A 71,893-nucleotide genomic window follows, 5' to 3' on the forward strand; every position below is an offset into this window, starting at 1 on the left:
CAGGTGCCATCTCCGCCTAGCGAGCCCTTCGCCCTACGCGCGGACGAACAAAAACAATCACTTACATGTTTATCAGAAAGGTTTGTATTACACTAGTAGTGCAAAGTAATATGTAGGTAGTATCATATATGACTTCATTTATTAGTTTGTAGATTTATTTTTGTTGAAAAGTGTTACATCATGGTAACATAACCATCATCTTTTTCTTCGTCTTATCTATAATACATAAATAGTTGATCCCTACTACTTCTAATTCTTTCAACATGCAAACCATCCATCTCACCAAGTGTGCCACGTCAGCATCCACTAACAATATTTTTTAGCCCCTACAAACCTTATGTCACATCCCTAGCTTCTGGCATTGCTCTAGCCTAGCTTCATGTGTGCATCATGTCTATATTTTTGAAACTTGAATTGAGGAATATTGGAAGCCTCAAAACCCTAAATAAAAGAGGGGCAAAAACCCTAGAAATCTCATTCATTGCTCCAAAAGGCTCTTCTTAAATGTTTGATAATTTTTGGTAAGGGTTCTGGTCCCAACCAAAATATTGAACATTTTTAAGGATTTATTTTTGGGACTTTGAATTTAAATCATTAGCTATTTGAATTTGAATTATATTCATATAATTAGAATATAATTTCAAATACCCCTGAAATATTTTATGAGCTTTTGGAAAAGTCCATCTAGCCAAATAAAATTATTCAGAGGAGTTTTTGGCATTGTTTGAATTTGTTTAAAATTCAAAACAGTGGCAAAACGAAATTAAATAAAACAAAACAGAAGAAAAAAATAAAAGAGAGAGAGAAGGACTTACCTGGCCTCACCCGTGCAGCCCACCAGAACCGGCCCAGCCGGCCCAGCCCGCCACCGCTACTCCCCCCCCTGTCGTCTTCCTCTTGCCAGTGGGAGCAGCTGCGTGCTCGCACGCGCGCGGCCGAGGAGGCCACCTCCTCCCTGCCTGGCTGCCTCCTCCTTCCCTGGTCCCTCCCGCGATGCCACGCAGCCCCGACCCCCTCTCACTTCTCCCTCGCTCTCTGGACCTCCCTCCCCCTCGCTCCTCTGTTTCCCCTCCCGCGACCGAACGGAGCCGCCGCCACCGACGAGAGCCACCGTGGCTACCGGCCACCCCACGGCTCACCGACGCCCCAGGAAGCTCCGCCGGTCCTCCCTCTACCTCCTCAACGAGCCACGAGGCCCCGGACGTGCCACAACACCGCCCTCGATGCCTTCTTCAACCTCGGGACCGCCGGCCATCTTCGTCAAATTCGCCGGCTCCGGACCGTCCCCGACCTCGCCGAGCGTCCCCTCGTCATCGCCGTGAGTCACTGACCCTCTCCCCTAACTCAGCATGCTCCCCTCCGTGCCGTAGCGCCGTTCCCCACGAGCACCGAAGCCACCTCCGCCATTGCTGCTGCACGCATAGCCTCCGTGCTCCCCTGGCCTCACTGAGCTGCTCTTAGTGCTCCCCATGTCTAGCAGGTGCTGCCCAGCCTCTCCATTTGCTCACTGATGCACCGTAGCGACGCGCCCGAGCACCACCAAACACCATCGCCGCCAAAGCTCGTCGCCGGCATGAGTTCCGGCGACCCCACGACCTCCCACTCGGTCCTCTGGATGCGCGGGAGCAAGGGCCATCCCCTGGTGCCCTCAGCGCGCCAAACTGACGCCTCTAGCGCAAGTCCGGCGTGCCCCGCCGTGTTCTGTGGTCGCCGTCGGCTGGTCTCCGGCGTGCTGACGTGGCGTCGTCGTTAGGGGCTAATGACCCTGCTAACTAACCCTGTGACACTGACAGCGGGCCCCGTAGCGGGTCAAAGCCCGAGTCAACGCGGGATTAGCCCCTATGTCACTGACGTGTGGACCCCACACGTCAGGTTTGACCCGAGCCGGCCCCTGTTGACTTGCTGACGTCATGCCAACGTCATGCTGACGCAGTAATGTTTTCTGGATTTAATTTAATTCTGAAATTCCAGAAAATGAATATAAACTTCTAAAATTCATAGAAAATTAACCGTAACTCCAAATTAAATAATTTATATATGAAAAATTATCAGAAAAATTCAAGGAATCCATCGGTACCATTTTCATGCATGTTAGAACAACTTATAGCTGCTGTTTAGCACAAATCAAATAAAGGGCATTTAAATAATCACATATGGAGTTTGAATTTGAATCTTGTATTCAAACCAACTTCATTTAATCTGTTGCTAGTTGCATTGACTCAAAACACATTCATTTTGCCATGTCATGATCATGCATCATATTGTGCATTGCATTGATTGTGTTCCCTTCTGTGTTGCCGGTATTTGTCCCCTCTCGATAGACGTGATACCGATGATGTGATCGTTGACACTGATGAAGACTCAATGTTATCTTCAAAAGTGCCAGGCAAGCAAAAACCCCTTGTTCATCCCGATACAATCCTACTCTCTCGCTCCTGCTCTCTTTTACTGCATTAGGACAACACCGATTCATCTGTTACTTGCTGCGGTAGCTGAACCCCTTTGTCCTTTGCATGACCTGTCATTGCCACAGTAAATAGATGAAACCCACTAGCATGAGTAGGAGTTGTTTGAGCCCTGATGTGCCTACTCATTCATGTTTGTTTGTCATGCCTGCTATTGCTTAGAGTTGAGTCAGGTCTGATTCATCGGGGATGAATCAGAGGCGTGTGAACCTGTCCTACTGTGTGTGAGCTAAGTGTGTGAACACGATTTGGTAAAGGTAGCGGTGAGAGGCCATGTAGGAGTACATGGTGGGTTGTCTCATTGCAGCCGTCCTCAGGAACTGAGTTCTGTGTTTGTGATCCATGATTCAGCTACTACCACGCATTGGGCCCGAAACCAATGGACCCTCTCGGCTTCTTGATCACCCTTGTCCTCTGTCCAGGAGTTGCAAGTAGTTTCTGGTGTTTGTAGTATGCTGGAGGCCGTGGGCAGCGCTGACCGTAGGGGTGGGCTGTGATGCGGTAGGCACGTGGCACGGTGTACCGGGCGCCCGTTTGGTGTCTCGGGAACCCTATTCACATCGTTTGGGGCTGTGAGCGAAACTCCGGCCGGATCTCCTCATGGATGGAACCCGAATAGGCGATAAACCTGGACTAGAGACTTAGGTGATTAGGTAGGTCGTGGCCGACACCCACGTTGGGCTTCCGCTTGAAGGTTGCCGAGTACATGTCGTGTAAACGGCGGTAAGTGGTGAGAGCGTGTGTGAAGAAGTACACCCCTGCAGGGTTAACCTAATCTATTCGAATAGCCATGTCCGCGGAAAAGGACTTCTGGGTTGCTTATATCAGTTCATAGACAAGTGAAAGTGGATACTCTAAAATACGCAAGATAAGCGTGAGTGATATGGATGGCGTTCTCGTAGGGAGACGGGAGCGGATCCATAGTGGTGTATTGATATGGTGAATATGTGGACTCGTGTGCGCCACCTCAAAAAAATTACTCGCAGTCGTAGTTCAGGATAGCCACCGAGTCAAAGCTGGCTTGCTGCAGTTAAACCCCACCATCCCTTTGTTGATAATGATGCATATGTAGATAGTTCTGATGTAAGTCTTGCTGGGTACATTTGTACTCACGTTTGCCTATTTTATGTTTTTGCAGAGAGACTTCAGTCTCACTAGTATTTCCGCGTGGTCTTCGATGTTTAGCTTGTTACCTCAGCTACGATCTTGTGCCTCGGCAGGATTTGGTAGATAGTCAGGCTTCTCAGCCTTTTTCATTTATAGATGTCTGTACTCAGACATGATAGCTTCCGCTTGTGCTTGATTTGTATGCTCTGAATGTTGGGTCATGAGACCCATGTTTGTAATATCTCGCTCCTCGGAGCCTATTGAATAGATTACTTGAGTCATAGAGTCATGTTGTGATGCCATGTTGTATTTGCACATATCGAGCATATTGTGTGTATGTTATTGAAATGCTTGGTATGTGTGGGATCTGACCATCTAGTTGTTTATCTTTAGTAGCCTCTCTTACGGAGAAATGTCTCCTAGTGTTTCCACCGAGCCATGGTAGCTTGCTACTGCTCCGGAACACTTAGGCTGGCCGGCATGTGTCCTTCTTCGTTCCTGTGTCTGTCCCTTCGGGGAAATGTCACGCTTTGAGTACCGGAGTCCTGTTAGCCCGCTACAGCCCGGTTTACCGGAGTCCTGCTAGCCCAGTGCTACAGCCCGGACCCACTTGCTGATGACCGACACGTTCGAAGCTGGGTCATGGATGCCTGTCCCTGTAAGTCTGTGCCACTTTGGGTTTACGACTAGTCATGTCAGCCCGGGCTCTTTATCATATGGATGCTAGCGACACTATCATATACGTGAGCCAAAAGGCGCAAACGGTCCCGGGCAAAGGTAAGGCGACACCCGTGGGAACACCGTGCGTGAGGCCGCAAAGTGATATGAAGTGTTACCGGCTAGATCGATGTGACATCGAGTCGGGGTCCTGACAGCGTTTGCGCCAGTCGTCCTCCACCTCCCGCCAGGAGGCCAGAGGCGTGTGGCCGGCGCGTGCGCACCGCCGTGCCGCCACGGCACCTGCCTGCCTGTCCTCCCCCTCGACGCCTGGACGTCCGGAACGTCGCCACGCAGCTGCCCCGCACCGCTCTCACTCTCCCTCGCCCTCCTCCTCTCCCCCTGCTCTCTCTCCCTCTCACCCGAAGCACTGCCGCCGCCGCAGCTCGTCACCGACGCGCTCCCCGCCGTCCCCTCGCCCCTCCGTAGAGCCCCCGAGCTCCGCCGCGACCCCCTCTACCTCCTCGTCGAGCCAAGCAAGACGGGGCATCCCGTGGAGCCATCGCCGTCGCCATCCTCACCTCCGGCCGCCGTGGGTACTCGCCGTCGATTCGGGAGCTTCCGGGTATCCCCGACCTCGTCCTCGCGCTCGCTGGATCCACGGTGAGCTCCTCCACCGTTCCCCTCTCTTCTCCCTCCCGTTCCCGTGCCGTAGCGCCGCTTCCCACCACGGCCGAAGCCTCCCGCCGCCGTCCTTGTCGCCGTCGCCGTCTCGGCCCGCCTTCGCCCAAACCAAGCCTCCCTTCGCGCTCCTGGTGCCACGAGGGTGCCGCCGAGCCCCTCAGGTGGCCTCCCCGTGCCCCGCAGCCCGATCCCGCTCGCGCCCGAACTCCGGCCGCCGCCCCGAGCTTCGCTCCGGCGAGCTCCGGCCTCCCCCGCTGCTTCCACCTACCCTACCAGATGCGCGAGAGCCCGGGCTACGCCCCGGTGCTCTCAGACGCCGTCCCCGTGGCCTGTGGCGCGGACTCCGCCGCGTCCAGAGGTCGCCGTCGACGAGCCCCCGTCGCCTGAGCCCTGCCAGGTGGGGCCGGCCCGTCAGGTGATTAGCTTAGTGCTAATCACCGTTAACTAACCCCCCCTGACGCTGACCAGTGGGCCCGACCCCCCCCCTAACCTTTTAATTAACCCTGTTAACCCCAGTGTCACTGACGTGTGGGTCCCACACGTCAGGTTTGACCTGGACAGCCGCGTTGACCGCTGATGCAATGATGACGTCATGCTGACGCAATTATACATTTTCTGGAATTAAAATAATTCAGAAAATCCAGAAAATGATTTAATCTTCAAAAATTCATAGAAATTCAACCGTAGCTCAGATTGAAATAATTTATATATGAAAAATTATCAGAAAAATGCAATCTTTCCATCTGTACTAGTTTCATGCATGACAAACCAACCTATACATGCTGAATATGAGAAAACACATTATGGCATATATAAGAGACCTAATTTAGAAATGCATTTGAACCTTTGGTTCAAATGGACTTCAAACCAATTGAACACTAGTTGCATTAGCTCAACAGCATCACATCTACATGCCATGTTCATGCATCATATTGTTGCATATGATTGTGTATTGATTGCCGGCACCGTTCCTTCTCGATAGGTCCTGCTCCGGAGACGTTCCAGAGTACCTGTCTGTGAAGCAGTGCCTCCCTTGTTGAATTACCAGGCAAGCAACCCCCCTTGTTCATTTCGATAAAACCCTACTCTCTCGCTCCTGCTCTCAGTGATTGCATTAGGACAACAACGATTCATCTGCTACTTTGTGCTGCGGTAGTTGAACCCATTCCTCTGCATGACCTGTCATTGCCACAGTAAATAGTTGAAACCCACTAGCATGTGTAGGAGTTGATTGAAGCCACTGATGTGTTCCTACCATGCTATGCCTGCTATTGCTTAGAGTTGTGTCAGGTCTGATTCATTGGGAATGAATTGGAGTGTCACGATATGTTCTGATGCTGAGAGTGAAGTGTGTGAACACGATTTGGTAAAGGTAGCGGTGAGAGGCCATGTAGGAGTACATGGTGGGTTGTCTCGCTGGAACCGTCCTTAAGCACTGAGTTCTATGTATGTTGTCCAATGACTCGATACTACCACACATTGGGATCCTTAATTGACTCTCTCGGCTTATTAACCAACTTGATCTCTGTCCAGGAGTCGCAACTAGTTTCTGGTGTTTGTAGGTAGTGCTATTTTTCTACCAAGTGGCGCCCGGCAGGGTGGGCTTGGGACAGACTAGGCACACGTGGCACGGTGTACCGAGTGGCACCCGGTTGGTGGGCTCGGGAACCCTGCTCACATCGTTTGGGGCCGTGAGCGACACCCCGGCCGGATCTCCTTGCGGATGGAACCCGAATAGGCGATAAACCTGGACTAGAGTCTTGTGTGGTTAGTCAGGTCGTGGCCGACACCCTCGCCAGGCTTCCGCTTGAAGGTTGCCGAGATACATGACGTGTACATGGCGGTAAGTGGCGAGAGCGTGTGTGAAGAAGTACACCCCTGCAGGGTTAACATGATCTATTCGAATAGCCGGGTCCGCGGTTATGGACTTCTTGGATGCTTACATGGTACATAGACAACTTGAAGTGGATACTATAAAATGCTCAAGACAAGTGTGAGTGCTATGGATGGCCTTCTCGTAGGGAGACGGGAATGAATCCATAGTGGTGTATTGTGTGGTGATTAGTGGACTCGTGTACGTTGCCTCACCTCCAGAGTTTCTGGTAGTCGTAGAACAGGATAGCCACAGAGTCAAAGCTGGCTTGCTGCAACTAAACCCCACATTACCTCTTGATACAAATGCATGTATGATAGGATCTGATGTAAGTCTTGCTGAGTACCTTTGTACTCATGTTGCTTTATTTATGTTATTGCAGCGGAGACTTCGGTCTTACTAGTGTTCTCGTGGACTTCGACTAGTAGCTAGTACCTCAGCTGCGATCTTGATCGGATGTTGTAGATAGTCAGGCTTCCAGCCTTTTTCATTTATAGATGTCTGTACCCAGACATGTAATGCTTCCGCTTGTTGCTTGTATGCTCTGTATGACGGGTCTTGTGACCCCTGTTTGCAATAAATGCTATGATGGCTCTTCTGAGCCTTTATCTATATAATTGTTGAGTTATGCTGTGATGCCATGTTGTACAGCACATACTTGCATGTTATGTGTACGTGTAATGTGTAGTGCTATGTGTGGGATCTGACTATCTAGTTGTTTAGCTTTAGTAGCCTCTCTTACCGGGAAATGTCTCCTAGTGTTACCGCTGAGCCATGGTAGCTTGCTACTGCTCTGGAACACTTAGGCTGGCCGGCATGTGTCCTTCTTCGTTCCTGTGTCTGTCCCTTCGGGGAAATGTCACGCTTTGAGTACCGGAGTCCTGCTAGCCCAGTGCTACAGCCCGGACCCACTTGCTGATGACCGACACGTTCGAAGCTGGGTCATGGATGCCTGTCCCTGTAAGTCTGTGCCACTTTGGGTTTACGACTAGTCATGTCAGCCCGGGCTCCTTTTCATATGGATGCTAGCGACACTATCATATACGTGAGCCAAAAGGCGCAAACGGTCCCAGGAAAAGGTAAGACGACACCCGTGGGGATGCCGTGCGTGAGGCCGCAAAGTGATATGATGTGTTACCGGCTAGATCGATGTGACATCGAGTCGGGGTCCTGACAGCGTTGGTATCAGAGCAACAACATCATATGCCCTAGAAATAGCTCTGACAATTTTGGCAAGAGTTATATATCAAACCAAAATTTTGGGACATTTCTAAGGAATTATTGGGCTCTGATTTTAAATCAATATTTTATTTGAATTTGGAGTTATATTCATAATATATAATGAATATATTTTCAAATGACCTGAGATATTTTTATTATGTGTGGAGAAGTCCATTAGGTGACTTAAAAAATATCCAGGGAAGTTTAGGCACTGTTTTCAAATTCTGTTTGAATTAAAATTCAGTGCCAATTAAATAAAACAGAACAAAAATAGAAAACAGTAAAAAAGAGAGAGAGAGAGAGAAGCCCAGCTTACCTGGCCTCACCCGTGCAGTCCACCAGAACTGGCCCAGCTGGCCAGCCCATCTGGCCGGCCCAGCCCACCTCCTCCCCCTTGTCTTCTTCCTCCTTGCCAGGAGGACGAACAGAGGCGTGGCGCGCGCCCGAGAGGCCTCGGCCACCTCCTGCTTCCCCCTGGCCACCTCCTGCCTGGTTGCCTCCCTCCTCGACGCCCGGAGACGCCACGCCACCCCCTCGGACCCCTCTCACTCTTCCTCGAGGCCCCGCTCCTCTGCTCTTTCTCTCTCGCCCGAACCCGAACGCAGCCGTCGCCGCCGACGAGAACCACCGCGGCCACCGCCTTTCCCTCGCCTCTCCGACGCGCCCCCGAGCTCCGCCGTGACGTTCCCGTCCCTACCACAGAGCCACAAGACGCCGGACGCCCTGGAGCGCCGTCACCGACGCCATCTTCTTCCTCTGCACCGACGGCCGTCGTCGCTTGATTCGCCGGCCACAGAGCGTCCCCGGCCTCGCCCTCGCGCTCGTTGGACTCGCGGTGAGCCACTGAACCGTTCCCCTCTTCTTCCCATGCCGTTGGGCCGCTCTAGCCATTGCTTCCGCCGGACCCGAGAGCTCGCCGCCGCCGTGCCTCGTCACCACCGTGGCTGGAGCCGTTGCAGCTCGAAGCCGAGCACACCACCGCACTCAACACGTCTCCAGGAGCCCGTAGCCGCCACTAGCTTCCCCTCCCGTGCCCCCGAACGCCAACCACGACCTCGCCCGAGCTCCGGCCACCGCCTCGCTCGTCGCCGTTGCTGATTCCGGCCACCCCCGCACCTTCCGTTGGTCCCCCTAGATGCGCACGGGCGCGGGCTACCTCCTGGTGCCCTTGGCGCATCGATCCGATGCCCCTAGCGCAAGTCCGGCGTGCCCCGCCATGTCCTGTGGTCGCCGCCGGCTGGTCTCCGGTGACGCCGACGTGGCGCACTTACTTAGTCGCTAATGACCATGCTAAACACCCCCACAGACACTGACAGCGGGCCCCGTAGCGGGTCAAAGCCCGAGTCAACGCGGGATTAGCCCCTGTGCCACTGACGTGTGGATCCCACACGTCAGGTTTGACCCTGGACAGCCGCGTTGACCCGCTGACGTCGTGCTGACGTCATGCTGACGCAATAAGTATTTTCTGGATTTAATATTATTCAGGAAATTTCAGAAAATAGCTAAAACTTCAATAAATCATAGAAAATTAACCGTAACTCCAAATGAAATAAATTATATATGAAAAATTATCAGAAAAATTCAAGGAATCCATCTGTACCATTTTCATGCATGTTAGAACAACTTATAGCTGCTGTTTAGCACAAATCAATTAAAGGGCATTTAAATAATCACATATGGAGTTTGAATTTGAATCTTGTATTCAAACCAACTTCATTTAACTTGTTGCTAGATGCATTAGCCCAAAACACATTCATTTTGCTATGTCATGATCATGCATCATATTGTGCATTGCATTGATTGTGTTTCCTTCTGTGTTGCCGGTATTTGTCCCCTCTCGATAGACGTGATACCAAGGATGTGATCGTTGACACTGATGAAGACTCAATGTTATCTTCAGAAGTGCCAGGCAAGCAAAACCCCCTTGTTCATTCCGATACAATCCTACTCTCTCGCTCCTGCTCTCTTTTACTGCATTAGGACAACACCGATTCATCTGTTACTTGCTGCGGTAGCTGAACCCCTTTATCCTCTGCATGACCTGTCATTGCCACAGTAAATAGATGAAACCCACTAGCATGAGTAGGAGTTGTTTGAGCCCTGTTGTGCCTACTCATTCATGTTTGTTTGTCATGCCTGCTACTGCTTAGAGTTGAGTCAGGTCTGATTCATCGGGGATGAATCAGAGGCGTGTGAACATGTCCTACTGTGTGTGAGCTAAGTGTGTGAACACGATTTGGTAAAGGTAGCGGTGAGAGGCCATGTAGGAGTACATGGTGGGTTGTCTCATTGCAGCCGTCCTCAGGAACTGAGTTCTGTGTTTGTGATCCATGATTCAGCTACTACCACGCATTGGGCCCGAAACCAATGGACCCTCTCGGCTTCTTGATCACCCTTGTCCTCTGTCCAGGAGTTGCAAGTAGTTTCTGGTGTTTGTAGTATGCTGGAGGCCGTGCGCACAGCTGACCGTAGGGGTGGGCTGTGATGCGGTAGGCACGTGGCCGGGTAAACCGGGCGCCCGTTTGGTGTCACGGAACCCTGTTCACATCGTTTGGGGCTGTGAGCGAAACTCCGGCCGGATCTCCTCATGGATGGAACCCGAATAGGCGATAAACCTGGACTAGAGACTTGAGTGTTTAGGTAGGCCGTGGCCGACACCCACGTTGGGCTTCCGCTTGAAGGTTGCCGAGTACATGTCGTGTAAACGGCGGTAAGTGGTGAGAGCGTGTGTGAAGAAGTACACCCCTGCAGGGTTAACATCATCTATTCGAATAGCCGTGTCCGCGGAAAAGGACTTCTGGGTTGCTTATATCAGTTCATAGACAAGTGAAAGTGGATACTCTAAAATACGCAAGATAAGCGTGAGTGCTATGGATGGCGTTCTCGTAGGGAGACGGGAGCGGATCCATAGTGGTGTATTGGTTGGTGAATATGTGGACTCGTGTGCGCCACTTCAAAGAGTTACTTGCAGTCGTAGTTTAGGATAGCCACCGAGTCAAAGCTGGCTTGCTGCAGTTAAACCCCACCATCCCCTTGTTGATAATGATGCATATGTAGATAGTTCTGATGTAAGTCTTGCTGGGTACATTTGTACTCACGTTTGCCTATTTTATGTTTTTGCAGAGAGACTTCGGTCTCGCTAGTAGTTCCACGTGGACTTCGACGTTTAGCTTGTTACCTCAGCTACGATCTTGTGCCCCGGCAGGATTTGGTAGATAGTCAGGCTTCTCAGCCTTTTTCATTTATAGATGTCTGTACTCAGACATGATAGCTTCCGTTTGTGCTTGATTTGTATGCTCTGAATGTTGGGTCATGAGACCCATGTTTGTAATATCTCGCTCCTCGGAGCCTATTGAATAGATTACTTGAGTCATAGAGTCATGTTGTGATGCCATGTTGTATTTGCACATATCGAGCATATTGTGTGTATGTTATTGAAATGCTTGGTATGTGTGGGATCTGACCATCTAGTTGTTTATCTTTAGTAGCCTCTCTTACGGAGAAATGTCTCCTAGTGTTTCCACCGAGCCATGGTAGCTTGCTACTGCTCCGGAACACTTAGGCTGGCCGGCATGTGTCCTTCTTCGTTCCTGTGTCTGTCCCTTCGGGGAAATGTCACGCGGTGAATACCGGAGTCCTGTTAGCCCGCTACAGCCCGGTTCACCGGAGTCCTGCTAGCCCAGTGCTACAGCCTGGATTCACTCGCTGATGACCGACACGTTCGATGCTGGGTCATGGATGCCTGTCCCTGTAAGTCTGTGCCGCTTTGGGTTTACGACTAGCCATGTCAGCCCGGGCTCCTTATCAAATGGATGCTAGCGACACTGTCATATACGTGTGCCAAAAGGCGCAAACGGTCCCGGGCAAAGGTAAGGCGACACCCGTGGGAATACCGTGCGTGAGGCCGCAAAGTGATATGAGGTGTTACATGCTAGATCGATGTGGCATTGAGTCGGGGTCCTGACAGCGTTGGTATCGAGCGTGTGTGAAGAAGTACACCCCTGCAGGGTTAACCTAATCTATTCGAATAGCCGTGTCCGCGGAAAAGGACTTCTGGGTTGCTTATATCAGTTCATAGACAAGTGAAAGTGGATACTCTAAAATACGCAAGATAAGCGTGAGTGCTATGGATGGCGTTCTCGTAGGGAGACGGGAGCGGATCCATAGTGGTGTATTGATATGGTGAATATGTGGACTCGTGTGCGCCACCTCAAAAAAGTTACTCGCAGTCGTAGTTCAGGATAGCCACCGAGTCAAAGCTGGCTTGCTGCAGTTAAACCCCACCATCCCTTTGTTGATAATAATGCATATGTAGATAGTTCTGATGTAAGTCTTGCTGGGTACATTTGTACTCACGTTTGCCTATTTTATGTTTTTGCAGAGAGACTTCAGTCTCACTAGTATTTCCGCGTGGTCTTCGACGTTTAGCTTGTTACCTCAGCTACGATCTTGTGCCTCGGCAGGATTTGGTAGATAGTCAGGCTTCTCAGCCTTTTTCATTTATAGATGTTTGTACTCAGACATGATAGCTTCCGCTTGTGCTTGATTTGTATGCTCTGAATGTTGGGTCATGAGACCCATGTTTGTAATATCTCGCTCCTCGGAGCCTATTGAATAGATTACTTGAGTCATAGAGTCATGTTGTGATGCCATGTTGTATTTGCACATATCGAGCATATTGTGTGTATGTTATTGAAATGCTTGGTATGTGTGGGATCTGACCATCTAGTTGTTTATCTTTAGTAGCCTCTCTTACGGAGAAATGTCTCCTAGTGTTTCCACCGAGCCATGGTAGCTTGCTACTGCTCCGGAACACTTAGGCTGGCCGGCATGTGTCCTTCTTCGTTCCTGTGTCTGTCCCTTCGGGGAAATGTCACGCGGTGAATACCGGAGTCCTGTTAGCCCGCTACAGCCCGGTTCACCGGAGTCCTGCTAGCCCAGTGCTACAGCCTGGATTCACTCGCTGATGACCAACACGTTCGATGCTGGGTCATGGATGCCTGTCCCTGTAAGTCTGTGCCGCTTTGGGTTTACGACTAGCCATGTCAGCCCGGGCTCCTTATCATATGGATGCTAGCGACACTGTCATATACGTGTGCCAAAAGGCGCAAACGGTCCCGGGCAAAGGTAAGGCGACACCCGTGGGAATACCGTGCGTGAGGCCGCAAAGTGATATGAGGTGTTACATGCTAGATCGATGTGGCATTGAGTCGGGGTCCTGACAGCGTTGGTATCAGAGCTTGACTGCCTGTAGGATTACCAAGCCAAACTGGTCGAAGTTGAGTTTAGAAATTCTTTAGTTATATAAGGGAATTGATTGTGGGATGGAACGTAAGGCTCTTTTTACTCCTTATACCTCATGCCCTTCTGATCTGAGTCATCTTATCTTTCCTGCGGGGATTAAGAACTAGGCTATCTCTTCTTTCTATTAGGATCACGTGTTACTAATCAGTAGACTTATAAGATTATTGGATTTAAGTCTCAGTTCAGTTCCTACTACTTCCGTATGTTAATTGTTGATCTCGGAACCTTGATATTATGCTTTTGAGTGGTTATGCCACCATTTTTGTGATTGTCTCAAATTTTTTTGAGCAATTATAGCCGTTATGCTGTCCGAGTCATCCCAGGTTTCTAAATAGTCCGATGCATTTGCAAATCCCTTCCTTCTGTTTCCGATGTTCCCATGGGCCAGATTAACCACACTAATCGGTGTGTTGAGGTAATTATTGCCTCGACATATATGTTGGAATTATTATTATGACCCTAAGTGCTTAGGGGATCATCTAGTGGTCTAGCCATGATTTGTGTCCTAGTGTGAAGATTCTGGCCTTTATTCTCGGAAGCATCCCGTGATGCTACTTAGTAGTAGGTATTCTACTCCTGGGTTCTGAACCCGAGATTCACTCTACCTACTTCATGTTGATAGTAATTGCTAGTGCCTTTAGGATATTAGTAACCTTTGCGATAGTCCTTGAAGTCCGTGGTATCTTTTTCTTCCAAATACCATGAACTACTTATGGCAGATGTTTATTGGATCAAAAAAAAATCACAATTAGAGTACTCTTGAGGAGTTCTCCATTCATAAATCGTGACTCTGCCAGTTCTACCTTTCTGCATGGGTTATCCGGAAGAAATATGTTGAACTTGGTTCGACATACTAATCTATGCATCCACAACTCAGAAAGTTATATGTTCCTTTGAGTTGTTCTCTTTAGTTGCATTCTGACCCTCGTCTATCAATTGATAGTCAAGAGTATGCGTGCGTTCGTTCATCGATGCCTATGACTCTTGTGGTCTGTCAAGCCATTCTATTCCGGAATGACTAGGAGAAACAAACTCCAGTACCTCTTCCATATCTAGGATTGGGTCAAAGTAGTTGTATTCAGCAGATCAAATGCCAATCCAGCTTTTGGTTCTGCTCTACCTTGGAGTATTACATATTTTATATCGAGATTGTTATAGGAATTGCACACCATCCCATGAACTCTTGGTACAGTGATACTTCTTGCCATCACTGTTCATTCATCGGCCCTCGTGTTGATGCAACCGGAATACCGACAAATGAATTGTGATGTGTGAAATCAATACTGCTAGCAACTCTGTTGCTTGGTAGTTAAAGGATAATAATTTCATTCTTAGTATGTTGGTTTTCGAATCATCCTTCTAAGACTGATCGTGCTACCTAGTCCTTATTTCGGTGCACCCTTCGATTGATGAGTTAGGATCTTGTCAAGTCCTCACTCATTTGATCATATCGTCTTGCCCTCAAAAGCAAGATTGTTCTCGAGCTTAGTAACATACCGGTGGTTCGTGACTTTCCAAATATCTTCTTGGAGGTGTTACCGGGTTGTCACCTGACCGCTATGTTGAGTTCGTGATCAAGTTGGTTTCTTGTGAACCACCTTCTCTCCAAGAATCGGTGTTAGATATCCCTGAGCTAGTTGGTTAAGCTAGACAACAACTTGGAGAGTTGGAAGATAAAAGCTTGTCTGACTTAGTTCGTTCCAAAGGGATATTCTTGTGTAGTGTGTGGTGAAGAAAGATGATATCTTCATCGATTGGTCCTTGTGATCAGTTGCTGGACCTATTGTCTTATCAATCCTTTGATTTGAGTGTGGGCTATCGTCAAATCAAATCAGTACCAACGATGCTCGTAATGTTGTCTTATTCGTGGTTGATCCCTCGAGCATACACCATTATATCTTTTAGGTCTGACCAATGCTATCACTTGTTCACTTAACTATGGAATTCCTTTTAAAAGGAAACCCAGATGAATTGTTGTTGTGCCCATTGACAACATCCTTGTCTTCTCCATAATTTTGCTGAACATTAAGCTAGTGTTGGAAACTTTTGAAAGCATTTGTTCATGCTAGCTCATGAAGCATATGTTTGGATGAAGGTAGTGACTTCCTTTAATTCATGTGCATCTGATGCAAGTTGCCGCCGTGGATTCGAGAAAGTCAATGTTGCTTTCTTTGGAATCATTCCAAATCAGTCATGCACACGTGCGAAGAATGCTATGGTTTGAAGACTTGCAACCTTCAATCTATATGTATCCCTAGCACACCAAGCCACTGATTGATTTGTTCAAGGAGAAGGAGTTCCTTCATAAGAGCTAATCCGGACTTATGAAAGAACTTCGATACCCTCGTTGATGGTTCCCCCTCCTGAACTCGGTAGTGTTTTATTATAAGACTACCACGTGGTCATGCTTGTCTGGGACAACGTGTTCACATGTTTGTAGCAGAACCAGCTCATGTTTTGGAGCTTGCTATCGTAGTTCATCTCCCGAGAATCCCGCAACGTCATCTCGTCGATTTGTGTTGCAAACTTTCATTTTTCTTCCTAGACTCGATGAGTCTGGAATATCCTGACACCAACCAGATCTGAATCTCAGGCAGATATGATGGTTTGGAACATTTCCCAAGAACTATAATATTGGTCCCTCGATAACCGGTAAAGTGGATGTCGTGGCCAACACACCCAGCCGGAAGACCTGTTATTATAACATCTTGATTGAGGAAGTTGGCCACCTCCCCATAAGGATTTCGTAGGGTTTACTTCCTAGTTGTCCCTATGGATTTTTGTGTTTCCGAAGTCCGACCTCTTACTTGATGTTCTAGTTATCAAACCATATCTATGAATGGGATACACTAGCACGTCAAGGAGAACATTAGAAGCGGAGTGCTAAATGTCTCTCGGTCGATCATCCAGATTTTGTTTCCTTGGCCTCGCTAAGGTGAAATCTGAGAAGGTGTTATCTTCCTTTGCATCTACATCATCCATCATTAGCCATCATGGTAGTATGTTGTGTTGTCAGCACCCTTGACACGGATGTTGATAAAACCTTAATGATTATGGAAATGCTCAAGTTCTTGAGAGCACGCACAAGCGCTAGGTGTTATCATCGACACTAATTGGGATGCTCTCAGTTCCCTCGGCAATGCTATGACCTATTCAAATAGTGAATTCACTCTCTATTGTTGGGTTCTTCCCCAGTTACCAGAATCATTTCCAGCATTTGCATTTTGTTCCCAGCTTGCACCACCAATGTGCCATTCTACCATGGGTCTCATCCATTTCCGATGATAAGCAAATTCATCCATTACGTTGTCTTCAACAAGGTAATCCACATCATCCAAGTCCGAGTATGCCATTCTACCGACCCCCTCCAAACGATCGCTCGAGAATTGTCTTAGGCTGGTATAAAGAGTTTTCAAAGATCTTTGAATCAAAAGTAATTCTTTTTGCCACTTAAGGGGATGTATCTTCGAGTCACCTTTCCTAAGGTGCATCATTGTGGTGTCATGACAACTCAACTCCTCGCTACGTTGACAATCGTTTGCCACCCTCTTAAGCGTGAAATTGTTGTCTACCTAGTGTACCCTCGTCATCTGTTCCACTCCATCCCTCTAGAGGTGTGCTTCGTCTCTCAGCTCGAGAGATATTGTTATGTCTCATTCCGTGAGTTGTTCGATCTTCAAGAAGATCGACCCTTCTAGAGTCTCCTTCTTCCCTCCATGTCATGTTGGCAGGATTTCTCAAAACAAGACATCAAGACAATGATGGTGAATGAATCAACGTTCAACTGAAGTGCACCCTGGATCGTGAAGATTGTACTAGTTTGCGTTTCCCCTTCATCCTACCCTACGCTTGAATCTCGAGACGAGATTCTTGTTTAGTGGGGGTGAGTTGTCACATCCCTAGCTTCTGGCATTGCTCTAGCCTAGCTTCATGTGTGCATCATGTCTATATTTTTGAAACTTGAATTGAGGAATATTGGAAGCCTCAAAACCCTAAATAAAAGAGGGGCAAAAACCCTAGAAATCTCATTCATTGCTCCAAAAGGCTCTTCTTAAATGTTTGATAATTTTTGGTAAGGGTTCTGGTCCCAACCAAAATATTGAACATTTTTAAGGATTTATTTTTGGGACTTTGAATTTAAATCATTAGCTATTTGAATTTGAATTATATTCATATAATTAGAATATAATTTCAAATACCCCTGAAATATTTTATGAGCTTTTGGAAAAGTCCATCTAGCCAAATAAAATTATTCAGAGGAGTTTTTGGCATTGTTTGAATTTGTTTAAAATTCAAAACAGTGGCAAAACGAAATTAAATAAAACAAAACAGAAGAAAAAAATAAAAGAGAGAGAGAGAAGGACTTACCTGGCCTCACCCGTGCAGCCCACCAGAACCGGCCCAGCCGGCCCAGCCCGCCACCGCTACTCCCCCCCCCTGTCGTCTTCCTCTTGCCAGTGGGAGCAGCTGCGTGCTCGCACGCGCGCGGCCGAGGAGGCCACCTCCTCCCTGCCTGGCTGCCTCCTCCTTCCCTGGTCCCTCCCGCGACGCCACGCAGCCCCGACCCCCTCTCACTTCTCCCTCGCTCTCTGGACCTCCCTCCCCCTCGCTCCTCTGTTTCCCCTCCCGCGACCGAACGGAGCCGCCGCCACCGACGAGAGCCACCGTGGCTACCGGCCACCCCACGGCTCACCGACGCCCCAGGAAGCTCCGCCGGTCCTCCCTCTACCTCCTCAACGAGCCACGAGGCCCCGGACGTGCCACAACACCGCCCTCGATGCCTTCTTCAACCTCGGGACCGCCGGCCATCTTCGTCAAATTCGCCGGCTCCGGACCGTCCCCGACCTCGCCGAGCGTCCCCTCGTCATTGCCGTGAGTCACTGACCCTCTCCCCTAACTCAGCATGCTCCCCTCCGTGCCGTAGCGCCGTTCCCCACGAGCACCGAAGCCACCTCCGCCATTGCTGCTGCACGCATAGCCTTCGTGCTCCCCTGGCCTCACTGAGCTGCTCTTAGTGCTCCCCATGTCTAGCAGGTGCTGCCCAGCCTCTCCATTTGCTCACTGATGCACCGTAGCGACGCGCCCGAGCACCACCGAACACCATCGCCGCCAAAGCTCGTCGCCGGCATGAGTTCCGGCGACCCCACGACCTCCCACTCGGTCCTCTGGATGCGCGGGAGCAAGGGCCATCCCCTGGTGCCCTCAGCGCGCCAAACTGACGCCTCTAGCGCAAGTCCGGCGTGCCCCGCCGTGTTCTGTGGTCGCCGTCGGCTGGTCTCCGGCGTGCTGACGTGGCGTCGTCGTTAGGGGCTAATGACCCTGCTAACTAACCCTGTGACACTGACAGCGGGCCCCGTAGCGGGTCAAAGCCCGAGTCAACGCGGGATTAGCCCCTGTGTCACTGACGTGTGGACCCCACACGTCAGGTTTGACCCGAGCCGGCCCCTGTTGACTTGCTGACGTCATGCCAACGTCATGCTGACGCAGTAATGTTTTCTGGATTTAATTTAATTCTGAAATTCCAGAAAATGAATATAAACTTCTAAAATTCATAGAAAATTAACCGTAACTCCAAATTAAATAATTTATATATGAAAAATTATCAGAAAAATTCAAGGAATCCATCGGTACCATTTTCATGCATGTTAGAACAACTTATAGCTGCTGTTTAGCACAAATCAAATAAAGGGCATTTAAATAATCACATATGGAGTTTGAATTTGAATCTTGTATTCAAACCAACTTCATTTAATCTGTTGCTAGTTGCATTGACTCAAAACACATTCATTTTGCCATGTCATGATCATGCATCATATTGTGCATTGCATTGATTGTGTTCCCTTCTGTGTTGCCGGTATTTGTCCCCTCTCGATAGACGTGATACCGATGATGTGATCGTTGACACTGATGAAGACTCAATGTTATCTTCAAAAGTGCCAGGCAAGCAAAACCCCCTTGTTCATTCCGATACAATCCTACTCTCTCGCTCCTGCTCTCTTTTACTGCATTAGGACAACACCGATTCATCTGTTACTTGCTGCGGTAGCTGAACCCCTTTGTCCTTTGCATGACCTGTCATTGCCACAGTAAATAGATGAAACCCACTAGCATGAGTAGGAGTTGTTTGAGCCCTGATGTGCCTACTCATTCATGTTTGTTTGTCATGCCTGCTATTGCTTAGAGTTGAGTCAGGTCTGATTCATCGGGGATGAATCAGAGGCGTGTGAACCTGTCCTACTGTGTGTGAGCTAAGTGTGTGAACACGATTTGGTAAAGGTAGCGGTGAGAGGCCATGTAGGAGTACATGGTGGGTTGTCTCATTGCAGCCGTCCTCAGGAACTGAGTTCTGTGTTTGTGATCCATGATTCAGCTACTACCACGCATTGGGCCCGAAACCAATGGACCCTCTCGGCTTCTTGATCACCCTTGTCCTCTGTCCAGGAGTTGCAAGTAGTTTCTGGTGTTTGTAGTATGCTGGAGGCCGTGGGCAGCGCTGACCGTAGGGGTGGGCTGTGATGCGGTAGGCACGTGGCACGGTGTACCGGGCGCCCGTTTGGTGTCTCGGGAACCCTGTTCACATCGTTTGGGGCTGTGAGCGAAACTCCGGCCGGATCTCCTCATGGATGGAACCCGAATAGGCGATAAACCTGGACTAGAGACTTAGGTGATTAGGTAGGTCGTGGCCGACACCCACGTTGGGCTTCCGCTTGAAGGTTGCCGAGTACATGTCGTGTAAACGGCGGTAAGTGGTGAGAGCGTGTGTGAAGAAGTACACCCCTGCAGGGTTAACCTAATCTATTCGAATAGCCGTGTCCGCGGAAAAGGACTTCTGGGTTGCTTATATCAGTTCATAGACAAGTGAAAGTGGATACTCTAAAATACGCAAGATAAGCGTGAGTGCTATGGATGGCGTTCTCGTAGGGAGACGGGAGCGGATCCATAGTGGTGTATTGATATGGTGAATATGTGGACTCGTGTGCGCCACCTCAAAAAAGTTACTCGCAGTCGTAGTTCAGGATAGCCACCGAGTCAAAGCTGGCTTGCTGCAGTTAAACCCCACCATCCCTTTGTTGATAATGATGCATATGTAGATAGTTCTGATGTAAGTCTTGCTGGGTACATTTGTACTCACGTTTGCCTATTTTATGTTTTTGCAGAGAGACTTCAGTCTCACTAGTATTTCCGCGTAGTCTTCGACGTTTAGCTTGTTACCTCAGCTACGATCTTGTGCCTCGGCAGGATTTGGTAGATAGTCAGGCTTCTCAGCCTTTTTCATTTATAGATGTCTGTACTCAGACATGATAGCTTCCGCTTGTGCTTGATTTGTATGCTCTGAATGTTGGGTCATGAGACCCATATTTGTAATATCTCGCTCCTGGGAGCCTATTGAATAGATTACTTGAGTCATAGAGTCATGTTGTGATGCCATGTTGTATTTGCACATATCGAGCATATTGTGTGTATGTTATTGAAATGCTTGGTATGTGTGGGATCTGACCATCTAGTTGTTTATCTTTAGTAGCCTCTCTTACGGAGAAATGTCTCCTAGTGTTTCCACCGAGCCATGGTAGCTTGCTACTGCTCCGGAACACTTAGGCTGGCCGGCATGTGTCCTTCTTCGTTCCTGTGTCTGTCCCTTCGGGGAAATGTCACGCGGTGAATACCGGAGTCCTGTTAGCCCGCTACAGCCCGGTTCACCGGAGTCCTGCTAGCCCAGTGCTACAGCCTGGATTCACTCGCTGATGACCGACACGTTCGATGCTGGGTCATGGATGCCTGTCCCTGTAAGTCTGTGCCGCTTTGGGTTTACGACTAGCCATGTCAGCCCGGGCTCCTTATCATATGGATGCTAGCGACACTGTCATATACATGTGCCAAAAGACGCAAACGGTCCCGGGCAAAGGTAAGGCGACACCCGTGGGAATACCGTGCGTGAGGCCGCAAAGTGATATGAGGTGTTACATGCTAGATCGATGTGGCATTGAGTCGGGGTCCTGACAGCTTATTTCATTATCACTAATTCTCTCAATATGCAAGCATCCCACTTCACCATACACTAACATTTTTTCCAGCCCACGCAAACCATTATAATATGTTTATTTTTGTCACTGGACATATGTGGTAGATTAGATAATTATTTAATTTATTTACTTCCTAAAGGTTGTGAAATGCCATGATTTACACAGAATGCAAGTACGGAATATTTATATGTTAAATTTAGAGCTTTTGAAATATATGTCATATGTAACTAATCTTTATATATTCCCGTGGCAACGCGCGGGGAAATTAACTAGTTTTTCTAAATAGCTACAACCTATTACCCGTTTCCTTTTTAGCCACGCAACCATGTCACATAAACAACTTATGCATGCAAGCCATAAATTACATTTGCATTAGACTATGCATGCAATGCTGCCACATCATCAATTCATGCATGTTAGTCATAAGTTTATTTTTCTATTAGAGTTCATCCTTCACATTTTGTTAGCCAACATTTTTTAGCTGTATTTTTATCTCTCTCTTTATACGCTTCATATTGTTTTAAGATTATGTGATTTCCACTAGTCTTATATGTTTCTATAGCAGCTATTTTTGCATTATTTTAGCAAGGTTCCCACAGCAACGCGCAGGGCAGTATCTAGTTCAATACTATGTCATATCACTAATATGCCTTGGTTGGATCCGGTGATGGACGCACTTGAGTGTCGCTCCCTTTCTGAAGGCATTGTTGTTGAAGAACCTCATCGTCTGTGTGATATCATATACCTGGCACGGGTCCTATACCCAGCACTGCTACTATCACCTGGCCCGGGGGGTAGCGTGGGGCACACTTATTAGTAACGCCGGGTTTCACAGGCCGCGCTACTACTATTCTCTACTTGTAGCTCAGTGTCTGACCCCGCACTAGTACTAAGTACTAACTAATAGCAACACAGGTCCCTTAGCCCGCGCCACTATTAAGCGCATGCCTATAGGGTTTTCTTTAGTAGTGTCATGAGATGGTTGGTGTGGATATGGTTATTATTGTAGTTTTTGCCAATTGTGGATCTAATTGCTTTTTTTTTCTTCACATACGCATAACTTTGGTCTTATGTGACTTTGTTATTTGCCAACACTTCTATGCTCCCATGATACCAATTCAAAAAATTCAAATTTAAACGTGTCAAAAATTCCGAAAAAATCATAGATGTTCTCAACATATGTGTCTACAAGCCCTAAAAAATTCAGATCCAAATTCGATATACACATTGAGAAACAAAAAAGACAAATCTGTTGGGAATAATGTATTTTTACACTATTCATGTTTTGTCTTTATTGACACTATTCATGCTGAATTTGTCTTTTTTGTTTCTCATTGCACAATTTGAATTTGGATCTGAATTTTTTAGGGCTTGTAGACACATATGTTGGGAACATCTATGATTTTTTTTGGAATTTTTTGACACGCTTAAATTTGATTATTTTTTAAATTGGTATCATGGGAGCATATAAGTGTTGGTATCATGTGATATTCTCCCGTGTTTTATGTGTGTGTGTGTTAGTATTGGTTGTGTACATCCTATTATGAAGAGACAGAGTGTGTGTTCGTGTCTGTATTCTCGCCCCCTGGCTTGTATTCTTATTGACACCATGCAATAAAACTTGAGGGTTGTTCCAAAAAAGAAAATAACAGATGTGGATTGCGGCAGGCCGACCCTTGTCGGCAATGCTATTCATCTTGGTCATGGAAGTTTCGCATCGCATGTTGGCTCACACTTCCATGTGGGGTTGTTGGCCTGTTGGATAAGTTGAGCTTGTGCCAAAGACTATCGATCTTTGTGGATGATGTCATGGTCTTTCTCGATCTGTAGGAGCTAGACCTAGACGTGAAGGTATTTTTGGCAATCCTGGTGGATTTAGACATAGTTTCCGGGATGAGGATCAACCATGATAAGTGCACGGTGATGCCGGTCAAAACCTCAGATGATATTATGGCGCTCGTCTCGGCAAGCCTTGGCTGCACAGTGGAATAGTTCGTATCCGCAGGCTGGGTGTTTTGTTCTCTTTTTTTTTTGCGAGGTTATTCTTTGTTTTTTAACATGTGATATGCAAGCTTGTACTCCCTCCGTCCCATAATATAAAAACGTTTTTGATACTAATATAGTTAAAAATGTTTTTATATTATGGGACGGAGGGAGTATGTATTTTCAGAAGAAGAAGAAATGTCGAAAATTCCTTGGGTAAGATAACGACATGCACCTGCTGAGTCGTCGTCTCGTGCCCAAAGACAAAAATAAAAGGAGCCGTCCTCTATCTCTTCCTTTTAGGAAAAACACATTCCCTCTTTAATTCTGTGAACGAGAGCTATAGGCAAGTCGTGTGGGGGTTTGCAAGTCGCAACGAAGATACCTAAATGCATTGGAGGTCGTTTTTGAAGTGCAGTTTCTCAAGGGAGCCAAATCAATATTGTTAGATTCATTATAGCATGTCCAATGCAAAGCGCCGCTTAAAATATAGAAGTAAATAATATTTTAATCTGGTGGCTTTGTTAGCGCCTCACGTTCCAACGCAAAGAACGATCTGATGGGCGTTTGTGCAGATTTTTTCTTCTATTGGTATGTTGAATCTTCCGCTGGCGCCCGGCTACTCAGTAGGCATCGATGCCAGATAAAATTCCAGGATGGACCAGGATATGACCGTAACGGCTGGGGAATCAATCCTGGCGTCCGGGGCTAGCGCCCGCGTTGGAGATGCCCTTATGAATGTGGTTTCATAGTATCTATATTTGGTATTATAGATGTTAATATTTTTCAATATAAATTTGATCAAATTTTATCTTGTCATAAATCTAATACGCTCAGTAAAAAGAACCGGAGGGAGTACATGTTTCTCAGAAAGGCTCATGTCTCATGTAATATATAACACTAGTTTATGTTACTATCTTTATAATGCAAAGTAACATATAGGTAGTGTCATATACTCCCTCCTTCTATCTATATAGGGCCTAATGTGCTTTTTAAGACCGTCTTTGACTATTGATAAGATTAATAGTACATGACATGCATAATATGAAAATTATATCATTGAAAGCTCCTTTCACATACGAATTTGACTGTATGCTTTGTGTAAGTTGCATGTCATATATTATTGCTATAACATTTGGTCAAAGTTAGTTTTGAAAAACGCATTAGGCCCTATATAGATGGAAGGAGGGAGTATGATTTTATTTATTAGCTCGTAGACTCATTTTTTGTTAGGAAGCATTATATGATGATAACATAGTCATCAGCTCTTTCTCCGTCTTCTTTTTCTAAATAGCTACAACCCACTATCTATTTTTTCTAGCCATGCAACCATGTCACATAAGCAACTTATGCATGTGAGCCATAAATTACGTTTGCATTAAATTCTATGCATGCAATGCTGTCACATCATCAATTCATGCATGTTAGTCATAAATTTAATTTTTTTATTAGAGTTCATCCTTCCCATTTTGTTAGAAATGACTTTTCTTTGCTACAATATACGCTTCATATTGTTTTAAGCTCATATGATTTTCGTTAGTTTTAGATGTTTATGTAGCAACTATTTTCATTATTTTAGCAAGGTTCCCACACCAACACGCGGTGTATCATCCAGTTTAATACTATGTCATGTCACTAATATGCTTTGGTTGGATCCGGTGAGAAACACACTTTCGCTCCCTTTCTAAAGGCATTGCTATTGACGAATCTCGTCGTATGTGTGATGTCGTGAGATGATTGGTGTGGATATACTCATTGTTATAGTTTGCCGATTGCAGATCTAATTGCTTTGATTTTTTTTCTCATCTCCGCATAACTTTGATCCCATGTGACTTTGTTATTTGCCAACGTGTTTTCGTGTGCGTGCGTTAGTGTGGATGTGTGCATCCTTATGTAGAGGCCGGGTGTGAGTTCATTGTCCAGGCGCCATTTGTGTCTTACCAACACCCTCCCCTCCCCCGGGGTTGTTCTAAAAAAATAGGCGTGGATTGGGGCAGAGAGACCCTTGTTAGCGATGGTATTCATCTTGGCCATGGAAATTTCGCATCGCATGTTCGCTCATGCTTTCATGTGGGGTTGTTGGCCTATTTGTTAAGCCGACCTTGTTCCGAAGACTATTTTTTCTAAAAAAGGAGGAAGACCCCCGGCCTCTGCATCTGGGCGATACATGCAACTATTTTATTAACTATTCACAAAGATCTTACAAAGTAATACATCAGTACGTCTAAAGTTACCATCTTGGCAATCTGTCGCTACGGCTATCCATGTGATGAAGGGATGCCGATAGTCCGAGCTGAATACTAAACAGACCTCACACCATAGCTTAACATCTAAAGCCGGAGGCCCCAACCAAGCCACATTGTCAGGTTTGGGGTACACACCGGTCCGGCACACTCTCAGAGGCCACCGTGCCGCCGTGTTCCAAAGACTATTGATCCTCACGGATGATGTTATGGTTTTCCTCGATCTATGGGAGCTAGACGTGGAGGTATTTTTGGCAATCCTGGTGGATTTAGGCGTAGCTTCTGGGATGAGGATCAACCAACAACCATGGTAAGTGCACGGCGACGCATGTCAAAAGCTCGGATGATGATATGGCGCTCGTCTCGGTGAGCCTTAACTGCATAGTGGATTAGTTGTATCCGCACGCTCGATCATGACAGTGCTATTGGGTGTTTTATTCTCTCCTTCTCTAATATGTGATACGCACGCTTGTGTGTATTTTCAGAAGAAGAAGAAGAAGAAATGCCGAAATTTCCTTCGGCAAGATAAGGACGTGCATCTGTTAAGTCGTCGTCTCTTCCCGGAAGACAAAAAGAAAAGGAGCCGTCCTCTATCTCTTCCTTTTAGGAAAAACACATTCCCTCTTTAATTCTGTGAACGAGAGCTATTGCCAAGTCATTCGCAAAAAAAAAAAGATTTATTGCCAAGTCGGGTGGGGTACAGGACAAACACCGTGTTGGGTAATGACTTTGATTGTTGTGATGCGTCCACATCATGTGAACCGCGTGGGATAACCCCCGGAGAGCCGAAAGGTAATGACTACAAGAAGAGATTGACTGGCCACAAGGACGTGGTCAAAGTCTGAACTATTCGTCGCCTCTGCTCCACTATGCGCACGCAGGGGAAGCCAATGCCAACAAATGATCAATCATGGAAACTGAACTCTTTTGGCCTCATCGTGTGTTATTGCCTACCTGGGCCCGCAGCAAAACCCAACAAGAGATAAATTGCATGCTTCATTATAGACACTGAAGCAAAAGTTGCTTATACGGACTTCGTAGCGATCTAAACAATGGAAATTTCCACCACTTGCTTGGTAACAGAAATAAGACAAATGTATTGTTGTATACATGATCATGATGCGCAACTAGGGAATTACATGAAACTGAAAACCTACATGCCAACCAAAACTGGCAAGGCGAATACAGATTTGGCCAAAAGTACCATATACAGCAGCCCCACATCATCGCGGATAAAGATTACATAACATGTAACGGTGCCCTGCGCACGGACAGCACTCCCGTGCCAGACAGTAGCAACTGAGGCAATGGCCCTGCTCATACTCTTGGCGCCAGAGATACCAAGCCGAGCCAAGACCCTCCTATTAAGATCACTTATGCAATGGCAGCCAACTGACGGGTTCCTTCACCACATCTCTGCTCAACCACAGCGAGGTAGGCGCTGCAGTTCGGCACCCACACACGAAGCAGCATCAGCAAGACAGCTATCCTGTGAGCCCTTGAAAGACGACACAAGCGCTTCTACTCGCATCAGAGCTGGCACTGATATTGAGAGTATCATTCCTTGGGTTAGGTATTGCCTACAAGAGAATGCTAGGCTGTATAGCAGGCGAGTCAGCGGCAAGGGGGCGCCATGCTTCAACGAGTCCAGAAGAGCGCTCAGCTTAGGAAGATTTGTCAGCAGGCCCATTGTGGCCTCTCGAGGTGCTGCCTTGAGCAGCAACACCACGCAATCTGACGCCAAATCGCTTATCTGTGGATCTGAATTTCCAACCACCTCCAGAAATATAGCCATACTGCCACCAAGGTCGCATATGTCCATGATGCAAGATTGTTGATCGACAGCAATGCTCATGCTGAAGGCGCTATCAACAAGGAGTGCAGGTTCTTTGCTGAGGACGATACTTCTGTTGCTGCCGGTGCCACGGATAATGAAAGCTCTGCACAGTTCCAAGGTTGGTTCCAGAAAATCATCCATATCTTTGGCAGTCACAAACTCAAGTAGATTCCCTATTCTTCTGACAACCTGAAGCTGCGAAAGGATATTGGAGTCCATGTCGGGAGCAGATGCCAGAGCAAAACAAAGCTTGACATTGCTTACGTTTGCATTTGAAAGATCTCCAAGCAAGAATTCAAAGCACTGGGATACTGTCGCTTCATTCAGGATATCAGATACCTTAACACAATCATGTTCCATCAGCATTACTAGAAGTTTCTGTGCATACATAGGTATTGGATCTTCATCCTCTGCAAATGAAGGGTACATTGGGAGAAAATATTTGTGAGAGATTGTTTTCAGGTCAGCTAAACATTGTTCATCTGCAGTCAATGAAGAATCGCTGAAGATCACAATCATCACATCAGACAGTATCTTCAAACACAGGAATCTGGCATCACAATCTTTATTGCCCTTGTATAAGATGGATAAGCTTGGAAGGAATCGACTTGTGAATATTTTGTGTTCCCTAAGTATAACAGAAGGCTCCTCCGTAGCTGCCTCAAGAACCCTCAGCAATGTCATTTGGAAATCATCCCGAGCCTGGAAGTACAATAAAGTGTACACAAATTATCACAAAAGACAGGAGTTTAGTGAACACATTGCGTAATGCAAAGACTGATCAGCATTGCGCGCGATACCTGAAATGGTGTCTCCAATATCTTCATAAGATTAGCCAACTGGAGCAATACTTGACTTGTCACAACTCTGTGATTGAAGGATACACTCCCAAGAAGATGAAGGATGACAGGGAACAAATGAATTGTGCTCTTTGGATGAGCACGTCCAGTTAAAGCAGTAATAGGTCCATGACGTTTGCCACCCATGACCTGCTGTATATCACTGGATACAGTGTCAAGAATGCCTGGGACCAACGAAGCAACTAACTGAACAAATGCTTCTGTACATTGATGAATGAAACCATCCTTCTCCTTTCCCAATCTATCGACTGCTGATAGTAGCTTTGCATTGCAAAAGAATTGCGGAAGCCACCTTCGACTGTTCTTGCAAAGAAGAGCAACAAATAGAAGGGCTTTCCCACGCAGAATGTCAGTTCCCTGTTCTATCAGAGAAATAAGTCCAGGGACCAACTGTTTCTCCTCAGTTAATGACAGAATATAGCGGCTCATATTTGGTATGATATGACTGTTCCCTAATGCCGAGTTCAGAAGATTCAGACTTATCTGTTGCTCACGTGGATTGCCCTTAAGGAGTGTGCATGCAATATCCTTAAATGTTAGCTTCTCCAGTATTAAATGAGTACATGACGAACTGAATCGAGCTAGGCGGCTCAAACAAGAAATTGCAATAAGCCTTGTATTCTCTTGCTTCCCAGTTGCTTTATAGATGTAGCAAAGATGACCAATTACATCTTGGGAAGCAAACCGCGATGTCCAATCTGTTCCTTGGCTACATATATTATCAATTGTCCGTAAGGCATAAAGCTGGGCTAGATCGTCTTCCCCTTTACGCAAGATAGATGACACTAGTGCGATTACAGAACTAGGAACCTGCAAAGTTTGCCAAGTTAAATCACGAGAAGACAGTACTTTGAATCTGTAGCTGCAAATAAGGAAGGAGCCATTCATATGTATATCTACGCTACATGACCACATACAACTAAGATATTTACATATGTTATATATCTTCATGTTCCAATACATACTCTTTTATGTACTTATAATAACTGCAAAAGCTCAACGCACACATTCATAATAGACTTGTGCCTAGACAGATGAATAAAGAAAAGAATATGTATTGGAACGTGAAGTCGATATCTACTATCTAGGCATATCCCTTCCCTCTTTAATCTAAAACATACTCCTAATGCAGCATCCACGTTAAGCCACATCACCCCTGAAATTGCAGTCGTTGGATTATATTGAGGATCAATCAAGTCTTAGATCTTAACAGTTGGGCCTGTTAGGAAATATGCAACTTGTATTCCCATGAGGCCATAGGCCGATATATATACATGTACAGGTGTGGAACATATGCAGGAAACCCCTTATACAACGGGATAAATACAAAGGGGTACATGACTTATATTATAACTCTAACACCCCCCCTCAAACTCATGGTGGATGAACAACACTGAGTTTGGAGAGATAAAAGCCATGTTGTGCTCTAGTCTGGGCCTTCGTCAGGAAATCCGCCAACTGTAACTCAGAAGGCACATACTGAAGAGCAATAACCTGATCCTGCACACCAGCGCGCACATAGAAAGCATCAACACCAATATGCTTGGTGAGCTCATGCTTCACAGGATCGCGCGCAATGCTGATAGCACCTGTACTGTCAGATAAGAGCAGAGTCGGTGTAGTGACAGAAACACCAAAATCCTGAAGTAACCACCGGAACCAAGTCACCTCTGCCATCAAAAGAGCCATTGCTCGCAACTCAGCCTCGGCACTCGAACGGGAAACTGCAAGCTGTTTCTTCTGTCTTCCAGGCAATGAGAGAACCACCAAGAAAAACACAGTAAGCAGAAAGTGAACGGCGATCTGAAGGATCACTAGCCCACGTAGCATCCGAATAGGCCTGAAGCTGTAAAGAACTGGAGCGAGGAAAGAATAGACGGTGAGAGATCGTGCCTCGAAGATATCGGAGAACACGAAGGAGATGACTATAGTGAACCGAGGTGGGAGCAGAGACAAACTGACTCAGAATATGAACCGGATAAGAGATGTCCGGACGAGTGACAGCTAGATAGACAAGACTGCCAACAAGATGACGATAACGCGTCGGGTCAGGGAGAGGAGCACCATCAGTAGCACGGAGGTGAACATTGAGCTCCATAGGAGTCTCAACAACGCGCTCGTCAGTAAGAGCAGCACGAGCAAGAAGATCCTGGATATACTTTTCTTGGGATATAAAAAAGCCATCAGAGGTAGAAGAGACTTCAATCCCAAGAAAGTAGCGAAGAGGTCCAAGATCAGACATAAGAAACTGCGCACTAAGACAGGCCTTTACAAAGGCAATATACTCGGGGTCATCCCCCATGATGATCATGTCATCAACATAGAGAAGAAGAAGAGTCCGACCACGAGGAGAAAGGTGAATAAACAATGCTGGATCATGAGCACTTGCTGAAAAACCAGCAGCAGTGATCACAGAGGCAAAGCGCTCAAACCAGGCGCGGGGGGCTTGCTTAAGGCCATAGAGAGAGCGACGAAGACGACATACCATGCCATCAGGAACAGAATACCCAGGTGGTGGCTGCATGTACACCTCCTCACGCAGCTCACCATTAAGAAAGGCATTCTTAACATCAAGCTGAGATATAGACCAGTGGCGTGCAGAGGCAACGGCAAGAAGTGTACGAACAGTGGTCATATGGGCCACAGGAGCAAAAGTCTCATCATAATCACGACCGTGCTCCTGCTGAAAACCACGAGCCACAAGACGAGCTTTGTGACGCTCAAGAGAACCATCGAAGCGAGTCTTAACCTTGTAGACCCACTTACAAGTGATCGGACGGACTCCGGGATGAAGAGAAACAAGATCCCAGGTACCAGTGCGTTCAAGAGCAGCAATCTCCTCTGCCATCGCAAACTGCCATTCAGGATGAACAACAGCCTGACGGTAAGAAGTCGGCTCAAGAACAGCAGCACCAGCGATGGGAAATCCAAAGCGATTAACAGGCGGACGAGGACGAGAACGCAAGCCATAAGTAGGCTGAGAGGAAGATGACGACTCATCCACAGAGGCATCGACTGGTCATGGACGACGAGTGTAATGCTGAGGAAAAGATGGAATAATAGAAGGAGGAATCGTCAAGGTAGAATCGGGGGGTGGCGACGAAGAAGTCACCGGAGATGAAGGTGTAGAATCCGGTGACATGCTGGGAGAGGAGACCGGGGAGGAAGTCACCGGAGATGAAGGTGGAGAACCCGGTGACATGCTAGGCGAGGAGACCGGGGAGGATGGTGGCTGCAAATCAACTAGAGGTGGAGAAGGAGAGGAAGTGGAACGAAGAGGTACAGGCTCGACGGGGGTGATAGGTGAGTCAGGAAAAGTGAGGAAAGAGATATCATGCACTGAAAAAGTCGAGGAAGATGGGCGTGGGTAGAAGGGACGAGACTCATCAAAAGTCACGTCTCGAGAGATACGCATCCGACGATTGATAGGATCCCAACAACGATAGCCCTTATGCTCATCACTGTAGCCTAAGAAGACACACTCAACAGACTGAGCGGTCAGTTTGGTGCGTTCGCGAGGGGCAAGAAGAACATAGCAAACACAACCAAACGAGCGAAGCATCGAATAATCGGGAGAACGATCAAAAAGTCGCTCGAAAGGAACACCACCCTGTAGAGCAGCGGAAGGCTGTATATTGATAGGATAGGTGGATGTGGAGACGGCCTCAGCCCAAAAATGAGGCGGGAGAGAGGTAGCAATCATCAATGCACGAGCCGTCTCAAGAAGATGTCAATGCTTTCGCTCAGCCACACCATTCTGAGCATGAGCACCAGGACAAGAGAATTGAGAGAGAGTCCCTTGCTCAGCAAGAACACCACGCAACATCTTAGAGATATACTCACCAGCGGAGTCAACACGAAAAACACGAATGGGTGAAGAGAACTGAGTATGAACCATGGCAGCAAAATGCTTATAAATAGACAACACCTCAGAACGAGAAGTCATGAAATAAAGCCATGTGTAACGAGAGAAATCATCTATGAAATAATATAGTATTTATGACCACCTTTCAAAGCGAAAGGGGCCGGACCCCATACATCAGAGTGGACTAAATCGAAAGGACGCTTGGACACTGACTCACTATGTGAATATGGTAACTGAATCTGCTTGCCAAGACGACAACCCTGACACTCTAAAGAGACATCTCCTGAGACAGACCCCAGAAGACCTCGACGAACTAAAGAAGACAACCGAGAACCACACAGATGACCAAGTCGATGATGCCACTGCTGGAAGGAACCAGTAACGGAGGCGACAGAAGCGGAAGAACTGGCGATGGTGGTGGCAGCGGAAGGAACATGAAGCCAGTCCAACTCCCAAAGACCCTGAGAATCACGGCGGCGAGGGCCAGCCCCAACCAGAGTGTGCGTGCGACGGTCCTGGACAGAACAAGAGTCAACGTCAAGGATGACGCGACAACCAGAATCAGTAAGTTGACCAGCAGAAAACAGATTCATGGTAAGTCGAGGAACATGAGCAACATCAGGAACAGAATAAGGAGTGGTAAGATTGCCTCTACTAGCAACAGAAAGTGGAGTACCATCAGCAGTGAAGACATGAACAGGAGAATCCAGTGATCGAAGAGAGGACAAAGTGGAAGAATGAGAAGACATATGAAAAGAAGCTCCAGAGTCCAGAACCCATGGGGATGTACCTGACTGTGTAGAGGGTGATTGCTCAATGCGGGAAGTATCAGTCACAGAACCAGCAGTACCCGTCGAGGAAGAACCTGAAGCCGCGAGCAGACGCTTAAGTTTCAGAATATCCTGGTCAGTCAAAGCAATGGCTGAAGCTGTCGAGGTAGATGACGAAGTCCCTGAAGATGATGATCGCGCCTTGCGCAGGTGTTTCTTCTTCGTGTAGCACTGAGACTCAAGATGAGCATCATTGTTGCAATAGTCGCAATGTGGACGGGGGCGACCTGAGCCTCCAGAAGGAGTGGGCAAGAGCGGCGGAGCACTCGAGCGAGAAGGGGTCGGTGCAGCAGGTGGCGTAGGAGCACGAGTAGCGAGCACAGAGGGAACCTCCGGCAAACCAGCACCACGTAAGCGAGTCTCCTCAGCACGAATCTCAGAAAGCGCCTCCATGAGAGAAATACGGCCACGAGCAAACAACTGAGCACGCCGGGGCTCAAACTCCTTACGGAGCCGAGACAGGAACTCATAGACGCGATGAAACTCCAAATTGGCCTGGACAGCCTGGCAACAGGGGCAGGTACGACAACCAGCACTGCGGAGAGAATCAAGCTGGCGCCAGATAGCAGAACTCTGTGCATAGAAGTCATCAACAGTAGAGTCACCCTGCTGAAGAGCATGCTCCTGACGGACCACAGAAAGGTATAAGGCATCACCAGAGGGCTGATAGCGCTGACGAAGACGGGTCCACATCTCAAAGACAGTAGGAAGACCCAGAAACTCAGAAGCAAACTGAGGCAAAACACTAGCAGTGAGAACAGCTGCAGCATGAGCATCATCATCAAGCCACTGGGTGTAAACAGACAGAGCACCATGATACGTCTGAAGAGCCTCCTCATAAGCCAAAACCCTCTCATCATAAGCACGATCAGCAGCCTCATCAGCAAGCTTAGCCGCATCCTTGGCGGCCTGATTAGCATCCGGAGGAAGAACCGGTGGAGTCGGCGGAATAGGAGCCACCGGAGGAACCGGACGTGGCGGACAGCAGACCTCGCCAGAAAGAACACCCCAGAGACGGATGCCACACATGTGAATGCGCATGAAGCCAGTGAACTCAGTGTAGTTAGTACCATCGAAGATCACCGGACAGCGAGGGACAGCAACATAACCCGAGGACTGAGACATCATGCCTTTTTTTTTCTTTTTTTTCTTTTTTTTTCCGAGGCAGACTATAGGAGTCTCGATCTGCAGCAGCTTGCGTGCAACAAGAAGACTGGAGCGGCGGCTGCTTGATCTGGACTGGCGGAAGGTGGCAACTTCGATCTGACTCACAGGAGCGGATGAAACGGAACGGCGGCTGGCGGCAGAATCTGACGAGGGCGCGAGGGCGCGAGGACAACAAAGATCGGCGACGGGCGGCACTCCTGGCGGCGGAGAGCAGCAGCAGTCGGTCGGCTCGATCGGGGCCAGAGGAGCGCGTGGGATTGACCTGCGCGCTGGCTGGGATGGATCACAAGCGGGCTGGACGAGGGGACACGCGCCGGCTGGGATTGACCTGCGGGGGGATCAGCAGGCGCAGAGAGGCAGCGGTGATAGAGAAAAAGGAGCGGCGGCCACAGATAGGGTAGTCACGGCGGCCACAGCAAGGTGGATCAACAGCACGAGTTGCAGCGTGCAAAAAATTGACCTAGCTCTAATACCATGTTAGGAAATATGCAACTTGTATTCCCATGAGGCCATAGGCCGATATATATACATGTACAGGTGTGGAACATATGCAGGAAACCCCTTATACAACGGGATAAATACAAAGGGGTGCATGACTTATATTATAACTCTAACAGGGCCTACGAACAGTCATGTCCTTTTAGTTGAAAGGCACATCCCTTGGTGAATGAATGTCTTCTTATGGAAAACATGTCCCTTGGTGAAAAAATGTCTCTTCGTGGAAAGAAACACCCCTTAAAATAATGTCTTCTTATTAACTTCCCAAAAGATGTGACCATTGTAATTGCCTTAACTATGCTAGAACACTAATGTACCAAAATTTACCATTTCAATTTGTTTATGCACTTCAACAACATATGAACTTTGCAACTCTATGTCTAAAACGCAAACTTTATCTAAAAATATTTCAAAATAAACTCACTAATATACTTTCAACTTCTAATAAATTTCTACTTAACTAAATTCTCAAAAAAAACTCACTAAAATATCTAGTGTGGGCTATACACTGGTTTATGTTTATGTGTGGATTTAGTTCTTGCAGTTAATACAGTTTCAACTTCTAATAAATTTCTACTTCAGTACATTACGGTGGGCAAAGGGAATATGCTCCTATAGAAGAATCAGTATCAACTACTGTACTAAAGATGTTGGAATCTAATTTCCAGTATCTTACCGCCACAACTTTTCTTTTCACAACGTGATGCAGTATAGGGTAATACTAGAAGGTAAGTCCAGGTAAATCAACCACTGACATGCAAATAAACATGTAGAGCATATTTTTCATTTGGAGTTTCTAACCTGCCACAAAGCACCAGCTTTGTTGTCCTTCATAGGAGATTCCTGGGCATTGCTTTCTTTGCTATCCTGATCAGATTGAGTTGATATGTAGAACAGTAATTCTCCAAGTGTTGCCATACAGAATCTCCTCAGTTTATCATGCCGGTCCCTTAAGCCATCTGACAAGGCATTAACAATTCCTGAACTAGCTAGCTCTGCATCAAGGATAGTGGAGTAGCGTATCAACAGTCCCATAAGTGAAGCAACCTGGACACGCAAGACTGAAGTTTTTGATAGTCGAAGCATTTTTATAAGCAATGACATAATTGGGCCATTAGTGATTATATTTGCAGCATCAGAGTTCATGCTTAGCAACTCCAGGTATCTGATGATATTCTGTTTTTCTGAAACCTGAAAAGATCCACTCAAACTCTGAATTATCTGGCTATGGAATGCATTCATCTGTTCTCGTGGTAACCTGATGTAATCAGCAGCAGGGAGAGCTTCAAAAGGAAGCACAGTGACAGTCTCAGTAGCTTTATCTCCTTTTTTACTGGGCATAACTGGTTTAACAGCAAGATCTGTTGGATGCCAGAATGCTTCAAAGATGTTAGACGGCTCAGAACCCATTGCAGCACCAGAAGTTATCTTCGGACGTGCTTTCCTCATACAGAAACTAGGTGGAGTGGCCACCACATCAGGATTCTCTGAGCAGTTCTGCTCAGCTTTCAACATGGTATCAGGCTTAACAGAACACTCATCCGTGAGCATATCCACCTGATTTATGCAGTTCTCTTCATTTCCATCAGTTCCTTCGGTCGTATGCTTTTCATCTGCTGTGGATCCAACATTATCTGATCCATCATTATCATCAGGTGCATCGCCTTCTGGATTTTCACCAAAATCAAGCTCCATGTCATTATTTTCTATCTTAACTTCAGCCTCATTTTCGTCTGTTTCTGTGGGAGGACGCCTGTAGTTCTCCTTGTCTTTTTCCCTTTGCAAATTTTTCTTAGCTATGCGAGACATTCTAAGGACATTTACACCCTTCAAACCATCAGCCTTACAAGGTTTTGCATTATTTTTCTTACCAGTTAGCACATTCTTAACAGGGGTCGTGAACATCTTGGCAGAATTTTCATCTTTCTTGCGTAGGTGTTCACGAGTCTTGGGTGGCGTCAGCTGTCTGGAGGGTTTATCCCCATTTCGCTCAGCTAGATATGGTGTAGTGGGAAGTCCAACCATGTTGTCGAAGGCAGGTTGAGGAGGTAACGGAATCATTGGCATACTGTTTCTCCAGAAGTTGTGTGCACAGAGTTCAGACCACTGTAGTCTTTCAGCTGGGTCTTTCATGAGTAAGCAGTTGATCAGATTCTGAAAAGACCTTGACGAATTATCAGGTAAAGGTGGTGCAGGCTCTGAAAGTATGGATTTGACTAACTGGGTAAATTCACGGCCCACGAAAGGAGGTCTTCCTACATAGCATTCGTATAGCACACAACCAAGAGCCCAGAAATCAGAAGCATATGAGTGGACCCCTCCCTCTTGGAACAACTCAGGAGCCATGTAACATGGTGTCCCCCTCATAGGTTGTGGCACCTAAAGGACATGTGTTCAAACCAAAGGGAATCATTAAAATAAGATAAAACCGAACAAAACGAAATGCTTGAAGAAAAGGAAATGGGACCTCACATCTCCAGGGTCGGTCTTCTCGATGTCCTTTAAACGTCTTGCTAATCCAAAATCACACAGCTAGAACAATAAGGGGAAGTTACTGTTAGCTCCCAACAATTTTCTATTCCTTTGCTGTTACTGTACTTACATATTTCACAGTGGTCTACTGATTACCTTCATGCATCCAAACTCATCAAGTAGGATGTTAGATGGCTTCAGATCACAATATATAATTCCTTGTGAATGCAAGAACCTAACACCCAACATGTTTTCAGTCAATCAAAGTCCACCCGTAACACAATAGATATATTGAAACGAGGTTATCAAAGAAACTTTACAGGAGGGCTTTGACAAGATCGTAAGCCAGGTCATGCATGGCACTTTCAGGCAGCTTCTTATCCTGCATAAAAATAGACATGAGACAGAATACATAGAGGCAAAGCAAGCAGAAAAATGGGGTAGCATTTGTCTTCACTGATGTTACATATAGTAAAAGTCTGCATATGTCATATAACAGGTCTCTGGAACACAAACAAGCACCACAGAGAATTGTGTGGGTTGCCCTTATCAACACGTGTTTGTAGGATGACAAGCAAGCAGAAAAATGGGGTAGCATTTTGTCTTCACTGATGTTACATATAGTAAGAAGGTCTGCATATCTACTCACAACAGGTCTCTGGAACACAAACAATCACCGCAGAGAATTATGTGGGTCGCCTGCCTAGGATGAAAGGCAAGTACTGGCAAAACAGGCTTGCAAAAGCTTTACGCCGCAACAATATAATACACTACTAAAAACAATAGAGCAACATTATCAGGATAGCAGATAAATCAAGCATTTCTTAGAGCCAAAGAATATGCAGCGTGCATTGAGTGTTTTCAAGTGGAGAAAATGAGAGCAGCACTCCAGTTTCCCATCTTGAAACAGTTAATTGTCTAATTCTTTTCCAAGCTGAGCACAAACGGGACTAAAGCTCATACTTCAGTGCATGAACACAAAGTATTAAACCATAAATGCTATAAAAGAAAAAATAGAATTAAGATCATAAAAGCAGCTGGTTCGGGCTGACCATACTTCAATGTAATGACAAATAGTTTTCTCAAGCAAAAATAGTTTTAGTAGCATTCACAACTTCAAGTTGTCAGATTGAAGGTACACAATTATAAATAGCAACAACAACAAGATTGTGTGAAACATCTATTCCTCTTAGAAGAGCAATTAGCAAGCTGTGATATAAAGTTTCATGTGGAATTTTCCTAAAAGCTAATGAAACGTAAAGTTTTGTTCCTTGTACTTCTAGTTCAAATATTCCGAGCTCCTAAATTTTAGGTGCAGCTTTTCTCACTTATCTGTGATATCTGCAGAATATATCGGTTACAAACGTATGCAAGTGGATGCTTTGTGTTCCCTTCTTCAAATTAGAGACATACATGCATTGTTTAAAAGGATAAGCAAGATACCTGCTCAAGCAAGCCCTTGAGGTCTCCACCAACACAATATTCCAGTACCAGCCAAAAATGTGCTGAAGTTTCATACCTAGGGAGAAAAGCAAGATATAGTTATGGTATGCACTACGGTGGTCAAGTGTTAAGTGAACAATAAGGATAACCTCAACAAGAATAGCAAAGTACTTGTCAGGCTATACTTGAAAATTAGCACAGGCCAAAGCAATAAGTCAATACGAATCCCTGGAAACTTACCAAGAGTAAAATTTCAGGACATTTGCATGATCTAAAGAATGAAGCATCCGGACCTGCAAATATAAGTTCAAAAGCATCATTGGCACAACGGAACAAAGCAAAAATAAACAAATTATGTGCATAAGCATTGATCAAACTTATGATAGAACATCTAAGAATGCTTACGAAACTTGAGAATGGTTCTCTATCTGGTAACAATTTATCTACCTTTTTTTATATTTACCCTGAGCAGTTGCTCAGATAGACAAAGGCACATCCAAAAGAAAAACGGGTCCTTGGAAGGGACAATAACAAAAACTTAAGTACAAACCCGATGAAAGAATAGCACTTGCTGATAGGTCAACAGCATCCATTAGTGAGCACAGGTTGTAACTTATCTTCATGGGCACATCTCTTCTATAATTGGGTATGAGAAGCAAACTATGTGCAAAATTATTAGGAAGTTCATCTTTTGTCCAGCACTTGAAAAATAAGAATTGGTGTCACTTTGTGGCAAGAGAAAAACAGCACTCCAAGCTTATCGTTATCTTAGTCACAGTTACATCTAGCCTGGGGCAGTTTCCCCTTCATACTGCGTCATTTCTCAAGCAGAACACTAACCAGAAATCAGAAATGCTTCGGCAAACAACACTTAATCAAATACTGACATTGTACCAAGCCTCAACCTGGAGCCACGGAAGCTTTATCAAGTAAATTATGCGAATCACGACATACACGCATCAGCACGTGAACACAGGTCGCCAGACCAAGAAGCCGCTCCTAAACCAATGCAAACCTGCACAACCTTCGATTTCAAAAATACCCCCAAAGACCCCCAAAATGGCCGCGGCGGGGTCAAGAGGGTTCGGATAGGGGTGAGAGGAGGGGCTGGCTCACCTCGTTGAGGACCTTGGAGCGCTGCGACTTGTCGACACTCTTGACGGCGAAGTACTCGATGGTTTTCTTCTTCCGCCCTTTGTAGACAGTCTTCGCACCGCAACCCCACCCGAAAAAAAAAAACAGAAACAATCAGAAATCCCTCGCATTCGAGCCAGCCCCGGCCGGATACGGGCGGATCCGAGGCCGGAGAAGGGGGCGAGACCGACGGAGATGGAGGAGAAGGGGGCGGAGGGTTACCGAGTGCTTGCCGCGGCCAATGGCCTCGTAGACGTGGAAGTTGTTCATGGCGGAGCAGCAACAGCTGGAGGGGGGAGGTCGGGAGGAGGAAGAGGGCTCCTCCTCTGGTCTCCGGCTAGGTTAGGGCTTGTGATCTGAGGCGGGCGGAGAAGTGGACGAAATGGGGAGCGGGGCGGAGAGGGGAGAGAGAGACGGGGAGCGGGATTTGGATTTGAGATGGCCGCCGCTCGGCTAGTTTGGACTGGTTTGGGGCTTTCGGTTTCGGAGGAGGCGCTCCTGTTGATTTCGAATTTTCTATCGTTTCGTCGTCTTCGTCGTCTTCGGTTTGGCTGTGATTGTTTCATATGAGACCCTGCCTTTGATCTTTATTATATACAAGAGCATCTTCAACCGAGTATGAAAAACTAGGTGATTAAACGTATGTGCGTTGCAACGGGTCACATTAACTTTAAGAGTTCAATATCAATTATGTTAATATTACATTTAATATTCTCATACATATAAGTGACATTGGCGACATTTTTTCATTGTTGAGGAAATCGTTAACTGGTAGCTGCTCGGTCGGCTGGTGAGTAGAGGATTAATAAGCTAATTGGCAAGTTAATCGGCCATTTAATCAATTAATCGGACGATTTATCGGGTAATCGGCTACTCGGGGACCCTATGAATAGGGATTAATCGGCAAGTTAACTGGTTAATCGGATGAATTCTTGAACAGGGCATTTTTTACCATCAAATTCTCACACACACTCGGGTACAGGATCATAATCCATCTATTTCACACGCACACGCGCTAGTGCATAACAATATGGATTATGTGTATTACTAGGACATATTCCCGTGCGTTGCAACGGTAAAATTGATGCTTTGTGCGAGTATAATGTCTCACAGCACCGGATTCACTATGAAGAACATGCTGCAACCCAACATCCTTCTACAAAATGAACATAAAAAATATGATGCAATTTAGTCATGTTCATACTTTCTTTGCCGGGCATAATATCTCACTGATTTAATTTAAGTATAATCCTTTCTTTAATTACCATAACATCCTCACTCGTTTTAGTCGGGAGGCAAATCCTTCCTTTTCTATTTTAGCAGCCCCAACACATTGAAACCTATTAATCCTTCCTTTTATCCTACATTTTTACCTCAAGTCCTTCATTTAATTAGCCTCGTCTATTTGAATATTCTATTTATTAAGACCACAATATTTGCTTCAATTATTCCACCGGTTTACCCATAATTCATTCTTTAATTAGCCACATCAACTTAAATATTTTATTTAAGCCCACAATCCTTTCTTTAATTAGCTCATTCACTTGGTTAGCTCGCTCTCAACATGAGGACTGCCACTCATATATTTAGAGTGAGTTGAGATTAGTAAATATGAATGGCGCATAGGTCGTTGGTTGTTATATCGAAAATCCAGACAGGAGGTCCCGTGTTCAATTCCAACAATGTTGATTTATTTTGACCCAATTATTTTTCGCAGTCTCTATGAAAGCCCATAAAAGGCCCAACAACATATAAGTACCTGGCCCAGGTGGCTTAGCCTGTGTATGAGTCAAACGAAAAGAACTAAACCAAACCAAAAATACATATTCCCTTTAATAGTAGGTATAGATATTTGCCACCCCAACTTATATTTCCCCGAGCCGCGTTGCTACAGAGCCGAGCTCCCGCCCGACCACCTCGCCGGCATCGAAGGGGAATGGATAAGGGTGACGCACCGCCTCCCATTCCCCCATGGCCTCACTCCTCGACGCCCCCTCCCAGATCCACTTCTCCTCCTCGCTCGCTCGATCCCGTCGATCTGGACAAAGTCAGACGCCACGGCCACCATGACCGACCCCGTCCACACAACCACTGCTCTCCCTGCAGGCTAGGAGCTTGTCGAGGAGCTCCGAGCTCCGAGCTCCTCCGCTACTTCGTCTGCGCCAACGAGATCAAGTCCAGCACCCCCGCATCGACGTCGCTTTCGTCTTCCTCAACCTTCGGCCACCGTAACATTGCCGTTCGATCCGCGCCGCCCCGAGCTCCCCTGTCTTCCCCTAGGGCGCCATTGACACCGCTGTGATCTCCTCTTGCCTTTCCCCTGTTTCCCCTTTCGTTTGCTCTCGTTAGGTATTTCGCCATGGCCGAGAACCGCCGTCCGCGGTGGCCATTGCAGGGGTAGCCACCAAGCTCCTCGGATTGACCCCGTGGCACATGCCCGCTCCTATGCGCGCCCATGCCCGAGCCTGCTGCTCTTCTTTCGCGCCCGCGGGGCCACTCCCTCTCCACGCCCACACCTGTGCCACACCGCGTCGATCGCGCCCGCCACTGCCGTCGCGCTCGCCGCAGCCACCGCACCACTGTGACCCGCGTGACGCACACCCTGGCCACGTGCCACACTCTCGCTAGCTGCGCTCGCCCCATCTACTGCCGCCTATCCCTTCGCTCGCCCCACAGCCGCGCCCTACCTCGCGCCCCCTCCTGTCACGGCCATCTTCTGCCGGCCGCCCCCTCAGCCACGCCGGTCGCTTGCCTCGCCTGCTGCGTGTTGCTTCCTGCTGCTATGCGCTGCTCTACCGCTGGTACACTGCTGCGCCATGTCCTCGACACCGCCGTGGACAAACATGGCGGAGGGATTGTCAATGGAGTACGAGGAGGAGGTGGCGGAGAAGGTGTGGAGAGGCAGGAGGTCTGGGGTGGCGTCAGCTGGCTGTGGTGGAGGTGTTTATGCGAGAAGGAGCCGGAGCGGAAGGAGAGGTCACAATTGGAAAGAATCGCAAAAAAAAATCATAACCTGGAGATCTCATTCCCAAAAAATGCTAATATCGATGAAGGGGTGATTTCCTTCTATAGGTGGAAAACATAGGAAATATTGGTTGTTATCAAGGAAAGGTAAAAATTTAGGAAAGTTGGGATTTTGAACTGATTTCTATGCAAATGTGGTTTTATTATTTGGTAACGTGATATCAGCACCTGCCCGTTTGTGACGTGTCTGATTAGGAAAGTTTGCAAATGTTAAGAAACTATTTATTGGGATGAAAGTTTGTGACGTGTCTGTTATTTGTTTCCTAAAAACAAATTTCACTAACGAGAGAAATCGATTGATTTAGATAAGTTAGGAAAGTTAGATTAAAATATATTATTTGTTTCCTGAAAATCTGTTATTTGTTTCTTAAGACAAATTGAAGCAATAAAAGGAATTGATTGATTTGTATAATTTAAGGAAGTTAGATCCGTGATTTGTTATACGTTAGGAAAGTTCTGATTGTAATAAAGAGTGGAGAGAAAAATAAACCGATGAACCAGGATGGGAGGGGAGGGTGAGAGGAGAGACGAAAAAACCCAGCGAAAATAAACGTGGAGACTATTCACCAACTGCTCCATTAGGAGTAGAGATACTGCATGAGAGAGAAGATTTTTGGACACCACGGTTGTTGTTGCTTCAGAGCATCTTCAATGACCGCCCTATTTTAATGCATAAAAAAATGCTTGAAGTAAATTTTATACAATATCTAAAAGTAATTTCTAGGATATAAAACAACAATCTTTAAAAAAACGTCAATCTTCAACAGTAGAGCGCTAATGCTCCAACAGCTACCCTAAAATGGAACAATCGCACCATAATTGCATGCATATTGCAACTAATAATATCAAACTCATTTCAAATCAATCCAAAACAATGTAACAATAATTTCATCAATCCAGAACATCAAATTATTAATTAACTCATCAAATCCACGACATCAAATACAACATAAATACAACAATGTTCAGCATACAATACAACAAAGTTCATTCACAATACAATAGACATAGAGACGAAACTAGGGGTATTGTTGCCCGTGTCACGCACATCATTCGTGCATGACATCTTTTTGAAGATCATGGTACGTATTGGACTCTCTAATGTCATGGTACACCTAAATAAAGCATTGGATTCATGACAACTCCATCAAACTATATCTTCGTGCACAACGAAAAAAAGATACGTTAACAAAATTTACATTGCATAAATTTCATCGAGTGTGCGAGGAGGATGAAACCAGACGGCTGCTCATCAGAGCCTAGATGGTAGCCGCGTCGATGGCGAAATGCCTAGGAGAGCCTCCTTGGCGGATCCCAAATCGACGGGACGATGGGGACTCCGGTGGCCGTCCATAGAGACGGGGTCATGCAGTGAGGTCACGGCGGAGTGGGGAAGAGCAGCGGCCATGGCCTTCCTGGCTAAAATCGTTGTCGGTGGGGTGAAAAATCAACAACGGAGTCCATAGTTCAAGTATTCTCTTTACCTGCCAGGTCAAAAAATAGGTAGGTCAAGGTTACATTGTTCATAATTCCAAGCAATTTCAAGCAGTCTGGTTCTTTAGCCGTGTATTTCTTATTCATACAAACATACCGTACTTATTTATTTATTTTAGTAATGTACTTATTTATTTTAGCTGTACGCTGTCGCTGACACAATCATAGAACAAGTAATTAACGGGCTGGGAGATTCAAAAAGGAAAAAAGAAAAACATCAGAAACGTCAGAAAATCAAGCATTGCAGACACTTGGATCAAATAAGAAAGCTGTGTTATAATCAACTCCAATTAATTTTCCGCAAAATAACAGAGTTTCTTAGCCCAGTCAAAATAGCCCCATGCAAAGCTACCATCGTTAAGTTGTTACTAGCCGAAGCCCTCAGCATCTGCACTTGTCAATTCATTTCTAAATGGATAGTAATACAAAATGTGTATGTTTCCTAAATAATTTCTGGGGCTTCAGAGTGGTAGCTGGGTGGTTTAGGGCATCTGAGCACCACATTGCACAGTTAGATCTGCACAATTTCAGAACTTCGAGCAGAAAGAATGTGGGAGAAGTATGGAGGTGTGTGGACTTTGACACCTATTTGCAACTGTCAACTTGGGAAAATAGTCCTAAAAAGCTGCCTGACAGCTTCGCTGCAGCCCCTTCTACCCTTTGATAATCCTGACATTAAGAAAAAAAAGATTCTGTCAGAAATACTACGACATCGTCAAGCATACTATCATCAGTCCTGTGTCAAAGCCCCTATGATAATCGTGACAGTAAGAAAAAAATATTCTGCAAGAAAACTACGACATAGTCAAGCATACTATCATCAGTCCTGTGTCAAGTCATCCGTTTGGGATGCTAGAGCAGTCAATAGCATAGTTCCGTGACATAATCAGTTCTCCCCATACACACTTGGTTGGAGATTACAGATTGTTTTTCTTCGCAAGAATATTAAGTGATGTAATAATATACATTATCAGCTCCTATTGTTATTTCCTACACAAGAGCCTATATAACAGAGTACCAATTTTTCCCACTAGCGTGCGGCTAGAATTTTAAATAACATTTATGAATGCTTAGTGGAAAAGGAAGGACTGCTGCAAAGAGTAATACTGATACCTTTCCAATAAGACTAACAACCAACGGCCCCGTTCTCGAAATCCGATGAGACCCTGCATATCCAAAACGTCAATCAACAATAATCAAATGGGACTACAACGTAAAGATAAATGAACTATTTTCCTTGCTGATTAACTAGATAATTAAACTAGAACCTCCTATAACAGGCATCATACCTATGTACACATCAGAAAACTCCAAGCATAGCTTTGCAACCACCGGAGCAATTTTGACCTGAACAAGCATTCCACAAACCCGAATTAGATAAAGACTGAAATATTCTTTATAACATTTAAGCCTCAAAGTTCACTTTCGATAAATGACAAGAAAATGGAATACTGAACACAAATGTAAGTATCCTACTGTAACCACCATGACGGCACCACTGGAACCGTAGAGTCAATCCCCAGTGTAAGGGTAAAACATAGTATAAAGTTGAGACGCTTATTTTGGGACGGAGGAGTACATAATAATAAGTTAAGCAGAGTGCAATGGAAGTCATGAACATAATGTTTCGTCGAATATAAATTGTTGAAACAAAGTGATTATTACTAAAGACATGCAGTTTTCTACATAAAGGTCTACGTGGACACAAAGTTAGTTTGCAACCATAAATATCAGTAGAGCACTTGTAGAATACTCTCTGAGTTTGTAACAGTAAATACATGGCAGTCTGGACATAGGTGCAGCTTCCAACATGCAACTTTGATGGGTACTTCCCATTTTCATATGTTAGTAAACGATTATAAAATTATTATAGTAAAAAAGGGCAGCCCAGTGCACGTAGCTCCCGCTTGCACAGGGTCCGGGGAAGGGTCCGACCACTTCGGGTCTTTTGTACGCAGTCTTTCCCTACATTTCTGCAAGAGGCTGTTTCCAGGGCTCGAACCCGTGACCTCATGGTCACAAGGCAACAGCTTTACCACTGCGCCAAGGCTCCCCTTATAAAATTATTGCAGTGTAAAAATATTTTTCACGGCAAACCTAATAATATTATTTCACTTGACCCACCTATATGTTTTACATATGCTATGAGTCAAAGTTCCAGAAGTCGATGCATGCTTTCTAGGACATCAATGTATTTACAAATCGAGATAGTAGTTTTCAATAACAAATTTAGAATTCACAACAAAAAAGAACATATTTAGAAAAGACAAAGAGCATACATCTGGGAGTAAAGTGCTGAGATGTTTTGATACAAAAGGTTTCGTCCTCAGTAAACCACTCTCTTGGGTATCCAGAAGACAATTCCACTCCATGTCCAGTTCATCCACATTAGTTGCAGAAAGAATGATCACATTCTTGCATTTAATCTGCATAGGAAGTTATCTTTTGAGTCAAATGAAAAAAGGGAGTGTGTGCTAGCATGTTTTAAAACGCAATCTGAGCACTCCTTGCAGGTAGGATTAGGCATTTTCAGATCAATGCTAATTGAAGGCCAGACTTTACGTTCAGTAACAATGATTAATATTTTAGACAGAATATGTCTTGTTTCCCCAGATAATTGCCTTTCACCATTTGGTTTGAATATCATTTTCTCATCTCTTTTTTCCAATGTGTTCTCTCATGAAATGTTGACCAAACCAAACCTTGTGGCAAAAGGGAAATGAGGTTTTGAACCACATATGATAGTTTTGCAGAATCTAGATCTCTATGAAAGGCGAAAAAAGAGGCACTAAATATTTCAGTACTGACCCAAAAGAAATGCACCAAGAAAACAGAACATACCAGTGGCAACGGGAGCATCTTGTGATGTAATAATTCGGTAATACCTTCTGGCAACAAAGCCATCTGAAGAGAAGTGGAAATGAGTTAAATTATGAACTGCAGTTTGTACTTTGCCCAGAATAAGCATACACATGCATATATATATATATATATTCAATAGATCTAATTAAATCCAGATTACCTCATTTCGATCACCAATGTAACTGTTCCCTATGAGTTGACTAAGATGCTCCTCAAACTCTTCATCAGGAGCCTCCATAAATGAAAAGCTAACGTTAGTTGGTGCAAGGAAATGACATGTTATCGAGATTCATGAAACAGCCATTGGCATATAACAACAATTCATAGATATGCAGTTTCTACATTTGATGGTGCTGGGACAAAATGATTTCTTGCTATAGTAATAGTGCAACCCTGTCGGTCAACACACAATATTTTCTTAGCTAAATAACAAACAAAATCAAGAAATCACACCCAAGCGCAAGAACAGCAGGAATTTATACACACAAAACAATCAAGCATGAATTAATAATATAATTAGTCATTTAGCAGCACAGAAATGTTAATGAACGCACCAGGCGAACTCCAAATGCTTTTGCAACACCAGCCAATGAAATATCTGAATGTAGAGGCCCAAGTCCCCCAAAAATAAATACCTGTACAATATCAATCACATCACATGCCAAACTTGAAAAGGTTTTAAATGCAAAAGCCTACAGAAACTAACCACGTCATCAGTAGATTTACATTGTTTGACTTCCTCGGCAACAGAATCAATCTGCAACGCAATCACTTATGTGTCCATTAGATTTAAATGCAAAGAAACATGACAAAGTCGGAGCTTAATAGCACACTTGGTAACAATACTGCAGCAATCTATATGTGGACAATTGAGCTACCATATAAAAGATGTAGGAGATACGGCTATGCCGATCCATGATATACAACTTACTTCATTGTGAACAACCGTGACATGAGAAACTCGCCAGCCAATTTCATGAAGCTTCTTGCACAAGGCTGCGCCAAATTTGTCCTCAACTGTGCCAAACCTGAATCACAAAAATGAATGAATGTCTATTTAGTGTATAAAAACAATGATAGTATCCATGCCCAAGCCTGGTCATCAATTAAGGATAATCAATAAAATTTACGAAACTGTGCCAAAACTGAAACAGGAACACACTTCTAACAGTAACAAATAAGACTTGTATCAAATATACTTCAGATTATGGGATAAATGGTTGCACTTGTATTGAGTTAAATGATCAAGCCGCATTCTCTTAAGGCAGACAAATGGGCTACAATCCTTTCCTGATTCTTTTATTACTATACAGTAATTTGTTTTGTATCAAGTGTCTGGGGAAGTATAACAACACTAGTGTAAAAAATGCTCTTATATTATGGGATGGAGGGACTAGCATTTATCTAAAAGGCAAGGCAAAGAAGAAAAGGAATTTGCAAAGATGTCACATAAACTTCAACGATCATAAAACAGACCAGGATGAAGCAAATGCAAGACTAAACATCATGTAAGTATGAGAGATTACTCACAATATTTCATCACCAACTACAATAACTGAAGCCGAACGTGCGATCATTTGCTCTCCCTCAGCATTGTTCATGCCATTGCTTGCAACAGAATTAGTTTCCGTGTTGTTGCTAGTCTTCTTCGCTCTCCCAGCTCTTTCAAGTCTTCCATCTGATAGCATGTATGCCGGTCTAAAGCTGTTCCCAGTAGATGAATCACTAAGAAGTGCATTTGGAACAGTATCATATATGCTCCCAATGGATGTATACCTGCAATGAGGGCAAGCACACAAAAACTTAATACAAATCAGGAAGTTCAAATTAGATCTCAACAGTACTTTGCAATGGCTTAAAATTTAAGGTGGTGTTACACAATGAGCTGAAGTGCAGAAACAGAAGTAGCAAATTGCTCATCAAAAGGTAGACCAAGTACTTTCCTTTTAGAGATTTGTTTTAGAACAGCAGTGCAAAAACTACATTTTGACCTATAGATTACACATGATGAAACATAAGAGCAAATATACAATTGAAGGTCCAAAAATGGAAAAGAACCCACCCCTCATCATAAAGGCTGCAGTATTTGACCTTACAGGTTAAGAGGAAAGACCAAACATCCCTGTCACAGAAAAACAATGCTCCTTACATTTGGATTAGCAGTCTACGGAACGCAAGCTTGAATTATTTACATGATCAGGAGAAAAACCTGTATGACCAATCCAAGATAGGATTCACCCTCATAAAAGGAGGCCAGCCAGGCGAACTAGGAGAGAATTGTTCTTGACCAACCTATATTTTCAAACTGAATTACTAATAGGTGCGTAGATACCAGTAAGTGTGACAATTCTGAATGGAGATGGGCACAAGTACTGTATATAATAGGTTTGTAGAGACTCAAAGAATAATTGAACAAGGTACAACAGAATTACCGCGTTTGGATCTCCGATTCTAGTGCCAATGAAAATGGCTTTAGTAGACTTCTCTTTCAATAGGCCTTCTAGACCAGATTTGAAATCTGATCGGATAGTTTCCAGTGGCAAACCATAACTAGCATAGAGGAGAAAAAATAGAATGAAATATCCTTCATTTCACTTCTCAAGAATAGCAAAAAGAATGAAACAAATCCTAGTGGGTTCTTACGTTGAGACTGTTTCATAAGTGAATGAGTTGATTTCAGGGAAAGCACAAGGGGTCTCGAAATAGATGGTACGCAGCGGACAGTTTTGAACAGTATTGATTTGAGCTTCGTCCCCACAACTTGTTTTGTGAAGATAGTAGCCTGCCCGTATTAAATGCAAGAGTACCTATTGATACAAAACACTGATATCTTCAAAACTTACAAACAGATGTTAATTATCACTATGGCATACAAAAAAAAGATGAAGAGAAGAGAATATAAGATATTACGGTTGAATCCTTCCCGCCATTAAAGCTGAAGGCAATCTCCTCAAACCTGCAAAGTGAAATTACTGGCAAATGAGAGACTTCGACTTAAACAGTATCCAATATCGATAACGAGTCTTGGTATTCAATCCCCAGATTAACACCCAAGCATCCAGCGACAGGACAAACAAAACCTTTTTTAAAACCACAAGGAGAACAAAAAAGCTTCAGACTATTTTGAGAACAGGCTTTACAAGTGGTTTGAACATAGTGTAATAGTGTGTCCATACTGGTTAGATCAGGCCCTTTCATCATGAAACAAAACTGGATTACAGTGACATGCATGATATATCATGGGTGTTTATGCTCCTTAAGGATTTAACTGATTTGATTTCCCTTTTCTCGTGAAAGAAACATGATTGCAGTGACCCTTAGCAACTTGAGTGATAACTGGAGAATTATCGGAAACCTCTAAATACTTTACTCCTTTGATCTGCCATAAGAACAACAAACCACAACCTTAGCGAACTGCTAAAGCGAGCAATCTACTAGTTTCCATTGTTTCAGGGTACAGGTTGTTAACTCATCCACATAAACCACTGGTCTAATCTTCTCATGGAACCGAAGAAAGAGAGTTTATGATAGGCGAATCCAGCACCAATTACTTGAGATTAACGACTAAACAATGCTATTCTGTCAGCAAATCTAAATTATATGGATCGCCTCAAAGTTGAAGATCGCAGCATATTTTCGGATGCAAAAGCAGAGATGAAAACCATTACTGACTGATGCAACCACCTCTCTATCAGGTACAAGTGAGTTTGCGGCAGGAGAAAATACAAGTGCGCACAGAGACAGATAGCACATTGGAGGTAAACAGCCGCAGAGCAAGCAACTTAAGATCTAACCAGTCTGCCCCAACTCACCCCTCCTGCGGACTACGGAATAGGAACCTATCCATCCGCCGATGCCTACAGCTCCAGCTACCGCCCCCCCCCCCCCCCATCTCCCCGCTTGATCGGTCAACAGAACCGGGCTGCATCCCCGCCGCCACCCGCGATCGTCAAATGAGTCAAACCCGATCGCGCGGGCCGGCGCTCGCGGCGGGCAATCGCGTCCCAGATTCTTCGGTTCCCGGTGAATAGCCACGGAACTAAAACAGCAGCACTAAGCCAATCCGATGAATCACCAGCTCGAGAGTGAAATGGAGGGGCGGAGCGGCGTACGGGTAGAGCGCGAAGGCTCGCTGGACGACGTAGACGGCGTTGTCGTACTTGGTGCGCAGCCGGCCGTCGCTGCTCGCGCGGACCGCCGCGTCGATCTCCATCCCCGGTGAGGCGACTTGGGGCGGAAGAAGAAGAGATTGGGAGTGGGAGGAGAGCAGTTGTGGACTTGAGAGGAGGCGTGACTCGTCGGCGTTGGACGAGGGAGGGATGGGAAGCGAGGGAGGCCTCGTGTGGATATTTCATTCGGGTGCTGTTTCCTGCAAGTATTTTACTCCAACCACCGGGACGAAATATCTTATCTCTCTCTCTGCTTCTCTTTCTTCCGTTATGCTCGCGCGTCGTGCGTGGACGGCTGGATGCGGCGTGAAGCTGACATGGCTTGTCGTGCTATGGCCTCCCTTGTGGGTGGACAAAGGGAAGAGGTCCTGCACTCGCTTTGGGTTGACCGCATAGAGCTCAATCAGCCCGTCCGAAACAAAATTAGACGAGGAAAGTATAGTCCCCCGATCCTCCCTGGGATTGGAGTGGTTTTGGCAGGGATTTGACTTCTATGGGATTTAATCCCTGCCAAACCCCTTCAAAACCATGCCAACCGAACACAGCCTCACGGATTAATTTCCCCCTCAACTCTAAAACCCCTTGAAATGTCTAAAACCGGATCAATTAGACAGAATTTTGGGCAGTATTTGAATAGGCTGGACGAGATTAGGCAGTGCCGACAGATGACTTGGCACTAGGCCCCGCGGCAAAAAAATCCCCATTCCCAAATACTCCCACGACGACGACGAACCCTAGGCCCAGCGACCCACTCCACAATGTCGCAGTGGCGGAACTAGCTCCCGCTACGGCGCACACCCATGGCGTCTGGTAGCTCGTCTAACAGACACTGTTCCTCGTCTATGGTGTCGTCGGGGCAGGCGTCGGTGGCTTATCGGGAAGCGCCGATGTAGTACGAGTCTGACGTGATTTTCCACTGTAAAGTGAAGGCACCAAGGTGGATATCGTGGAGCCACGTCAATCCTGGCCAAAGATACTAGAACTGCAACAAATCGCAGGTAAAGTGTCTTGACTTAGCCAAGGTGGATTTGGTCTGCTAGTTCGAGTTCTTCACTGAAAATCCGTTCTTTGAAATTTGGGTAGGGCGTGGATTGTCGATACTTCAAGTGGCACTACGGCCCCCATAATGAGTTTGTCAGCGGGCTGCTAGGCGACCTGCAGGATGTTGTTTATCGTCTGAAGACCAATGTTAGGAAATTAAAGACGAAGAATCATCAGCTGGAGCAATCTTTGATGGAGGCCAGGTGTAGCATTGCTGATGGTGATGTTCATGTCATGAAGAAAGCAAGACATTGTGAAGAAGTGTTTGCTCTTCTCAAGGAATTGGAGAGATGCAAAATGAAGTTCAAATTTGCTATCTTGTTCTGCATTCTGTTTGTGATGTACATGACCTACAAGATGTGACCGATGAATATCGGTGGAGAAGTTGCTTGCTATCTTGTTCTAGTTGCAATTATGTGGTGTTGTAGTTGAACCATTAATTTGTTAGCTATCATGTTCTGTGTGTGATGAATCTTGAAGCGAATGAAATGATTAATGTGTCTTGGTTTAAATAGTTGGTGTATCTAAATTTATTTGTCAGCTGAAAGTAGATGTATCTGAATTTATTTGTTAGTGAACCTAGCTTACTGAACTTTGAGCTTTCTGGACTTAACTGGACTTTGAGCTTTCTGAACCTAACTGAACTTTCGGCTTTCTGAACTCAACTGAATATTTGCACACACTATTGACTGGACCCACTTAACAGTGAACCAGCACACTGTTGACTTAGCGCCCACCAGCCCGCCTGCATTTAACAGCGAATGCACCTAGCAGCTCACTGTCATTCCCCATTCCATATCTCACCTTTCCTCACCTCCCCTGTGATGCCCCGACCTTAATCGTGCATTAATCATACACGTAAATGTTTACGGTCAAGATCAGAGACTCACGGAAAGATATCACAACACAACTCTAGACACAAATTAAAATATTAGTAGTCAGGGGCCTCGAGGGCTCAAATACACAAGTCAGCGAAAGCAACAATATCTGAGTACAGACATAAATAAAATCGAAAAGGCGAAGGCCTCCTGCCTGGGGCCTTCTAACTACTCCTGGTCGTCGGCGGTCTCCACGTAGTAGTAGGCTCCGCCAGGGTAGTAGTACTCGTCGACAGGATCAACTGGCTCCCGGCCTCATCTGATCACAACAATCGAGTAGAGGGGAAAAGGTAGCAAAGCAACCGTGAGTACTCATCCAAAGTACTCACAAGACTTACATCAGATTATGCTAAGTATGCATCAGTATCAAAGGAAAGGGGTTGTATCTGTGGACTATATTGCATAATTGCCAAAATAGAGGGAAAGGCCTAGCCTATCGAAGATAGCATCTTGCAGCATTAGAAAAGTGCAGATTATCATATCATAAGGCAACAAGTATATTTTAGTAACGCTAAGAGATCCTTCCTCGACTCCCTGCGAGAAAGCAATCCCGGAGCCATCATATCTATTTTTTGTCTCCAGTATACAATTCTTGTTGTAGTAGATCGGGATACAACTTCGAGTGTCCGTTACCGTGGACACGGCTATTCGAATAAATAAACTTCCCTGCAGGGGTTCACAAACTTACCCAACACGCTCGATTAACTTTGGTCGGGCACACTTTTTCGGGTCATGCCCGGCCTCGGCTGATCGACACACTGTAGCCCTACCTAGGCTCAACAGAGAGGCCAGCACACCGGTCTACATCCTAAGCGCTCAAGGTCTTGGGCCCATCACCTTTTGCACTCCTGCACGTTGTGTACGCGGCCTGGAGTAGACCCACCCCCTTATACAAGCGCAAGTGTTAATGTCCAACCGGGTGCGCGCCGCTCAATCGCTGACATCCGAAGAGCTTTCAAAGAATCGGACGACACCGAGTGCTCATACTTATTCTCGCGTAGTGGTTAGTGCGAAAAGGCCAGAGGCCTACTCAGATCACATATCCAAACCCGTTAGTGTTTTGGGAGCGCGCGGAGATGATCAATGATCCACGATCTGTGGTCCCGTCGCCCCGTCTCGTGGACTTACGGCAAGGACCATGACTCTCTGGCCATGCCGCGTAATTATCTCGCAGGTATCCTCATGGTCAACCCGACTGCAGTAACTCTCATGGGTACCCCTCAGGGCCGACCCGACTTCAACATGGTTCTAACGTAAAGTCAAGGTAACCGTGTGTCCATAACATCAAGGGGGGGAACCGAGGAATCACCCTTGATGGATTCCTACTCGATGTAACCATCAAGGTGAACTTGGAGGAATCACCCTCGAAGGGTTCACACTTGAGGTGTTGCACGATAGAGTCGTTATCGGGAGTGGTGAAGGAGGAATCACCCACCGTAATCCACGGCCGATTAGCTACACTACAGAGATATCATCAAGAGTGGGTTACGAGGTATCACCCTCGGCACTCGATAGTAGCTCTGCAGAGTCGTACAACTAAGGGGGTGTGCGGTGATGTGCCGATCTCTGGACATCAATCATGTTGATCGAGTCATCCGGTAATAAAGTGGGGGCAATAGGGACAATGTGAGGGGTCACTGATGGATCACTACTCAACCTATACTAAGCATATAAGATAACAGGTAAAGTAACAATAGCAGGTTACCAAAGCAGGCTATGCATCAGAATAGGAGCTATTGAACAACAGTAGCAAAATCTAATGCAAGCATGAGAGAGAAAGAATGGGCGATATAGGACTGATCAAAGGGGGTTTTGCTTGCCTGGAAGCTCTGTAGACAGATATGGACCCTCGGTGGTGAAGTAGTCGATCGCCGGATCAACAGTGGTCTCGGGGTCTACCGGAAAAGAAGTAATGGAGCGGGAACACAATAAATAACAGGACAATCAAATGCATCACAAGGCATGACATGTCAATACGTTGTGCTAGGGTGACCTCACGCAGAGCTACGCATTTCAGACGAAGTGGGAAAATATCTGGGAATGTTTTCCCAGCTTTTGGCAGTTATCAGACAAACGAAGCAAAGGGGAAGGTTCCATGTTTGCAGTGTTAGAGACATGTAACAGGTATGTGGGTGGCTTATTCGAATTCGTCTTATTTTTCTGATCATTTTTCATATATAAATTATTTTCATCCGAGCTATGGATTATTTATATGATTTTCCAAAGTTTTAACTTTATTATGAAAATCCCAGAATTAAATTTAATTCGAATATAAAACAACAAAACTTTTGTTACCTAGTGTTACCTAGCCTACGTGTATGAGAATGGGACCCGGGGGGCTGGCCAACCATTTCACTTTGACTGGTCAAAAGGTGAGGTATGGCCCACATGTCATAGGCATCTAAATTAAATTAGTGTCTGGACTAGAATGGGGCCACATGTCATAGGCTATTAGGCTAATCTAGCAATGAATTGGTACTGACTAAATAGCGGAATTAATCCTAGAATTAATCTAGCTAATTAAATTAGACCTAAATCAGTTTGGACCGGCCCCACACACACTCACACACACGTGCACACACACACACCACGCTACACGATACGTCCATTTTGCATTATGCTTTTATATTGATATTTATTGCATTTTGGGCTGTTATTACACATTATGGTATAATATTTATGTCTTTTCTCTCTTATTTTACAAGGTTTACATGAAGAGGGAGAATGCCGGCAACTGGAATTCTAGACCGGAAAGGGGCAAAATGAGCCCCTTTTTCAATGGAAACCTGGGGAAATACAGTTGCTCAATTCATTCGATTTCGAAATAGCGTATAAAGTGATTCTTGAAATTTCACTGCAGGAAGTGTAGCAATTCTTGCGGGAATATCGGTCTTGTTTGGGCCGATTCCTTAATGAGAGAGCCCAAATAAAGTAACCCTTCCCCCCTCCCGAGTCTATCGTATCCATAGTTTCAGTGGGTATCGAATTGCGAAGCGAGGAAGCTATTTCAATTGAACGGGCTTACTTTCTTACTTGGTTCTTTTGTAGAACAACCTTGGTATGAAGCTAGACGATTCAAACTATATAAGCATAAGCAATTCAAACTAGACATTTCGACCTTCATCCCACCCTAGAAATAATAAGCAAAGAGCTCGTAAGTCCGGCATCGCCCCTTGCCTTTCTTACTGGATTTCCAATTGGGGAAGGCTTGGCAAAGAATCTTGTGTCGGAAGAGAAGTGGAAAACTAAGCTATTCGGGCTTAACTTAAACCTGATTGCCCTAGTAGGAGTCAGAATAAGGTTGAGGCTTGAAGACAAGCAACTGACATCTCGGATCTTGCCATCTGAGAGACCTATTCTGCACAACTCCAAAAAGTCCTGAAAATTTACGGAGAATTATTTTGGAATATATAAAAAAAATTGGACAAATAAAATGCCAAAGGGGACCCACTAGGAGGCCACAAGCCTGGGGGCATGCCCTATCTAACACCCCGGATATGATTTACCTAATATGTAATCCAACTCTTGCCGTTTCCCGCGTTAAGTTATTTTATTTTCTCGGGTTCGGGTTTTTGTCTCCGTGTGTTGTTGTCGTTGTCATGCATCTCATATCATGTCATCATGTGCATTGCATTTGCATACATGTTCGTCTCATGCATTCGAGCATTTTCCCCATTGTCCGTTTTGCATTCCGGCGCTCCGTTCTCTTCCGGTGGTCATTTCTACCTTTCTTTCGTGCATGGGGATTAAACATTTCCGGATTGGACCGAGACTTGTCATGCGGCCTTGGTTTACTACCGGTAGACCGCCTGTCAAGTTTCGTACCATTTGGACTTCGTTTGATGCTCCAACGGTTAACCGATGGACTGAGAAGGCCTCGTGTGTGTTGCAGCCCAACACCCCTCTATTTTGGCCCAAAACCTACCTAAACCCTCTCCATCATCTAGAGCGTTCGATCATGATCGCGTGGCCGAAAACCGCACCTCATTTGGACTCTCCTAGCTCCTCCTTTGCCTATATATAGGTCCTCCCCCAAAATCCTCGCGCAAAACCTAGCCCCCTCTCTCCCCTCACCCGCTGGACATATTCCCGCGGGCCGAGCATTGTCCGACCCGTGTCGCCGCCGCCATGTGGAACCACCTGACTCGCCACCGCCCGGTGCCCACATCGCCGTCGCGCGGGCCCGCCTGGGCCCGGGGAGAGCCCTCCCGGCCCACGCGCGCGTCGCCGCCCGCGCCTTCACCCCGCCGCCGCCGCCATCCTCGGCTCCGGCGACCGAGCCGATGAGCCCAGCCACGCCGCCTCGCCGGCCAGCAGCGTCCACCGCCGTCGCCAAGGCGCCCCGCGCCGGATCCTCGCCGCGCCGCCGCCCCACGTCGCCGGAGGCCGCGCCGCACCGCCGGATCCTCGCCTCGCTGGCTCCGGCCTCCTCCCACTCGCGCCGGCGACCTGCTTCCACTCCGGCGCCGACCTCCCTGTCGAACCTCGGGAACCGCGTCACTGCTATAGTACACTCGGGCTGGATCTGGATCTGGAATTGCTTCGGTTGACTTTTTCGTGCCTAACCCTAACTATTTTGCGTTTTTCATCATGTTGTATCTCCGCATCCGTAGCTCCGTTTTGGGCATATAGCATATCAAAATGTTCATCTGAAAGAGTACATCATTTCATCTCATTGCATCATTTTCATTTGAGTTCATCTTAATGCCCGAAATGCCGTTGGAAGAGTGCTATTTGAGATAATTGTCAGATCTGCTGCTCCAATTAGCTATTTGTCATTTTTTCCATGATTAATGTGTGCATGATATGCCCCTGAGCTCTTCATGAGTTTTGTTATATGCTTTGCCATCTTTCCGGAGGTGCAACCCATGTATTTTTGTGATGTGTGTGGTGACTAGCACAAGCTTGCAAAGTGGAGCATTCGTTAATGCTGATTTCAGGAACTTGGCAATTCCACTAAGTCCTTGATCTGTTTATATCAATATGCCATATGTTCATGTTGTTTCCTAGTGATCTGTACCTCTTTTGAGGATGATCAGTAAGGATGTTTTGTCTTTCTTGTAGTGCTCTATCCATCCATGTCTTTGTTTGCAATTATGGAGCACCCTAGCTTGAGTCAATCGAGCTCTATTTTTGCTATTTTGTGAATTTGGGCAGATTGTCTACTTGTTAGCGATTTTGCCGAGGATGTTGTAGTTGATCCGTGCATGCTATGTTATTGTTCTTGCCATGTCTAGCTTGTATAATGTGTATTCTTGATGGGTGTATGCTTAGATTGTCACGACTTGCTCTGTAGTGAGTGCATCGAGCTCGTAAACATGCCTACTTGATATCTGATTTTGCATGCTCCAGTTTTTCACTAAGTCTGTGAACTGATTATGTTTTTGCCATGTTCACATGCTTGCAATTGTATTTTCTGATCCCTTTTGGCTCAAGGTCACTAAGGGACTTTTGTTAAGCTCTTTGAGTAGCTCCATGCCATGCTTTACTTTGCCATGTTCAGTACCTGTAGCATATAGTTTTCATGCTCCAAAGTGTGAATACAATTGTTCCGATGGTTTTGTGACGAGAACATTGTTCTTGGTGCCTCCTGTCTTTAGGGGTTGTGGCAGTGTCCCGGGGAGTTGAGCTCCGAGGTGTTGTCATCACAATTTTATCGTTGTAGTTCTGGAATACCTGAGTTTAGTACGCCGACATCGAAAATCTCTTTTATGCAGTTCGTTGGTGAGATAACCTCGACGCCACCCAGTACTGGGGTGGGAGTTCGGGGGTATTGCTATAACTTGTATAACGGATGCTTTTCGAAGGTTGAGGTAGATGGTTTCCGAAGTTTTCTCGGTTATGTGTTGAAGGATGGATACAGCTGGATGTAGGATTTGCTAGATTTGGGTGAGATATTATGCTTCCCCTATATCCCCAACACCTGATTGCATAACCGGAAAGGTTCGGGAGTTTCATAGGTGGGAATTCTTGTAGCTCTAGTTCTTCTTCCACGGATATTTGGTTTGAGATTGGGATTTCGTACTGAGTATTCATTCTTGATCCGTACCTTGTTGATTTATTCCTCTACCTAAATTCTAAGTGGCTTCTCAATTTATGGATATGTGACCATTTCAAGTGGAATGCATTCGTTCCTATGTTCGGATGTGAAGACTATATGTTGCAATTTCATCCCGCTTGATTCAGCTTCAAATTTTTATCTGTCAATGTGCTAATGGTTGTCACCCTCTTCAGGATGGCTCCCGCCAAGAGCAGCAATCAGAATCAGAATCAGGATCCGCCACCACCTCCCCCTCCTCCGGAGCCATGGCAAGCTGTGATGGCCGCAACCAATGCAAACACGCAGTTGATCATGCAAATTCTTCAAGAACGCAACCAAGCGAACCAAGGCAACCAAGGCAATAATCAGAATCACTTCGCTACAATCAACCAGTTCCTTGCAAATCAGCCAAAGACTTTCAGCAATTGTGTTGAGGCAACTGATGCTGACGATTGGCTCGTGGACTTGTTCAAGCATTTCGAGTGCAGTAACGTCAGACCTGAGGACTCTGTTAAGTTCGCTTCCTTCCAACTCAAAGACCAAGCTGCAGAGTGGTTCCAGCAGTACAAGGATTCCAGAGGAGGCCGTGTGATTACCTGAGATGAATTCCGTCAATATTTCAAAGCTCATCATATTCCTTAGAGCGTGGTTGAAAGCAAGCGTGAGGAATTCCGCAACCTGAAGCAAGGCTCTATGTCTGTCTATGACTACAACAAGTTGTTTCAGAAGCTCGCCCGCTTTGCTAAGCAGGACGTCCCTGACGAGAAGAGCATGATATACCAGTTCAGGGGTGGTCTTAGAGAAGAAATCCAGCTAGCTCTTGTCCTCTTTGAGCCCTTGAGGTACTATGAGTTCTACAACATGGCATTGAAGCAAGAGGCTACTCAACTGAGGTGTGATGCTTCCAAGAAGCGAGTCAGAGACGCTACTCCTTCTTCCTCTACTCAAGTGGCCAAGCAGCAGAAGTATTGGCTTCCTCCTCCTCCGTTCCGTCAGCCGTTTCAGAAGAGCAAAGGTGGCAGTGGATCTTGCCACCCACCCAACCCTGGCTTTCAGAACAAGACTTCGTCTCAAGCTCCAAGATCGAGTGCTCCGTATCACCGTCCGCTTTCAGAGGTCACGTGCAACAAGTGCCAACAGAAGGGTCACTATGCCAACAAATGCTTCAATTAGAGGCGTCTTCCTCCTCCTCCTCCTCCTGTGAGATCGGCAAGTACAGCTGTGGTCAAGCATAACCCCAAGCACGCCAAGGTCAACTTGCTGAATGCAGCTCAGGCAGAGGACTCGTCAGATGTTATCATGGGTAACTTTCCAGTTAACTCTTTTCCCGCAAAATTTCTTTTTGACACTGGTGCATCACATTGTTTCATGTCAAGATCATTTGTTTCCAAGCATGACTTCGTTTCGCAAATGTTGGGTAAACCTATGGGAGTGGTTTCTCCGGCTAAGTCTATGAGGGCTACTTCAATAGTCCCGGATGTTTCTATCATGATGGGTGATTTCAAGTTTCTGGCTTCTCCAATGGTCCTTGGTAACTCGGATATTGATCTTATTCTCGGGATGGAGTGGCTTTCTAAGCACAAGGCTCAGCTTGATTGTGCATCCAGGAAGATTCAATTGACTCATTCGTCTGAGGATGTAATTGTCTTTGCCGCTCGTGATGATACCATCCATCTATTTTCTCTCAATGAGAAGGGTGAACTGGATGCTATCTCGCAAATTCCAGTCGTTTGCGAATATCAAGACGTCTTTCCAGAAGAGCTTCCAGGAATGCCTCCACACCGGCCAGTTGAATTCGTCATCGATCTTGAGCCTGGCACGGAACCAGTGTGCAAGCGTCCTTACAAGCTCGGACCTGAAGAGTTGAAGGAGCTAAAGAAGCAACTCGATATTCAAGAGCGAATGGGTCTCATCCGACCTAGTTCTTCTCCATGGGGTTGTGGTGTTCTTTTTGTGAAGAAGAAGGATGGAATGGACCGACTTTGTGTTGACTACCGTCCATTGAACAAGAAGACTATCAAGAACAAATACCCACTTCCCAACATCAACGAGCTGTTCGAACAACTCAAAGGTGCCCAAGTATTCTCCAAGCTTGATCTCCGTATGGGTTATCATCAGATTCGAATCCGTGAGCAAGATATTCCCAAGACGGCTTTCAGGACAAGCTATGGTTCATATGAATACACTGTCATGTCTTTTGGCCTTGTCAACGCTCCTCCGACGTTCTCTCGCATGATGAACTTCATCTTCAACGCCTACACCAATGACTTTGTTTTGGTCTATCTCGACGAGATTCTGGTCTTTTCGAAGAACAAGGAAGATCATGCCAAGCACTTGCGTTTGGTACTCGATAAGCTCAGGGAACACCAGTTCTACGCCAAGTTCTCCAAGTGTGAATTTTGGCTCGATGAGGTTCTTTATCTTGGTCATATCATCTCTGCCAAGGGCATTGCAGTGAATCCTGAGAAGGTGTCTGCAATTGTGAATTGGGAACCACCTCAGAACGTGAAGCAACTCCGTAGCTTCCTCGGTCTCGCAAGCTACTGTCGAAGATTTGTTGAAAACTTTTCCAAGATCGCGAAGCCTCTCTCAAATCTTCTCCAGAAGCACGTCAAATACGTTTGGTCTCTGGAATGTGACATCGCTTTCAACACTTTGAAAGAGAAATTGGTCACTGCTCCAGTTCTGACTCCTCCTGATGAATCCAAACCGTATGAGGTCTTTTGCGATGCCTCTCTCCAAGGTCTCGGTGTAGTGTTGATGCAAGAGAAGAAAGTTGTGGCTTATACCTCCCGCCAGTTGAAGCCCAACGAGAAGAACTACCCCACTCATGACCTCGAGTTGGCGGCAGTTGTGCATGCTCTTTTGACTTGGAGACATCTCTTACTGGGAAGAAAAGTGGACATTTTCACTAACCACAAGAGTCTCAAGTACATCTTCACTCAACCTAATCTCAACCTCAGGCAGACTCGATGGGTCGAAATGATTCAAGAGTATAATCCGAGTATCGAGTATACTCCAGGCAAGGCCAATGTGATTGCTGACGCATTGAGCAGGAAGGCTTATTGCAACAGTCTGATTCTCAAGCCTTATCAACCCGAGCTTTGTGAAGCTTTCCGCAAACTTAATCTGCAAGTTGTTCCTCAAGGTTTCCTCGCCAACCTTCAAGTCTCTCCTACCTTGGAAGACCAGATTCGCCAAGCTCAACTTCTTGATGCTATGGTGAAGAAGGTGAAGATTGGGATTGCCAAGAGTCAACCCAAGTACAAGTGCTACCGCCTTGATGACAAGGATACTCTCTTCTTCGAGGATCGTATTGTTGTGCCCAAAGGTGACCTTCGTAAAGTGATCATGAACGAGGCTCACAATTCTCTCCTCTCCATCCACCCTGGGAGCACGAAGATGTATCAGGACCTCAAGCAGGCTTATTGGTGGACTCGAATGAAGCGCGAGATTGCTCAGTTCGTGAATGAATGTGATGTCTGCAGAAGAGTGAAGGCAGAACACCAAAGGCCAGCTGGTCTCCTCCAACCTCTTGCCATTCCAGAATGGAAGTTTGACCACATTGAGATGGACTTCGTGACTGGGTTTCCAAAGTCCAAGCGTGGCAATGATGCTATATTCGTTGTCATCGACAAACTCACTAAAGTGGCTCACTTTTTACCTATCAAAGAGTCTATCACTGCAGCTCAATTGGCAGAGCTCTATACCTCTCGGATTGTCTCTCTGCACGGTATTCCACAGGTGATCTCTTCAGACCATGGCAGCATCTTTACCTCCAAGTTTTGGGATTCTTTTCAGAAGGCCATGGGCACCAACATCCGCTTTAGTACAGCTTTCCATCCTCAAACTAGCGGTCAAGTCGAGCGTGTCAACCAGATTCTTGAAGATATGCTCAGGGCTTGTGTGATCTCCTTCGGCATGAAGTGGGAAGATTGTCTTCCATATGCTGAATTCTCCTACAACAACAGTTTTCAAGCAAGTTCGGGTAAGGCCCCATTTGAAATTCTGTATGGCAGGAAGTGCCGTACCCCTCTCAACTGGTCTGAAACTGGTGAACGTTAGCTTCTCGGTAATGACTTAATCACAGAGGCAGAGGAAATGTGCAAAGTCATTCGAGATAACCTCAAAGCAGCCCAATCCCGCCAGAAGAGCTACTATGATAGTAAGCATCATGATTTGGCTTTCGAGATCGGAGATCATATTTACCTCTGCGTCTCTCCTATGAAAGGTACTCGTCGCTTCGGTATCAAAGGGAAGCTTGCCCCTAGATACGTGGTACCTTTCAAGATCGTCAGCAAGAGAGGCGATCTCGCCTATCAACTCAAGCTTCCTTCAAACTTTGCAAATGTGCATGATGTGTTCCATGTCTCTCAGCTCCGCAAGTGCTTCAAGACTCCAGAACGGTACGTCAACTTCGAAGACATTGACCTCCAAGAAGATCTCTCTTATCGTGAGCACCCCGTGGCTATTCTTGAAGAGACTGAATGCAAGACTCGTAATAAGTCAATCAAATTCCTCAAAGTCAAGTGGTCACACCATTCCGACCGTGAAGCCACCTGGGAACGCGAGGATCACCTCTGTTCTGAGTACCCGGTGTTCTTCAAGTCCTAGATCTCGGGACGAGATCCTTTCGTAGTGGTGGAGTGTTGTAACACCCCGGATATGATTTACCTAATATGTAATCTAACTCTTGCCATTTCCGGCATTAAGTTATTTTATATTCTCGGGTTCGGGTTTTTGTCTCCATGTGTTGTTGTCGTTGTCATGCATCTCATATCATGTCATCATGTGCATTGCATTTGCATACGTGTTCGTCTCATGCATTCGAGCATTTTCTCCGTTGTCCGTTTTGCATTCCGACGCTCCGTTCTCTTCCGGTGGTCATTTCTACCTTTCTTTCGTGTGTGGGGATTAAACATTTCCGGATTGGACCGAGACTTGTCATGCGGCCTTGGTTTACTACCGGTAGACCGCCTGTCAAGTTTCATACCATTTGGACTTCGTTTGATGCTCCAACGGTTAACCGAGGGACCGAGAAGGCCTCGTGTGTGTTGCAGCCCAACACCCTTCTATTTTGGCCCAAAACCCACCTAAACCCTCTCCATCATCTAGAGCGTTCGATCACGATTGCGTGGCCGAAAACCACACCTCATTTGGACTCTCCTAGCTCCTCCTTTGCCTATATATAGGTCCTCGCCCAAAATCCTCGCACAAACCCTAGCCCCCTCTCTCCCCTCACCCGCCGGACATATTCCCACGGGCCGGACATTGTCCGACCCGTGCCGCCAACGCCACGTGGCACCACCTGGCTCGCCGCTGCGCGGTCCCGCCTGGGCCCGGGGAGAGCCCTCCCGGCCCACGCGCGCGTCGCCGCCCGTGCCTTCACCCCGCCGTCGCCATCCTCGGCTCCAGCGACCGAGCCGACGAGCCCAGCCACGCTGCCTCGCGGGCCAGCAGCGTCCGCCGCCGTCGCCAAGGCGCCCCGCGCCGGATCCTCGCCGCGCCGCCGCCCCACGTCGCCGGAGGCCGCGCCGCACCGCCGGATCCTCGCCTCGCTGGCTCCGGCCTCATCCTCCCACTCGCGCCGGTGAGCTGCTTCCACTCCGGCGCCGACCTCCCCGTCGAACCTCGGGAACCGCGCCGCTGCTACAGTACACCCGGGCCGGATCTGGAATTGCTTTGGTTGACTTTTTCGTCCCTAACTCTAACTATTTTGCATTTTTCATCATGTTGTATCTCCGCATCCGTAGCTCCGTTTTGGGCATATAGCATATCAAAATGTTCATCTGAGAGAGTACACCATTTCATCTCATTGCATCATTTTCATTTGAGTTCATCGTGATGCCCGAAATGCCGTTGTAAGAGTGCTATTTGAGATAATTATCAGATCTGCTGCTCCAATTAGCTATTTGTCAGTTTTGCCATGATTAATGTGTGCATGATATGCCCCTGAGCTCTTCATGAGTTTTGTTATATGCTTTGCCATCTTTCCAGAGGTGCAACCCATGTATTTTTGTGATGTGTGTGGTGACTAGCACAAGCTTGCAAAGTGGAGCATTCGTTAATGCTGATTTCAGGGACTTAGCAATTCCACTAAGTTCTTGATCTGTTTATATCAATATGCCATATGTTCATGTTGTTTCCTAGTGATCCGTGCCTCTTTTGAGGATGATTAGTAAGGATGTTTTGTTTTCTTGTAGTGCTCTATCCATCCATGTATTTGTTTGCAATTATGGAGCACCCTAGCTTGAGTCAATCGAGCTCTACTTTTGCTATTTTGTGAATCTGGGCAGATTGTCTACTTGTTAGCGATTTTGCCGAGGATGTTGTAGTTGATCCGTGCATGCTATGTTATTGTTCTTGCCATGTCTAGCTTGTATAATATGTATTCTTGATGGGTGTATGCTTAGATTGTCACGACTTGCTCTGTAGTGAGTGCATCGAGCTCGTAAACATGCCTACTTGATATCTGATTTTGCATGCTCCAGTTTTTCACTAAGTCTGTGAACTGATTATGTTTTTGCCATGTTCACATGCTTGCAATTGTATTTTATGATCCCTTTTGGCTCAAGGTCACTAAGGGACTTTTGTTAAGATCTTTGAGTAGCTCCATGCCATGCTTTACTTTTCCATGTTCAGTACCTGTAGCATATAGTTTTCATGCTCCAAAGTGTGCTACCTGATCTGAAATTCCAGACAAGTGTTAATTTCACTAAGTCTGAAATCTGTTTACCAAATGCATTTTTGCCATGCTTGTTTGAACCTATTAATGGATGAATTGGCCGTAGCTCAGTGTTCATCTTTTGTTAAGCATCATGAATGGATCCCTGCCATGTATTTTGTTGTCATGTTTGGGTGATGTAGCATGTTTAACTTGTTGCATTTAGATGGCTACTTGATGTATATCGCAGACCGTTGTCATATTTGAATTGCTTGCCATTTCCAAACCGTGACTCCGATTCCGGTGATCTTTATATCGTTTTCAAGCGATTTCATCTCACCTTTCCAGTGGCACACTTGGATTTCCAAGTTTAGGACATGTTCTTTCATTCCTTGTCAAATCTTGCATATGCATCACATATCGCATCCCACATAGCATACCATGTTTGCATCATGTTGTTTGAGTTTTGCACGTGGTTGATTGTGTTCCGTTTGCTTGTTTGTCTTGTTTGGGTAGAGCCAGGAGACGAGTTCGCTAATGAGGAGCCCATTGAGTTTGCTTTCAAGGATCCAGCCAACTCTGACAACTTTGTAGGCAAGATGATCATACCCTCGAAATCACTTCTATCTTTGCTTTGCTAGATGCTCGCTCTTTTGCTATGCCTATGCTACGATGCCTACCACTTGCTTATCATGCCTCCCAAATTGCCATGTCAAACCTCTAACCCGCCATGTCCTAGCAAACCATTGATTGGCTATGTTACCGCTTTGCTCAGCCCCTCTTATAGCGTTGGTAGTTGCAGGTGAAGATTGGAGACCGTTCCTCGTTGGAACATTATTTACTTGTTGGGATATCATTATATTATCTTGTTATCTTAATGCATCTATATACTTGGTAAAGGGTGGAAGGCTCGGCCTATCGCCTAGTGTTTTGTTCCACTCTTGCCGCCCTAGTTTCCGTCATATCGGTGTTATGTTCCCGGATTTTGCATTCCTTACGCGGTTGGGTGATAATGGGAACCCCTTGACAGTCCGCCTTGAATAAAAATCCTCCAGCAATGCCCAACCTTGGCTTTACCATTTGCCACCTAGCCTTTTTCCCTTGGGTTTCGCGGACTCAAGGGTCATCTTATTTTAAACCCCCGGGCCGGTGCTCCTCTAAGCGTTGGTCCAACCTAGAGCACCGTGCGGGGCCGTCCCTTGGCAACTTGGGTTACGTTGGCTCCCGTACGCTTAGCTTATCCGGTGTGCCCTGAGAACGAGATATGTGCAGCTCCTATCGGGATTTGTCGGCACAGCGGGTGGTGTTGCTGGACTTGTTTTACCATTGTCGGAGTTGTCTTGTAGAACCGGGATGCCGAGTCTGATCGGAATGTCTCGGGAGAAGGTCTATTCCTTCGTTGACCGTGAGAGCTTGTCATGGGCTAAGTTGGGACTCCCCTGCAGGGATTTGAACTTTCGAAAGCCGTGCCCGCGGTTATGGGCAGATGGGAATTTGTTAATGTCCGGTTGTAGATAACTTGAACCTTAACTTAATTAAAATGAATCAACCGTGTGAGTTATCGTGATGGTCTCTTCTCGGCGGAGTTCGGGAAGTGAACACGGTGTTGGAGTAATGCTTGCCGTAGGTTGTTCTCTAGTTATTCGTTCGCGCTTGGCCTTCTCTTCTCGCTCTCTTTTGCGAACAGGTTAGCCACCATGTATGCTAGTCGCTTGCTGCAGCTCCACATATTACCTTGCCTTACCTATAAGCTTAAATAGTCTTGATCGCGAGGGTGCGAGATTGCTGAGTCCCTGTGGCTCACAGTTTACTTCCAAACCAGATGCAGGGCCTGATGACTCCGTTCTAGATGACGCGCTTGAGCTCAAGTGGGAGTTCGACGAGGACTCACGCCGTTACTATGTGTCTTTCCCTGATGATCAGTAGTGGTGCCCAGTTGGGGTGATCGGGACCGTGTCGCATGTTGGGTTGATCTTTTATTTTTGCGCCGTAGTCGGGCCATGAGTGTTTGAATGATGTAAAGCTATTTATGTACTTTGTTTGACGTGGCGAGTGTAAGCCAACTATGTACCTTCCCCTTTTATTATCTATATTACATGGGATGTTGTGAAGATTGCCTTACTTGCGACATTGCTTTCAATGCGGTTATGCCTCTAAGTCGTGCTTCGACACGTAGGAGCTATAGCCGCATCGAGGGCGTTACACCCTACCCCCTGGGCGTGCCCCTAGGTCTTGTGGCCCCCCTGGCAGGCCTCTGGTGCCCATCTTATGCTATATGAAAGGTTTTGACCTGGAAAAATCATAAGGAAGCTTTCGGGACGAAGCATCGCCGTCTCGAGGCGGAACCTGGGCAGAAGCACACTAATGCAGGATGGTCCAAACATGACACTACGATCAGAGACCCTTCGATGAAACTGTGTGCGATGCCATAATTGCAAATTGTGGTGTAAAAAACCCGTCAAAAAGGTGCAAAACATTTGCGATGATGGATGCATCAAACACAGTTCAGATTTTAGTTGCGTGTGCGATGCAGGGCATACGGTTCAGCTCAATTAGCTGTTTGGGATGAGGAGGAACAAAAGAAACGGGCAGCCAGATGAAGGCGTGTGCGATATACAACACACGGTTCACTAGGATGAACTGTGTGTGATTAGGCAACACAATGGAAATTGTTCAACTGAACAAGATGTGTGATACGCGGCAAACAGGTCCGTAATCAGAAATGTGTGCAAAGACCAATAATAACACAGACGATTGTTGCTAATAAGCCGTGTGATTTGCTCTATCTATAGTAGAATAACATGTATATATATATAACTGAAATAAACATCCAATTACATAAGTGACTATACATATCATTCACACACACCTCAATAAACAATTGCGTGCATTCTAAAGTAGGAGAAATGATTGTCTAGTCATCTACTTCTTGTGACGCTCCCGCCACTGCTACGTGGCTCGATCCCTCGTCTGGGTCAGGAAGAAGACAACTCCTCATGTCAACGATCCGCCTGTACATCTCGTAGCTTGTGTACACGTCCATGGCCGCGTACTTGACATGTTGTTCATCCAGTCTCTCATGTCACACATTGTGCCAGGCGTTCATGTCCTTATTGCTCTCATTCACCATCTTCATGTAGTAGGGGTCGATGATGGCCGAGGCAAGGTCAACCAGGGAGTTCGGTTTGTTTTTGTCGCTGCCCCAGACCTTGTAGTGACGCTGTATGTTGACAAGATTCGGGCATTTCAAGCCCGAAACCTTGAGTGCTTTTAGATCATTGGTGGTGTCCACTTCAGCCAAATTGTAGTCGGAGCTGTTGATAAACCTCGAGAAACGCTCGCAAGGCGTTGTGGCCAGGTGGTAGTGGTAGACGAGGACATCATGTCGCACGCACAACTGGGTGACATCAACCTTTTGATCTTGCCCGGCACGGCCCATGGTGTACTCGAGGTCGAAGCCGACCACTTGGTACTTGTCCTCGGCAAGGAACTGCTCCATAGTTTGGATGGAGCTCTCCACCGAGACCGGATCGTTCGTGTACATCACCGAGAGAAACTTCCCCCTCACGTGGGTGTCCACGACGTATTGCGTGGTGAACTGCCCGCCGTTGTCGTCGTCGACCGCTGGGAGCGCCATTGGAGCCACGGGGAGCGTCATTGGAACCGCTGGATGTCCTCTCTATATGTGTCCTCGTGGGTGTGCTTATTGTGTCGTGTGAGACGAGAGATGAAGGTAAATGTCCGCAGGAATAAGGCCGGGCGGCGTGGATTCTCGGCATGTCCGCATGACAGTTTTTGCAGCGGGTAACTGCATCGTCACGCCGTGCCCGACGCAACCGCATGCACACGAACGTGCGTGATTGTGCGCCAGCCCCAAACACTGGCAGAGCGCGTGGAGGGACGAGGGCAGAGCACCTGGAAGGACGCGAGAACAGAGCGCGCGTGGCGAGATGCGAGCAGAGCGCACTGCGGCCGCCTGAACCACAAGCAACCACACACATTGAGCAGTTGAACATGCAGGAAATGGTCGCCTACAAGTCGGCCGATGGTTAGGTCGCTATGTAGAGAGCGGCCGTGTGCTACCACCTCCATCTAGTCTATATCCCCTTTATATTCTGTGCCATACTTTGCCCTCAAATTTAACCAATGAAATGTTAATGCATGTTATAAAAATTATATAATTGGAAACTATGTTCAGGTACAAATCCAACTATATAATCTTTGGCGACATGCATTCGTATTTTATTAGTTAAATCATACTTATAAACCAGGACGGGGGTATAGTAGGTAATTAAATTGCAAACATTTTTTTATTAACCGTATGTCTACGTGGCCTTTCGTCCTCCTCTCACATGTCTTGTCACCCCGCTGCTACAGACGGCTTATAGTGCAAGCTTGTGCAGTGCACGGGGGCGTTCTTTTGGCCAAACAGTGGTGCCAATGAATTGTCGGTGAGCCCGTTCCCGTGCAACGTCGCAGGTTTCCGCGCAAGCTTCCCGCCCGACTCGGTGAAATCCCCAAAAATCCCAATGATTACCGGCCTGCTATAAAAACCCTCACGGTCGGCGTGTCCTATGTCGCATTTTCCCCTCCCTCCCTATAACTTATCTCGTCTGCTTCTCTCACAGTCGCCAATGGCACCGGTCCGTCGTCGTCGCTCAGCCACTCCGCCATCATCAAAGGACAGCTCCAGCTGGGAGGCTACACCGCAGTGGCGGCGCAGTCCCCGGCGTAGTGTAGTGCGCGTGGCGTCCCTGTTGGGTGTGCGCGGAACACCCACCACACACTCCGCCGCCGGTGCCCGTCGGCAGCTGTTGCCGGCCGCCGGTGCCGGCACACCACCGTCGAAAGCTAGGGCCATCGCCCGCTCCACCACCATGGCCCGAAGGTGGGAGGTGGCCGTCGTGGCCGCCACCCCACTGCCGGCCACCATGGCCATCACCCGCTCTGCCACCGCGGCCCGAAGGCGAGAGGTGGTGGTCGTGGCCGCCACCCTGTCGTTGGCCGCCATGTCCGCCAGCCCACCGTCGACCGCCGGGGTCATCACCCGCTCCGCCACCGCCGCCCGAAGGCGGGAGGTGGAGGTGGATGCCGGCACATGCGTCAGCGACCTTGCGTGCTACATCGAGTTCCTGCGGGAGGAGGAGGAGCGCCTCGTCGAGCATGCAAAGAGCCTTACCGCCACCGTGGCCGCGGCACACGCTGCCTCAGAGGCGAGGAATTAGGAGATCTACGAGGAGAACCACCGCTTCGAGAGGGGACATCTGGAGCAGCAGAGGGCATTCGAGGTGAGCGTCGCTGAAGCTGCAATAGTGGCATGTGTCGATGTCAAAACCGGTGGACCTCAGGTAGGGGGTCCCGAACTATGCGTCTAAGGCGGATGGCAACAGGAGGCGGGGGACACAATGTTTACCCAGGTTCGGGCCCTCTCGATGGAGGTAATACCCTACTTCCTGCTTGATTGATCTTGATGATATGAGTATTACAAGAGTTGATCTACCACGAGATCGGAGAGGCTAAACCCTAGAAGCTAGCCTATGGTATGATTGTTGTTGTCCTACGGACTAAAACCCTCCGGTTTATATAGACACCAGAGGGGCTAGGGTTACACAGAGTCGGTTACAACGGAGGAGATCTACATATCCGAATTGCCAAGCTTGCCTTCCACGCAAAGGAGAGTCCCATCCGGACACGAGACGAAGTCTTCAATCTTGTATCTTCATAGTCCAACAGTCTGGCCAAAGTATATAGTCCGGCTATCCGAGGACCCCCTAATCCAGGACTCCCTTAGCAGGCACCGTATTGCGGTTGCCCAGCTTGTCGGTAGGCTCCTCCTCCTCTGCCTCTTATTGAGCGCGCTCGACAGAGGAGAGGCAGTCGGAAGTAGTACAAAGCACCTCCGCAGTAGTAGTAGTAGTAGTTAGGGGCTATTTTGTTTAGTTCATCTGACTATAGATGTGGTGGAACTATACAATGTACTTAAAATTAGCTAGTATATATAGTTGAACTAGCTATTTCAGTACATGGTTGGCAACAATTGGGGGAAAATTTTGGTCG

The 71,893-nt window shown here is 46.4% G+C and overlaps 2 protein-coding genes across 4 annotated transcripts; both read right to left on the reverse strand.

Annotated features, from left to right (window-relative positions):
* Positions 1 to 26,604: 26,604 nt before the first annotated feature.
* LOC123061014 (serine/threonine-protein kinase RUNKEL) lies at positions 26,605 to 40,183 on the reverse strand. The gene is made up of 10 exons (XM_044483903.1): positions 39,887 to 40,183; positions 39,647 to 39,736; positions 38,771 to 38,823; positions 38,531 to 38,606; positions 37,408 to 37,469; positions 37,244 to 37,322; positions 37,088 to 37,147; positions 35,417 to 36,994; positions 28,196 to 29,065; positions 26,605 to 28,097 (listed from the first exon to the last, which is right to left on the reverse strand). The coding sequence occupies exons 1-10, from the start codon at positions 39,932 to 39,934 to the stop codon at positions 26,979 to 26,981; spliced, it is 4,035 nt and encodes a 1,344-aa protein (XP_044339838.1). The 5' UTR covers positions 39,935 to 40,183; the 3' UTR covers positions 26,605 to 26,978.
* A 3,438-nt stretch (positions 40,184 to 43,621) lies between these two features.
* Positions 43,622 to 51,444, reverse strand: LOC123061015 (FAD synthase). Of its 3 annotated transcripts, XM_044483907.1 has the most exons (17): positions 51,157 to 51,444; positions 49,955 to 50,000; positions 49,688 to 49,851; positions 49,477 to 49,594; positions 49,254 to 49,336; positions 49,107 to 49,166; positions 48,575 to 48,820; positions 47,976 to 48,072; positions 47,751 to 47,801; positions 47,599 to 47,679; positions 47,205 to 47,276; positions 47,024 to 47,086; positions 46,462 to 46,608; positions 45,472 to 45,529; positions 45,296 to 45,348; positions 44,768 to 44,851; positions 43,622 to 44,172 (listed from the first exon to the last, which is right to left on the reverse strand). In XM_044483907.1, the coding sequence occupies exons 1-16, from the start codon at positions 51,255 to 51,257 to the stop codon at positions 44,768 to 44,770; spliced, it is 1,524 nt and encodes a 507-aa protein (XP_044339842.1). In that variant the 5' UTR covers positions 51,258 to 51,444; the 3' UTR covers positions 43,622 to 44,172. The 3 variants fall into 3 exon arrangements, with proteins under 3 accessions (XP_044339842.1, XP_044339839.1, XP_044339841.1); XM_044483904.1 differs by lacking the exon at positions 44,768 to 44,851; XM_044483906.1 differs by lacking the exon at positions 43,622 to 44,172 and having other exon boundaries at positions 44,444 to 44,851; positions 51,157 to 51,443.
* Between the last annotated feature and the right edge of the window lie 20,449 nt (positions 51,445 to 71,893).

The sequence above is a fragment of the Triticum aestivum genome, chromosome 3A (assembly GCF_018294505.1).
Source record: "Triticum aestivum cultivar Chinese Spring chromosome 3A, IWGSC CS RefSeq v2.1, whole genome shotgun sequence".
Lineage (NCBI taxonomy): Eukaryota > Viridiplantae > Streptophyta > Magnoliopsida > Poales > Poaceae > Triticum > Triticum aestivum.

Excerpts from the sequence above, each read along its gene's own strand:
- LOC123061014 (XM_044483903.1), bottom strand. The coding sequence starts at position 39,934 with ATGAACAACTTCCACGTCTACGAGGCCATTGGCCGCGGCAAGCACTCG. Across the intron at positions 36,995-37,087 it reads AGAAGACCGACCCTGGAGAT|GTGCCACAACCTATGAGGGG; the intron begins GTGAGGTCCCAT and ends CATGTCCTTTAG. Across the intron at positions 29,066-35,416 it reads AAGCTGGTGCTTTGTGGCAG|GTTCCTAGTTCTGTAATCGC; the intron begins GTTAGAAACTCC and ends CAAACTTTGCAG.
- LOC123061015 (XM_044483904.1), bottom strand. The coding sequence starts at position 51,257 with ATGGAGATCGACGCGGCGGTCCGCGCGAGCAGCGACGGCCGGCTGCGC. Across the intron at positions 48,073-48,574 it reads GTAGTTGGTGATGAAATATT|GTTTGGCACAGTTGAGGACA; the intron begins GTGAGTAATCTC and ends TTTGTGATTCAG. Across the intron at positions 47,277-47,598 it reads AAGCATTTGGAGTTCGCCTG|GCTCCTGATGAAGAGTTTGA; the intron begins GTGCGTTCATTA and ends TCATTTATGGAG.